The 60,948-nt window shown below is 36.1% G+C and overlaps 3 protein-coding genes across 4 annotated transcripts in view; 1 reads left to right on the forward strand and 2 right to left on the reverse strand.

The window, feature by feature from the left end:
• Positions 1-7,416, reverse strand: part of bcat1 (branched chain amino-acid transaminase 1, cytosolic) — a 17,625-nt gene extending 10,209 nt beyond the window's left edge. Inside the window, exons 1-3 of one of the 2 annotated variants that reach the window (XM_056455708.1) lie at positions 7,343-7,416; positions 5,471-5,506; positions 509-709 (exon numbers count right to left, since the gene is read on the reverse strand). In XM_056455708.1, the coding sequence (XP_056311683.1) occupies positions 509-709; positions 5,471-5,506; positions 7,343-7,387 (282 nt within the window). In that variant the 5' untranslated portion in view covers positions 7,388-7,416. Of the gene's footprint in view, positions 1-508; positions 710-5,470; positions 5,507-6,454; positions 6,584-7,342 lie in introns of those variants that run through there. The other variant, XM_056455709.1, reaches the window with a different exon arrangement.
• A 1,703-nt stretch (positions 7,417-9,119) lies between these two features.
• On the forward strand, positions 9,120-34,013 carry lrmp (lymphoid-restricted membrane protein). Its single transcript, XM_056455710.1, has 36 exons — positions 9,120-9,732; positions 9,814-9,924; positions 12,697-12,877; positions 13,305-13,363; positions 13,453-13,528; positions 14,345-14,503; positions 14,617-14,734; positions 14,999-15,049; positions 15,131-15,208; positions 15,297-15,353; positions 15,573-15,632; positions 16,031-16,095; positions 16,233-16,326; positions 16,666-16,803; positions 17,145-17,246; positions 17,705-17,856; positions 19,427-19,538; positions 19,989-20,307; positions 21,296-21,348; positions 23,173-23,260; positions 23,435-23,579; positions 24,025-24,103; positions 26,535-26,581; positions 26,712-26,794; positions 27,841-28,043; positions 28,781-28,859; positions 28,948-29,005; positions 29,123-29,150; positions 29,482-29,622; positions 29,790-29,924; positions 30,013-30,160; positions 30,237-30,280; positions 30,370-30,438; positions 30,527-30,579; positions 30,872-30,958; positions 33,054-34,013. The coding sequence occupies exons 1-36, from the start codon at positions 9,120-9,122 to the stop codon at positions 33,310-33,312; spliced, it is 4,344 nt and encodes a 1,447-aa protein (XP_056311685.1). The 3' UTR covers positions 33,313-34,013.
• Positions 34,014-35,265: 1,252 nt separating this feature from the next.
• On the reverse strand, positions 35,266-46,763 carry dnai7 (dynein axonemal intermediate chain 7). The gene is made up of 16 exons (XM_056456367.1): positions 46,541-46,763; positions 46,062-46,150; positions 41,672-41,689; positions 41,375-41,459; positions 41,206-41,297; positions 40,994-41,098; positions 40,771-40,908; positions 39,657-39,791; positions 39,463-39,566; positions 39,089-39,383; positions 38,122-38,319; positions 37,857-38,043; positions 37,537-37,763; positions 35,935-36,093; positions 35,739-35,852; positions 35,266-35,653 (listed from the first exon to the last, which is right to left on the reverse strand). The coding sequence occupies exons 1-16, from the start codon at positions 46,761-46,763 to the stop codon at positions 35,378-35,380; spliced, it is 2,445 nt and encodes an 814-aa protein (XP_056312342.1). The 3' UTR covers positions 35,266-35,377.
• Between the last annotated feature and the right edge of the window lie 14,185 nt (positions 46,764-60,948).

Consider the following 60,948-nt stretch of genomic DNA (forward strand, 5'->3'; position numbering starts at 1 on the left):
AGATTTCTCGGTATGAAAGACTCGTGAATGGTAGATTATCCTGCTGCTGTTTCTCCAATAAGGTAGGTAATTCAATTTGACAGAAATGTGGATGATGTGTCGAGATGATTGTCGGAGGACGTAACTAAGCAACATAACAATCTGTTAACAAAGAAGTAGTATGTCCCAAAGCTTGCATACTCTTCTGTTACACACTCAAAAGTATAGATTTTTCTTTCACAAAAAAGTACATACTTTTAGGGTGTAGTTTAAGTATGCAAATTAGGATGCAGCGTAAGTGTTCACTAATAATTTTAAGAAATATCAATAGGATTTGTAGTAAGTCTATAATCACTGATTCAGATCAAGATTTGAATCACAGATGGAATCAAGAGCTTGAACCAGGAATCAATTTGAACCAGGACGTTTGAATCAATACCCAGTCCTAGTAATAATTATTAATGCAAGTCAAATGATTTTATGATATCTACACATCACACATATGAAACTCAACATGGCAAGGACAGACCTGTATAGCATAATGCAGGGCAGAACAGCCTGGATGAATGGACAGGTTCCCAAAAGGCTGGATGTGGGGCTTCTGCCAGCCTTCTTGAAGACTCCACTCAATGGTCAACATGTGGTCAGTGAAAACTGACCCAAACACCAGGCCATTTGGGTCAGGTTTTGGCTTATGCGTCTGTGCTAACTGTATCACTGTGTCTGCGGCCTGAAACAAAAATAATCAGAGCATCAGATGACAATTTACCAGCCAAGAGCTTTTTACAGACACGGAATAGGGTCAATCTGTGAAATCCATCTCTCTATGCCTATATTTATTTCTGGGGATTGCTCTCTCTAACAGAAATGCAGTCAAACCCTGAGATTAGACACTCTCACAGATTACATGTTCCTTCGGCAGCCCTCTGTAATCCCAGATTATGGTGTAAAGGTGAGCACCACATTACTCTCACTGTTTCATAGCAAACATTTCTTTGACTGAGAATGTCAGCAGCAACCTATTAGATTGCAGGGTTTCTAATGGTTTCATCAAGCCAAATTTAAGACTTTTTAAGACCTTTTTAAGACCATTATGAATGAAATTTTAGACTTACACAAGGCTTTTTGGCATAGTTAAAACATTAAAAACATTAAAAACAAATGTTATTGCAAGGAAGATAATCAAACCATATTGGTAAATAGAGTTAATGAATAAACTTTCGTTAAAACTTTTATTAAGATGGAATGTTAGTAATTGGATAGGTGTTGGTCTGATTGGGTAGCTTTACATAAACATAGGACAATTAAGACCTGTTTAAAATGATTTAAGACCTACAACACAACATTTTAGTGAATGTAAGACTTTTTAAGACCCTGCAGATACCCTGGATTAAATCTTAGTCGTCCTGATATATTTTCACTGACCAAACTAAAATAAATAAATTAGTTTTTTTGAGTTTATAGATTTGATTCTAACAATATATTTTGTTTAATTTGTCTGTCTGTCAATTTTAACACAATAACAGTCGAGGAATACAATTTTAGAATCCTTATATTCCTTATTATAATAAATTATTTTATATATTTATTTACTTAGAAATTTACTTATTTAACTTATTTTGAAATTACTGACTAACCTGTTATAGTTGAATAACAGTTATAAGTTAAACTTTAACATTTAAAGCATTTAAAATCTATCTTGTCTGTGTTTGTTTATTAGTTATAAATGGCACTTTGCATTAATTTAATACAAAGATTGAAAATCTGAGTGAACTGAAAGTTGCTGCAGATTTTATTTCAGTATGATAAAGTATTTCCATCTTAAACAGAATAATAAGGAGAGGGCGGGGTTTTACATTAGCACTCATCCTTTCAACTTTATTTGCAGCAAACTAATGTTTGGAGGGACGTGGCTAACCATATTTCACATAAGCCATCTATTGACACCATCTGAGAAGGGTCATTCCAGAGTGGAATAAAATGGACAGATTTTGATTTACGATTACTAATACTGTTTGCCTAACTCGGTCCTGGAGGGCCGGTGCCCTGGAGAGTTTAGCTTCAACCCTAATCAAACACACCTGAACCAGCTAAGCAAGCTCTTACTATATATACTAGAAACTTCCTGGCAGGTGTGTTGAAGCAAGTTGGAGCTAAACTCTCCAGGCCATCGGCCCACTAGGACTGAGTTTGGACACCCCTGGTTTAGTGGATTAACAGATTATTTATTCACCTTAAAGGGGACCTATTATGCCCCTTTTTACAAGATGTGAAATAAGTCTCAGATGTCTCTGATGTAGAGTGTGTTTGTGACGATGTTTTTATAATTGTTTGAATATGCCTAAATGATTTTGATCCAAATTGTGCCGTTTTGGTGACTGATGCTATAAGTTCAAATGAGATTTTGCTCCCAGCCCTCTTTTTAAAAGAGGGTGGAGCTATATATGCAAATGTGTCACCATAGTGGCACATTTAAAACTCTAATAGTGGACTGCTGCCTCTCACTCAGGGTTATTTATGCTAATGTGAGAGAGATCGTAACTAACGGGTGGGACTTCCCCCTCCAATGACATGTACAAAGGGAGAATGTCTATTAACCTGTTTCTACAGGCTGTTTTTATGAAGTGTGATTATAAAAAATGTAATGAATACATTTTTACCATTAGAGGCTGGCTATATTCACACACTGCTGCCACACTTCTGTGTTTAAACCCTTTATAAAAGTGATTTTTGCATAATAGGTCCCAATGTTTATCTGAAATGCTTCATTTTCTGGTGCTGTCATTGAACACTAATCTAAGGACTGTGCTGTCTGACACCTCAGTTACGAGTGCTTTACGAGTAGCAAACTATAAATATGCTAGATCCAATTGAACAACCGTCTGTAATCTCTGTAGTCTCGACAGCAATCATGTTAGCAGATTTACAGTGGTGGTCAACAGCAGTGCTATTATTGTCCTTGATGAATTCTTCAGTTAGTATTCTAATTAGTGCTTTTACTTTAAATGTTCAGAGCCAGTGCTATAATTTTGTTGAGGCTACATTGTAATAAGAGCCGCAGTTTGGCCATCATCCAGTCATTGGTTTAAGTGACCTCACACACAACAGTCTTCAGGCACTTCAAGAGGCTTAAATGCGATTATCCTCATCAATAGACAAACAATACTCTGCATGCCGCCATGATGAAACCAAAAATAAACACCTCTGCAAGAAGACTAAGTATAGTAACAGTGCACGTGTTTGTGCCTTTTCATCTCAGACTGTTTATGGGATTGGAGAGAATGTTGGAAGCACATAAATCACAATGTTACAAGACTGAGGCTAGATTTCTGTTTACTGACATTTACTGATATTTTACGTAATGCCGTGTGCTCCTGAAATGAATAAAAGCACGTTGTGTGTCTTTAATCAACAGTCCACCAAAAAATGTAAATACAGTCAATCATGTGAAGCCCTAAATGGTGAATGGGAAAAATGTGAGATTGTTTCAAATGGTTTTGTGTTCTCTCATGAATATTTAAGGCTGTTTATAATGTTGCACTTTCTCTTAGTTATTTGTTGCAACCTGCTATAATGTTTTTTACAGACTGTTTTGACTTTAAAAGTAAGAACAAAATGGTCTCTCCTTTGCTCAAATTTATTAATTTATGTCACTATTTGACATTTTTTCCTCAAAAAACTGTCCAAAGCATGTCAATATAGTGACATTACACATTATTGGAACTGCAATGTGGGGTTAACACCAAAAAAGCACTGCAAACCCTTCTCCAGAGCAAGATTTAATAAACCCAGCAATGCTAATTTAAGGTAAAAGCAGTGTTTACGATGATGAAACTGGTGATTTGAGAAAACGCAACATTTCATGCAGAAGCTTATTATTTCGGAAAGGGAGCACAATATTTTGTTTGTTTTATCACATCTCACATTAATATTATTCAGTTATTTTTGGTACTTTATTCTTCTCTTATATATAGAAGAAAAAGAATTTGTAGACTATCTACTTGTCACTCTTTTTGATGTGATCATGTTAAATAAAGACAAAAGCAAGACTGTAAATATCGATTATTTTCAAATGGATGATTTGTTCAAATTCGTCTCATAAACCCAAATTTAAATCTGTGAACATCCCACAAGTCAGATGGACAACTTTCATGATATTTTAGGATGTTATTTTGCTTTTAGATAAAACGATTCTGCGATGTTCATTGTAATGCAAGGTAAATACATTGAAAATGTCTCATTTTAGACAGAAGAAAAGCCAAATGGGTTTAATTCAGCATAACTGTGAGCTGGACATTACAGCGTTAAGCGTTTTACTAAATGCGGCTTAATATAAGACGCTTCTGTCATTGATATACTCAATAAATTCTCTGCTTTTGTATGCAGCCACCAACCTCAAGCAAATTTATTGCACTTTGTTTACGTTAGGGCTGTCTTGCTGTTATATTTTTTCCGATACTAATAAAATTTCACCAGATGATTTGAATAGCTCTATTTGGAAAGATTTCATTAATTTAGATTGACTTAGATGATCATTTAGATGATCATCAAGTCTTTTTCTATGCAGTGCATCTGCATAAATTATAATAAATTACAAGCAAAAATAAATAATTAAAAAAACAGTGCTTTATGGTTTTCTAACAGTCTAACAGTGTTTATGTATAGAAATTGAACAATCAAATGTTAAATGACATGGTCATCATTGTAAAAATAATAACTAATAATTAAATGTAATAATGTCTTTATCTTGTAATCTTTACCTAATAATCTAATCCTGCAATCCTTGCGATATTGATGCTCAAAGGATATATTGTTCAGCCCTAGTTTATGTTATGGCAAAATGATGTACAGAACTCAGACTTAATCACCACCTGAGTCAGTGAAAGGTAGAGGGACAGAGAGCAAGCCCAAAGCCAAGCCAAGCTTGATTGACAGGGCTTACAGTGATCTGAGACACTGGATTCCCTTTTGCTCAGCACGGGACCTGTTGGAAGAGTAAGCGTCTACTAACTGCCAAAATAAGGGGTCCAAGGTCACATTTTGGAGCCATGGAAGTCAAAATATTAGATATATGGGAAAACGGGTCTATCACAAGCCAACTCCAGACGTTTAGACTAAAAGAAATAATCTTTTGCAATGCTCTGACTGTTTTGGAAACAGTGTGTGAAGACTAAACCAGAAGAAAGTGGAATTATCTTAGGAATTATCAAGTTTTGATTGAGAAGGAAATTTTCTACTTGTCTGATTCATCAATCAAACATCAGAATGGTGCCACTGGACATCTCATGGAAGGTAAGTTCAAGTTTATTTGCATAGCAATTTTTACAATAATCATTGTTTCAAAGCAGCTTGAAAAAAAGCACATTATTGCATTACAATCAAAATAAGTTAAAGTTACAATCAAATATAAGTTATTATACATAAACACAGTTAAATACTGTATTTTACATTTTATATATAATCTGTATGATGCATATAAAATATACCTTACCTTAAAGCTAGAGGCATTGTCAGCCATGCCGTTTTCCTAAAAGAAAAGAAACACATTACAAGGAACAGAAGAATTTTTAAAGCTGGGGTATGTGATTAGATCACTTAATTTACAGTCTGACATGTTAATTTAGAATACTGCTCTTCCCTGATTTTATTTAATATCATTGCACATCTCTAAAACAGAGAGAGCAACATTAAAACATTTTCTTAACAAGTATTCCCTTACAAAATATCTGTATCACTTAATTCGTAGGGTAGAATGTGATTCCTTCATGTTAAGCAGAGTAGTTACGTTTATGATACAAATTATATTTAACATCTAGGCGGTCCATTCTGCTGTGGCGACCCCTGATAAATAAGGGACTAAGCTGAAGGAAAATTAATGAATAACTATCTACTTTTTAAATTAAAAATCTAAATGTCCAAGACAAAACATCCCCTGATTGTACAAGGAATACACCAACCACTGTACTGAAACAGAAGTATTTAAATATAGTATAGCTGTTTATAGATTTATCGCCAACCAAGTGTAGGTTTTCAGCCACAGCTATATTTATATAGCTTTAGGTCAAAGGCTGTGCTGTGGTGAGTTATAAGACGTTTCCTTGCAAAAATGAATGAGCAAAATATTTAGTCTAAATACAAAAATCTCAATGAACAATGAGATAAAGTCACAATGACCTGCAAAAAGTGGACTTTCTACTCTAAATGGATGTGTAAAAGTTTAAGATTTGCCTGAAAATGTTCTTGAGCAAGAGCATAAGCATTTGATTTCTGTAACACTCAAATAAAGTGCAATTACAAAAAAAGAAATCATACAGTAAGAAAAACCTGATAAATATATGCCTAATACTCAAAATTAATCTGTAATGAGTAAAAAGCAAGAATTTCAGTTTTCAATTATAGAATATTATATATTTTCTGCAAAATAACACCTTAGTATGTCTAATAATTAAGCATTTTACACCCCTAATGAACTCACCCACTTAGACATCATCACGTTCAGTCATGAAGTGAACTTGAAGTGGCTTGAAACATGAAATGATCTATGAGTTAGGCAGTTTTAGTGACCAATCAGCAGGGTTGAATGAAAGCTGCACCTCCATGCACTGACCTTCATTACCTTGCAATGTTTACAGAAGATTTGTTGCCTAATAGACTGAAAACAAGGTGACCATTAAAATAATGACCAAAGAGCAATTAGCAGTAACAAATACAAAAGCTAACAATGTATTTTCGCAGTTATTAGCATTTGTAGCTATGAACATTGGTGATGTAATAACTAACCTCATGAATTTTTGATGTTATAAACAAAAAAGAATAAAGGAAAGTACAAACATATTGTGTTAGCTTCTTGTTGCTAGCGTAAGATAATGATTCCGCCTGCCTTTAACACAAAAAGTACATCAAATATGACTGTAATGATTTTATATTTGATGTATAAAAACCCTGACAGAGGACTTTGATAACTTATTTTATTAGTCCATTATTTTACAGTCTATGTGTCCAGTCAGTGACGTAAATGTGTGTATCAATAGCCCTACATCAGGATGCGCGTAACCGCAACGTAGATCTGACGAGAATACATACATGACCTATAAAGATGTTATATAACACATTGTCCATTTAACATAGTATATCGTCTACGTTTATGCCTTTTAATAACATTTACAGAATAATATAATGAAATATGCGACAAACTATGCGCCACGACAGAGACATTCCGTTTATCTTCTTAACACGCACACGTGACCACCGAGCATCTATTTGCGCGACCTCGCGGTTTAATATGAAACATGGATGGATTTTGTAATATTTACATGAGGAAGAAACCATTGAATCGTTATGAACGCGACACGCGTGCCGTTACCTTGTGAGATGATGGTGCGCTCGTGGCTGATGCAACGCTCGCCATGATGAATGTGCGACGTCTGTAAAGCTCTCACAGATTACACCATATCAAAGCCAAAGCGCCAAAACACACACAGTGTTTGAAAGTGTACTATATGACGGAAATAAGATTTTTTTTGTAGTGATAAGAAATTACCTTAAGTTATCATAGAATTTATTTTTTAGAAATTAAAATGGAAATTAATATATTAAATTAAACACAAAGATTTGAACTCTTAACATGTTTAAAGATCACTTCTTAAATTCTCAGTTATTCTGGATACTGGATTAATAAATAGTAATAATAATAATAATATTTTCATTTAAAGCATGTATTTATTGATTTATTTAGTTACTACTACTACTACTACTAATAATAATAATAGTAATAATGTTTTCTTTTGCTGGGATTTGATATTTATTTCCAAATATTTATGTTTTAACTCTTCTAATGTAAAATATTGGTATTGTGTTGTCTAAAATGATTATAATCAAGCAAACAAACAATCAAAAAAACTTTTAACTATATAACAACAATTGAATTCTAAATTTGGTGTCAGTCAGTAGCTTACAGAATAAAGCAAAAATTATGTTTATTGTTTACTCAAAAACAAAACTATAAATCATAAATCCAGCAAAACTAAGAAATTACAAATGGTCTTACTTTTCCCCAATAGCTGTATTTCTCCCAAATGATTTCAATTGCAACTAACACAATCAACACTTTTCTAAAAATAGTTCTCAATCTGGGTGCTGGAGCTGAATATGGGACCCCTGGCCAAATATAAAGTCCTCTGGGTATCATAAATAGATTGCACATCTTAAACTCCTCAAATCTTAAACACTTAATATTAATATATTATATACTTTTTAAACTAAATACATCAAATTTTACCGTTAAACTTTTAAAACAAAGATCTTAGGGTTGATTATAGGACAATTAGGCCCTTGGAGTCCTTTATACAGCACAAAATAAAAACTGAAATTTGTTTATAGATGCTATAATTTGACAGACACTGAGGAGTACAAAACTCCATTCACTGTCAGTTGCAGTTCCATCATTGGACGCAAGGTGTCAGTACGTCACTTGTTTTAATGCGGCCTCCTAACAGCTGCGTTGCGCTTCCTATGCTTATTTTGTGATTCCTACACGGCGGCAACATTTGAACAGATTCAGGTGTGGTTGTTTTTTTAACATTAGTTACTTTAAATATGATTATCCCGTTTGATGGCCTCAAAAAGTTAACAGAGACACTACAGACAACTGAAAGTGGCCGTTGTTTTTTATTTTGAAAGTGTCGAAAACGTATTGCGTCAGTGTGTGTAAAGTTTACATTTGATTCTTCATTAACGTTTGTAGGATTTTGACAGGTTTGTTTGCCTTTTTTGCTGTCTGTTTGGAGGGTTATGTTTGTTTATATTATGCTTATTTTAAGATTTCGTTGTGAGGTGTACACAATGTTGTTCATAATACACACAGAAAACAAAATTACCCTGAAAATTCACGTTAGCTATATAAGCAAACATTGCAGTGACCTTTAAAATGTGTGTGTTCATTCATTCCCTAATGAAAATGGTTAATAAAAGATGGGTGAACTCGGAGGTTTTTGCATCTGAACTCTTCATAAATTAATTAATTTAATAATATGTAATCTAATATATTTGACCAATTACTAGTTGCTCTTTTCCACAACTTTAATCTAATTAACTCATCTTCCTCCTGTAGGTCGAGGCTTTCTCTCTTGTCCCGGTCCACCATGGATGTCGGAGTGACCCCGAGACGACACAACCCAGTGGACAGCATCTGCCGCAAGCTGCAGACCATTCAGAGGCGAGACCAAGAAGTTAACTCGCCCTTTCAGATTCCTAAATTCCAGACAAACAGCTACGACAGCCCTCACTCAGGCCTACGCTTCAACCTGGAGGCCATCCTGAAGAAGCGTACTGTCCGGCCTGACGACTCAGACTCTGCGTCCTCTGCGGGGATGCTGACCCCCACAGCTTCCCCTGGACCGGGGTCTTCCTGCAACACCCCTCGTGCTCCCATTACTCCAGTCAATGCCACCTATAGCATCACCAGCACACTGGGGACATTAGGCACAATAGGAGACAGGAGAACATCAGGAACCTACAGCAGGCCATTTCGGCGCAACTGCTCCACTCCGTCGGCCCAGACTGGGGACAATTACTTTAACTTTACCCCACGCTACTCCACACAGTCCCAGGGACCTGACACAGATGTAAGGACCTCAAAGATTCCAACTCCTGGGTTGTTCTCATACAACTTGAACTTCTCCTCTGATATTTCTAACATGGACAGTGAACTCGCCTACCCAGCACTCGTGGTCAAAAGACTTTCACTGGGCGAGGGTAATGAGTCATCTCCTTTTTATCTGTCCTTTTCATGTACATGTTTTGCTAGTAGTGTTTTCTTTTCTTGGGTTTGAACAGGATCTCTGTTTCCCTCCGAGCCCAAAAAGGAGAGCATGGCTGAGGTCAGTCTGATCTGCGAGGAAGATCTGTTGGACACAATTTTTCAGGCCTGTGACACACAGTGCAGAGGTATATGCTTCCCTCCCATACTGCTTTTATGCTATGTCACTTAACATTATGACATTATGGGGGGAAAATATTATGCTTGCTATACCAATCCTTGCCAATACTAGTTTTCAGTTATATTGTGCATTTGAACCAACGTCAAATGGTTTTGGTCATCCTGGTTCTCACTTTATACTGTTTGTGCCACACATGTGACTAAATGAAAATTTAGTCACATGTTTATAATTGTATGCTTTACTTTAGGAATTTTATGCATTAGTTTAAGGATTTTATGCTTAAACTATGCAGTTGTAACCAAATCTATTTAATTGGACCCTGCACATCTAGGAACCAGAATAAAGTAATTGGGGTAAAGTTGGTTTTATATTCGCACATTCATTCAGTGACAACTTGTGACAGGCTCCTTATATTGTTTACCATGGTACTTTTAATATTTGACTGAAATCACACGTAAATATGACTTTAAAACAACATTAGCACTATTTAACTGACTGTGAACAATGTTGTACTTTGGTAGTCATTGGCGGCTTGTATGATTTCACTATTTAGAATTTGAAAATAATTATTTTCTGAAGTAATATTATTAGGGAGAAATCTGAATGTGTGAATAAAAAAAAATTACCTCAATAAGAAATTATTATAGAGAGTTGTGTTTTTTTATTTATTTTTTTAGCAAGTACAACTCCTGTCGATAATACCATATGGGTATGGTTACATGACAAAAATTCCCAACTGATTCATTTGTGCATGCCTATACACAGGGATGATTATGGTATTGTTACAAAAATGCTTTTGTTGTGGAAATTAACATTTCATACCGGGTTTTTAGATGAAAAATGTGTTGTGTAATCATACCCATAATTCTTAAAACATTTAGACTATTTACATTTGCTTGAAATTACTTTCAAAACATTTTCCTAATTGTTTTTATTTGACATGCATTTTTGTGAATGAAGATTTTTAACATGAAACAGAAGTTCAAGATTTGGCGTTACCAATCTGGAATAGTTTGAATGTAGCTTGTATTAATTAGGGATGCTCCGATCATGATTTTTGGAGCCTTGAGTACTGATTCCTCATCACGGTGATCAGCCGATACAGAGTACCGATTCTGATGCTTCAAGCTTCATATAACTTTAACATTGCATAAACAGGGTGTCTGTGGGGTCTTAAAGTCTTAAAATGTCTTGCATTTCAAAATCTAAATTTTAGGCCTTAAAAAGTTTTAAAAATATTGGGTTGAAGATCTTAAATAATTTTAAACAGGTCTTAATTTTTTCATGTCAATATAAAGGTACCCAATCAGACCAACACCCGTCCAATCACTAACATTCCATCTCAACATTCCATCTAAACTCTATTTACAAGCTCTCTCTCTCTATATATATACACATATGGTTTAATTATCTTCCTTACAGTAACATTTTTTTATTTTAAATGGGTCATTAGAAAAAAATGAAATTGAAAAATTCTAATTTCATACATAAAGGTCTTAAAAAGGTCTTAAAAAGGTCTTCAAAAGTATTAAAATTGACTTGATGAAAAAATTTGGTAAGAAAAATGACCATAAGTGTAATTTGGAAACATTGCAAATGATGAAAGAACAATTCATTGTTCGTCACTAAATGGTTTGGAGTGCATATTTGATGCATTAGAAGTTAAAATGCATCTTCCTCTGCTCGTAAACCCATAAACAAACACATGCGATCACTTCACAGGCCAAATTGGTGAGTACCGATAGAGTCATAACATGTGATTATCGGCCGATACGGATCTCCGGCCAATCAATATGAGCAACCCTAGTATCAATACTGTTTAACATAATCTGAAAGCCTGAGCTTAAATAATAAAGGCTGCTCAAATAAGCTAAAATATGAATAATAATCATAAAAAGGTCTTGTGTTTAGATAAAAGTTTGCAAAGACAATACTTCTCTTTTTCTCTTTGGAGATACACTGATGAATTGTTAACCGTAAAGGTGTGTCACATTGCGATTTATATGGTCAATTATTACTGGCAAACTCCAGTGAATATTTCACATGATTTTGTTTCAAGTTAGTCACGCTGAACAAGAGAAAGCTTCTTGGTATGAAAATGACTTGTGTGAGAAGTAAAAAGAAAGTGTGTGTGTGTATTATGAACTTTTTTTGTTGCCACCCACAAAGATTACCTAAAATTTCAGTAATATAATTGCATTATAGTTTTGATATGTTATAGACTACTCTGACCTTCAACAGATTTTAGATGTTGTTCATCATCAGGTTGAGAAGCACTAAAAGAACAATACTTGTGGTTTTGTTTGTTTAAACTGAAGTAACCTCAAAGAGCATCTGAGAACATTGACTCATTCAGACCCCGCAGCAGTCAGACTTCCCTCTTCTCACAGAGAGACTTTAGACCTTCTGATCTAACCTCATTGAAGTCCTGATTTCTCCTCATGATGTCTCTGACCTGATGTGCTGTGTCTGTGCAGATCAGACCGCTTTGGGAACAAAAGTTGCTTTTATACACCACCATTCTCTAAAAATAAATGCAATGACAATTTGCTGTGTAAGGGAATGCAAAATGAGGTTTTGTTCAAGCACACTTCGAAAGAAATTAAAGTGGCAGACTTTTATGTATACTGCAGACATAGTCTTGGTGACTCAGAACAAGTAGGTGTTGCTTTGCTTACTTTGTTTTCTTAGTTTCTTTGTCGGATGGCATCTGATAAAACCTAGGTCATCTTTGACTGTAGTCACTGTAACCATAGTAACACACAACGTTATGTTGCAGGTAAAGTTTACGTATCGCATATTGTGGACTTTTTAAGACACACCACCTGCCGAAGTTCAGAGGACAGCGGCCTGGAAGAGCTCTGCAATATGCTGGACCCAGAGCGCAAGGACATCTCCATAGACCTGGACACGTATCATGCCATTATGAAGGAGTGGATTGAAGACTGTCGGAATCAGGGGTATGAAAATATGCTTGTATGTGTCTCATATTTAGACTGGCAATTCAAAGTGGATTGCTGCATAAATGTACATTTTAAATGTACGTTAAATGCACATTTCTCGTTTTGTGTCCATGAAGGGGTGTTTGAGTCCCTTTTTTTTGATTTTGGAAACAGTTTGGAAAATTTTTGCAGAAGAACAGTAAATATCTGTTTGTTGTTTAGTCCTGTTATTTTTTGCTATTGCCTTGGAAGCTGTTGTTTTGGCAATCAATGTGCGCTATGTCTTTTGTAGATGTGGCCAACTCAACCAAAGACACATTGCAGATTTTCATCAGTTTGTTATCAATCAGTTTTGATCACAAGGCCCTTCTTTGAAATATGTTCCTCATGACAACTTTTCAAAAAGATAACAACCCAACTAAAAATCCCCCTTTTTTTTGTTTAGTAAGGACTTAAAGAATGACACTCAACAGGAATCATTCAAACTACGAGACAGTTTATCAGGTGAGATCTTCCTAGAAATGTCAAAAGCTCATTGTTTATAATATTTTCCTTGTTTGTTCTTTACATCAACCACCTTTTCTTTCCCATAGCAAAGAGATCTGCTCTACTAAATATGACCTCAGGTAGCCTAGAAGCATTCGGGGGGGAAGCCTCCAGAGCTGACCTGTAAGTGTGCAAGTTGTATATGTACAACAGATTATTGTGTGGTTTATATGCTTGTTTTGATTTTATCTGTCAATCAAAAAGTGGACACACTTGAAAAGGTCATGTGCTCATGATCTTAACATTTTGGTATAAAGTCTTATTATAAAATGGTTATTTGTTAAAGTTAAAAATCAAAGTAGGTAAATGTAGAATTTGGAAACATTTGCAGGCTGTTAGTGAGCAGCCAAAACTTATTTGCTTGCACTCATTCACAACATATGAGACTAAACATGATTCAAATCTCCATGCTAAGTTCTTTTTCATTCTTTGATAAGAAGAAAGAAGGAATTTGGAAATACCTTTGCAGTGAAATACTGTTAATACCCACCCACTTGCTATCCACACTTCTAAAAGATATATTTGCAGCATGGTTTTATCTCAAATAACAAATATGACGGATATGAGAAAACAGAAGTAAAGAAAGTATTTGAGCATAGTGATATGGACATTTACCAACAAAATATTGCCAGATTTGGTAATCAGATATGCATTGTTATCCTTATGAAGTTGCACTGGTATTATAAAGATTATTTGAGACTACTGTATAAATTATGTAGATCTGGATATGCAAGTAGTACACACAAAAATCAGCCTACATGATTTCACAGGCAGTTCAGAATGTTGGTAAAGGTGTCAGTTTTCTGTTACAATTGGTTCACACATTGTCAATAATGTGATTAATACTTGAAAGTCTTATAATACTTCATTTACAGAATAATTGTAATTTTTGAGACGTAATGCAATGCTTGATTTATTCCTTGTGTTTATTTTGTGCAGGGAGACATCAGATCTGGTCTTCTGTGTCGCCGATCTGCAGCTAAATAACCAAAAGCTGCAGGAAGAGGTTCGCAAATTAAAGCAGGCAGTGGAAAACATGGAAGACACCAACCAGAAACTCATCGAGGAAAACGAAGAGCTCAAAACACAAGCTAAAATGTTCAGTACTGATTTCTTCTCTTTTCTTGATATCTGAATGTTCAATTTCCATCACCATCAGGTTATTTGAGCATAACATGTCTTTAGAGTCACTCCCATCTCTAATCCTGCAGGGGGCAGCAATTATTGCAGAAGGAGAAGATGCTTAAAGAAGAAGTTGAGGAGATGAAGCTGAGTCTCACATCTTCAGAAGAAAGCAGAGCTCAGGCCTCAGCGCAAAGAAAGCAGATGGTGAGACCCTCTCACCTCATTGACGGCTGCTCAAATGTTAATCAGTCAAGTTATGAGACTCATAAACTAATGCAAACAGATAACACGCTGTATGATCATAATGAGGTTGATAGTATTATATTAACCAAGCATATACAGTACAAACATTCAGAGTAAACAAATCTAGCTGCCGGATGCACACAATCATGCCAGTAATATTGACATTGACAATATGTGTTATTAAATCAAACACAAAAACATTATTTAACATTTGCTTTCCTATAGGAACGGGAAAACCAAAGTCTCATATCCAAGATTGCTGCTCTACAAGAGGAGGTTGGACTCAGTACATGTAATTAATCCAAATGATCACATTAAATATTCAACATTCATCTCCAATTCCCTTTTTTTCTTAAGAACATGAAAGTCACACTGGAGGCAGAAGAACTTCAGAAAAGGATGAATGACCTTTGTGACCTTAATGCTGATCTTCAGGTAGGCTCAGTTTTAGTTCACTCATTCATCATCTTATGCCCCCCTAAAAACATCTGTTATGGTGGTTAATATTTTTCTATACACTCAGGTTCAAATTCATTCATTTGATGCCATTCTGGCTGACAAGGAGTCATTAATTCAGGAGGTCAGTCCATCTTGCTTATCAGCAAAAACATTTTTCAAAATAATATCCATGTCACTCTTAATGTACAAATTAAGCCAAGTGATTTGATTAATTGCGCTTTGCCCCAGTCATTACTAGGGATTGTTAACATTATTCTTTTGGTTATGTTTATATAATCGGCAATCATACAAAATTATATTTGTCCAGTATTATAACAGAACTGTTTTCTTTCTCCTCTAGAAAAATAAACAGATGGATGAATTAAAGGTGGCCATTGTGGAGTATTCATCAGTTACAGAGGTGATCTCAAATTCTGGTTTTAAAGGGTGGTTCATACAGCAGCATTTTCAAACTTTTGTTAATGATTTTAACATTTTATCAAACACTACCCCAAGTTGTTTTTGCATGTTTACAATCTGCTTAATCATTCTTTTTGTGATGAAAAAGCATAATTTGCAACCGAATTGTAGATTGTATCAGAAAAAAACAAATGTAATGTAAATGTGCTAGACTGGAGGATAGTCTCTCTATCTCACTCCCTCATTTTTGCTGAATCAGTAGTGTGAAAACTAGTTTTATGCACGTAAACATAAAATGTCTAAAATATGATTAGTAATTGTAAACATTTTTTGCTTATTGCTTAATTGTGTAAAGATATTGTTTCACGAGAAAAAAAATGTTTATGTAATTTGTTTCAGCTGCTGAGAGCGGACAAGAACAAACTGGAGAGTCAAATGCAGATGATGCAGCCTGATGTGACAATGTAAGAATTGCATGGCAATTTAAATCTCTCATAGCAATAAAATATTGGCAAATTACTTGACCTTATTGGTGGCATGCTATTTAGCTAAACAAACATCAGCAATTCACACATGTTCCTCTGTGTGTATATGTTTCCAGCCCGGGTCTCTCTCTCTCTGTGGCCTACAGACTGAATCAGACGAGTTCAGGCTCTCTTCAGACTGAGCTGGCTCTGGCACAGAATCCCCTGGAGGTTTGTAGTGTGTTTTCAATTCCCTTGTCTATCTTTGTCCCATCCATGATTTGGAGTGTCTCTTTCTCTCCACTCCCACCAGCACTCATGTGCCGTTCTTAGTCCACCCACACTCACTCCCACTCCACTGCCAGGGAACACATTCAGTAATCCACACCCTCACTTTGCTTTCAGACTTCAGGTTTACAACGAGTGTCTACATTTTATTTCACGATTTCTTTTGTAATTTTAATAGGTGAAAACTACAATACATAATAAAATGAAAAATATAAAGGCAAATAAAATGTGTTTTATTTATTAAAAATAAATGTATTAATGTGTTTGTGCACATTTGTGCAGGGTTTGGAGCATCTGTCCACTTCTGTCTGTTTTGCATCATCTCTGGATGAGACTCTAGATCGTGAGGTTCTTCTACTTCTTCAAGGCCCTACCCCAGAGCAGCTGTCTCTGGAGTTCAAATCTCTGATCAGCAGATTGGTAACTAAACTAGCCAACTATTACACTTACACAGCTTTAAACACATTTAAGCACTCTTCACACCAAGGATGGCAATTGTTATAATAGTAAAGATTTATTTATTTAAATTGTTCCAAATGTAAAAGTTTTCCAGAGTCCACAACTGTAAATTATTTTAAAACTACATCAAAGCTGCTGCACCAACAGAATACAGTTATATTGTCTGCTTATGTGGACGCTACTATAATTATTGTTCTTTTTGATGTGAAAAGGCCTTTAGTATCATGTTAAATTCACCTACACCTATTGTGTGATTCATAATGGTGTAGGCTGTTAACAGTGTCACACATGATTTGTTGCAGAAAAGGGAATTTAAAGAAGATGGCCTGACCTTTCTCACAGCAATCAGGAGCCTTACAGAGAACAGTGACTCTCAGGAGGCCAACACTGACCTCAAGATGCAGGTGAGAAGATATTTTATACACTTAAGGCATGTCTGACAGAGCCAGGAAACATTTTGTACGTTTATGTAGATATATAAATAAATAACTAGGATATCTTGATATAGAGAAATAATTTTGAAAATCACATAAGAACTTCATTTTCTTGTATCTTTTATTAACCACATTGCGTTATTAACCACTTTGCTGGATCTGGTCCCTCTTATTGTGGGTATTCAGTGGACCGTATCAGTACGTGCGATCTTCCCCGATTGTCAACAATGCAGGCCAATATTTTTCTCACTCCAATTCCCACTATGCACAGGGCCAGTGTGTCGGGTCAAAGTAATTCTGACACACTTTAAGATGTCTTGATGAATTATGTTCTGTAAGGTTTAGCTGTAAATGTTTATTTACTGGCACACTGTGTGTTTTATTTTTTATCATTGTGCCTAGTTGTTGATCTTGTGAACTCCATGTAGGGTCTGGAGGTGCAGCTTGAACAGAGGAGGACTGACTGGACCCGCAGTCTGGAGCAGTTGGACCAGTACAGGGACTCTCTGGAGAGAGAACTTCTGAAGATGGCTAGCAACATGCGACGTTCTCGGACAGAGATTCTGCACCTGTCTGTAAAGTGAGTAGACTTAGGAGGTAGCAATACATTTTATAAGCTATGTTTTGATGGTAGATTGCTAAATATCATGATTTTCCTTTTATGTTCATTCACCAATTTCAGTAAAAATCTTAATAATCTGGAAGTTAGTGTGAGAGCAAAAGATTTTCTCAGAGAGGTTTCACTATAGTGATGAATAGAAAACTGCATGGTTTCAAAATATTTTCTACAAAAGCAGTGCTTTATAGATTCACACATTTTTTGACCTTTTTTTTAGATATAGAAAAGTTTTAGATGACATAAATAGTGAATGCCATGCCATTAGTGGAGAAAGATGATTTAACATCCAACAGTAGGGTCTGATACCACTTGGATGAATCTTTGTGTTGTCTATAATAATTATGCATTTATACAGTAATAGTGTGAACAGAGGTTCTTTTTCCACCTGGTGTTAACCTGTGTTTTCGTTGATTCGATCACAGGTAATTAGCTGAAATGCATTACTGCTCCTCCTGGTATTAACATAAAGTTTGTTTAGATGCACCCATTGTGACCATTTGTGTTCGTCGTCTTATTTCATCATGCTCTACATCACTTTTGTGGGGGTGCACAAGTACTACTAAATTTATAAACAAACCCAAGTGAATCAGAATGCAAAAGCTTGTGGATATCAACAACAATTTCATAATCATAATCTGTTTTGGAAGCAATCAGCAAATTATAGCAATCCTCCTTTTAGCACACTTTCTCACAACATGTTCTATAACATTCACGTTAAATCAGTAGAAAGAGAGGTTGTCTTGTTTTTATTTGTCTGTTCAAATGAATCCAATCAGATCTACCTCTCGACTACCTCTGGAAGTGGTCAACTGGACAAGCTCAAAACATTTTAGACCCCTGTTTACACCTGTAATTAGCATCATACATATGTGATCGGGTTATCGAAAATGTACCTTAAAAGCAGGTTTACAGCGAATGTGTGTAAAAGAATGCTTTTAGATTGCAAATGTCAATGATTTTAATGCAGAATGCACCATAGTATTTTAAAATAAAAACATTTCAGTGGAAGAATTAATGGGCAAGGCATTACCAATTAAGTCCACGTTCAAAAAAAAGCTTTTGTCAAAGTGCTGTTCCAGCTGACCCCCTCAAGCTGTTTTTGGTTCACTGAAGAGGTGTTTCTAATCTGACATAACACGGTTTTTAAGGGAGGCAGACTCAGTGTCCTGTAGATAAAAAGGCAGAGGGACTGTTGTAAGAAGTCAGGGAAGTAAAGGATTTACCTATGTTTTAAGACGGAGGCGAAGGAACAATGGGACACTGCTTGGGCCTGCGGATTGGGTATAGTATGTCTGACTTTCACTTTGTTTCACTTGTGAGGATGTGTGTGGTGAGCTGTGACTTTGAAACTAGAGCATTTTAATGTACCTCACAAGCAGTGCAGTTTTTTTTCCTCTTGCAAATCCTTTCATTAACCAAAATAATCCCTTTTTTTTTGGAGTGATTCATTTGCACTCTAACGGCTACCTCTTTTTGTGGTTTGGGTAGAGGCTCAAGTTTTATGAAGTCCATTTTTGGTCTGCATTTTTAGGGTACAAGAGCAGGAGAATCAGAAGCAGCAGTTGCGAGAGGAAGTCGATCGTCTGAAGGCTCCGCTGGACAACAGAGAGGCCAGCAGCCAAACACCGGATCACCTACAGCAGGTACTGAGCTTTTATCGAACACTTGCTTTCACTGCCTCCACATGCTTCAACATATGTGGGCTTTACAACTCGCATCGGGTTTTAGATTCAGCCTTGGGCTAAACAGAAATAAAGATTTTCGCGAGCTTCTGCAGATCACAGATGGATACTTTTACAGTCTCATTACAAGATGCCGGGAGCTGTGTGTGTGTAGGAGGCAAGTGTGGTTTGTGAGCCAGTTTGAAACTTGACTTCATCTTGAACTCCTCTCTAGAGAATAGACGCCACTGACCGACCACCCCACAATGTTCTTATGTTTAGAACTTGCCTCATGTCTTGCGTTTTATACACTTTTTAAAATTATTTTTCAGTTCAGTTTCTTTGAATATATCGCAATGCATGATGACTCCATCTGTTGGAAATCAACTAGAAACACTCGCATCATTGACTGATGGTGTTGTGTATCTTCAGGTTGTGGAAGAGCTAGACGGTCCCTCACTTGAATGGGATGAGGAATATGTGTTGTCCGAGTCTCCTCCTCTACAAGAGCTTGGACCTGACCGGGAGATGCTTGAGGAGCTCTGTTGTGATGAAGAGGAACTTCAGGCCTTGAAACAGGAGGAGGAAGAACCAACAGAGACTGTGAGTGACAAGGAGAAGATCAATGCAAAGTCTGAAGGAGAAGGTGAAGCTACACATGATTCTGGAGTGGAAACCGAGGAGCCACAAAGAGATTTCACCCTCTCTCACATGAGTCTACCAGATAAAAAATCTGAAAGAGAACCAAATGGTGAGAAATGAATTGATTTGTAGGACCATTGTGGAATTCGGTTTTCAAACCTGGTTCAAAAATTTCTAAGATAATGTCTGAAACTGCAGGATGGAAATGGAGGAAAAGTCTTAAAAGCAGATTTTTTTGAATGTTACTGCTAAACCTTGATTCAGGACAGGTATAATTGAAGTGCGTGTTTGAGACTTCAAAGCTGTCTAGTGTAAATGGCCAATTTTATTAGACAACTAGTCTGTGTCAGATTCCTTGGGCTGTATAATCCTTTTTTAATCCTTTGTGACACGGGGCAGGCAATGATCCCTAAAGCTTAAACAAAAACTGGAAAAAGCAGGGTTGCTCTAGCTCCAGGCCTTTTTTGGTTTTGCTTTCACCCCATGTTCTGCCATCTTTGGTCAGTAATGTAAAGTAAACCTTGTGACCTTGTCCCCTTCACTGCTCGTCCACCGCATGACTGCTGACTAACCAACAGAGGCATGTCACTTCATAAACCCCAATGTCTTATAATGCTGTAACTGGGCATGACATTTAGACCCATAAAACTGAAAGTTAGCCAGAAGTGAAGAAAACTTTAAAGAAATTATTATAATAGAATAGAGAATTCTTTGCAGAGATAGAGAGAAAATAGAAAGTCTCTGCACTTTTTTTAAAAGATTGATGTCGTTTTGCTCACTTTAATGCCTGCTTAAATACAAGTATTAATTACTAAATGCTCATTACTCATTTTCGAACAGTGGTATATAAATAGTCAGATTTTTTATTACGATCTTAGTCAACTTTGTCTATGACTTGATCAAAATGTATTTCCAATGGACTTCAAGTGTACTTTTAAATGTACAGTTATAATCCAATGTTAATAATATTAATATTCTATTAATAATTTTCTATTTTTGTCCACCTTATTCCAATGGTGTAACCTGTTTTTCTTGGAACACTATTCAAGTAAAATATGTTATGAATATTTTTGTGAGTCTCTTTCTCTCCATTTCAGAAGCTCCATTTGTAGGTGAGGGAGGAGAGCAGAGGCCTTGCATTTCTTTAAAGGTACATATTGGTTTCTCCCTTTTATTTCTTAACAATCAGCTAACAAATGAAATAATTATTGTCAATGTGTTCATCATTCTTATGATTGTGACACAGGATCAACCATTTACGTACACTGATATTAAAGAGTGTTTCGTACTTTTAATTTCAAAATATGCATTAGAGTGGCTTAGCATGATATTTAAAAACATGTTTTAAACATGGCAAGCCACTTTGTCATTGTTCATTGGGTGAATGTAACCGCCTGCTGCATGATGGGAGTTTTACTTGAGGATTCTACTTACTAAATGCTTGTGGGAAATTGCATGACCCTCAGAACCCACAAAGACACACTGAGATAGTACTGCACATCACACCTGAATGAACAGTCCAATTTGCATCTCAAATATCTTATAATGAATCTTTAAAAAAAAATTATTTGTTTTTCACGTTATACAGAGCATACAAAAAACAAAACACCCCTTTTCCAGGACACCAGATCTAGAAACAATATATGATCAAATGTCCATAGAGAAAATAAAAGATGAAAACATGACATGAAAATAAGACACTAGTTGCTTTTTTTTCTCATATTGTCATGTTATGTGCATCCATTTCCATCACAAGATTTAAAAAAGGTTGCCAGACCTTATAAAACATCTCAACAGACCCTTTGATAGTATGCCTTATTTTCTCCAACTTAAGATGAGACATGACTTCTCTTATCCAGTGATTGTGTTGGTGGAATAGAGTCTTTCCATTTAAACAATATCAGCCTTCTAGCAAGAAGAGAACCAAACTCTGACATGTTAATTTGTCTTATGTTGAGAGGAGTTCTCAGGGGCCACCCCGAACAATGAGAGAAATTATGATGGGTCTACTACCACCCCATATGCAAAAAAACTAATCCAATACATGTAAAGCTTCGGACATGTCCAGAACATGTGCAGCAGAGCAGCAGGAGCCTGCCAACACCAATCATATATGGGATAAACAGTTGAAGTGAGAATTATTAGCCCCCCCTTTAAATTTTTTTTTTTCTTTTTTTAAATATTTCCCAGATGATCTTTAACAGAGCAAGACAATTTTCACAGTATGTCTGAGAATATTTTTGTCAAAATTATTAGCCCCTTTAAGCTATATTTTTTTCGATAGTCTACAGAACAGACTATCGTTATACATTAACTTGCCTAATTACCCTAACCTGCCTAGTCAACATAATTAACCTAGTTAAGGCTTTAAATGTCACTTTAAGCTGTATAGAAGTGTCTTGGAAAAATATCTAGTCAAATATTATTTACTGTCATCATGGTAAAGGCAAAATAAATCCATTATTAGAAATGAGTTATTACAACTATTATGTTTAGGAATGTGTTGAAAAAAATCTTCTCTCTGTTAAACAGAAATTGGGGAAAAAAATAAACAAGGGGACTTCAACTGTATGTCAGCATTAATCTTAGAGAGTCTGACTTTAGACAAATGCAGCTGATGAACAATTTTGAATTGTATTACAGCATGACTGAGGTATATGGATGATGAGAAAATTCCTTGTATTATGTTGTGCCAAATTTCATCTGAGATTGGTTCATCTAAATCTCTCTCCCATTTATTTTTAAGTTAGCCTAAGGATGCTAAATCATGAAAATCATTCGTAAATCTTGCTTATAGTCTGTTTTTTAATGATTTACATTCAAAAATTGAGTGTATTAAAGATGGGGGGGAACACTTTTGTATGAATCATTATTTTAGAAGTATCTAAACTCTTCGTCCTTGAGGAGTCTTTCTCTCTGGCAGTGTCGAGGTTCATTTTCACTGGCCTTCTCAATCTTTTTCTGGCCACCACAGGAGAAAGACAGACTCCCAGAATGCACTGGGCCTGAGGACGCCCACGAGCAGGCTGCTCCTCTGCCTCACACCCACAGTCAGTGTGCTGGTAAGAGCTCTTCCTCTCACTGGCCTTCTCTACTAAATGCTTTCTATCACTTTAGTAGCATATAGACTGAAATATATTCATGAAATAAAACCATTTTCATGACAAAATGCATGTTTTAGGATCATTTTCTGTTGAATGTGCATGTTCAAACACACTTTCTAACTCCCTCTCCAGGTGACCAGCCTTTGACCTATGACAACCTCGAGGTCACCTCAGTCAAAGACCACGTTTTATCTAGTGAACCTTCCACCCCTATGACCTATGAGTTGGTATCTCCCTCCACAGGCCATCCTGAAGTTGGTGATTCCTTTACAGGAAGGTGAGATAAAGCACCCTGTGTGTTTTTTTAATGTGTGTGCACACATTAGATTTCCATACATAATCATTTGCTTGTGGATTTTCTCTGGCTCCCATAAAGTGCTAGTTAATGATTCACCAAAACAAAAAAATTATGGTCTACTTTCATTCGAAATGCTTCCCCACATACCCAAAGATCAAATTTGCTAGTCAAATGTGTGTCCTCTCTTCCTGTGTGTTGGGCTGTTTTGTGTAGACCTACTAAGGAGTTATTACTACTGACAGAGCCATGCTTTGCATGCTGCTCACCATGCACCTGTTTGGCCAGACTCGGACAGACGCCCCTTGCAATGCTGTACTGGAGCTCACAGAACAAAATTACAGTTACTGACAGCAGTTGCGTCCTGAAATTAAAGAAGTACATTACAGCTATTTACTGACAAACTTTCTCTTTCCTCCCGGGTCAGGACCGAGCAGCTTGTGGGCACAAACAGAGGACTCGAGGAAGAGCGTTTGACCACCGGAGCTGACATGAGTGACTTGCAGGTCAGTTTGAGGAAGCTGATGAAACTAAGGGGAAGCTTGTTGCGTCTGTAGTACTGCTAGCTCTTTCTTCCACTTCCCCTTTTGGGTTTCTGTTTCTTTCTAGTTTGCTTTTCTCTTTTGTCATGTTCCTGTGTTAAAAAAAAAACTTCCTGTTTGGTGGTCCTTTGTAGTACGAGAGTAAGCTATCATTTCTGCCGTGATCTAATGGAAAAGCCTGCAGGTGGTTGATTTGAGAGGGTTCGGGATTTCGGTAAGCAGGACTGACTTCTCATGAGAGAAGACGTGCCCCCACCCTCTTATCGATGTGATGCGCTTCGGCTTTCTGTATTTAGAATTGCTTTGCGTGAGCTGCTTTGCAAATTTATATAAGCACCTGGCATCTGACAATATGGTTTTGTTAGTGTAATTTCACACTTGCTTGTCCACGATCAGATACAAACTATTTTTAATAGTCTGCAAAGCCAATGTTTTCCACGGACATATGCACTTTGTTAATTGCCTCATTGTTGACTCGTGTATGTTGTTAGCTAATGATAAGATGTGAGATGTTCAGGTGCACTTGGCGTGCAACCAATATAAACTACTTCATCGGAGGGCTTTTCTGCATTCCAGTTCATAGAGAGTAGGCAGTGTTATACGCCAATAGATATGTACTGTACTATATTATTAGATTGTGCAATTGTGCTCTGCATAATTGAGTACACCCCATTTTGAAAATCTATATTTTTATCCTTTTCTCAGTGGAAATGGGCAATGCATTTTGGTGCATTTAAACAAAACAGATTTATTAAATGGATACATTTATTAAAATAATATTTTAGTCACCAAGCATATTTATAAATTGAAGGATAATACAATAATATTCAAACTAAATTTTGCAAAAAAAAAATGACAACCTACAAAATTTCAACTAAATTTTTAAATTTTTCTGCTTTTCTTGATTTTTCCTCTTAAATTTTTATTTTTTCTGTTCATACTTAAAAATAAATAAATAAAGAACAACTATTTTAACTTTGATTTAGAAATTTATCTCAATCAAATAAAGCACCAAATTATAATCATTTCTAAAGAATCATTTGACAAAGACTAAAATCAGGGAAATCAGATTAAATAAAAATTATTTCCCAACACAGAGATATGCAAAAATCAAGCAAAAATCTGTAATTTTAAATATTTAACAGTATTTTTCTTGCCAGGCATCTACAGAAATGTGCTTTTAAAATTTTAAATGCATTGTGTATAAAAGTGGTCCTTAACTAAGTTTGCTTTAGTACTCCTATTTTAAACTGGACATGAAGTGCCATCTGGGCATGGGACGATAACAGTTTTCAAGATATACCGTGGTTTGGAAAAGTCCAGGTCTTAAAACCACCAACATTTTCTGCTATACCGTTCCTAAGGTGTAATATTCTTTATTTATGTTTTTTTTTTTTTTTTTTTAGTTTTTTAGGACAACAGTATTTCCAACATATAAGAAATACAAAGATGCTATTTAAATCGTAAAGAAGTCATTGTTTTTGAAGACAGCAGAAGTCAATGTTTAATTTGAATTATTCAGCCTGACATGTTTAGTGTTATCAAAAATAAAATATATTTTTATTATATTTAATATATTTGTTTTTTTTACCCAGACATTTAATAAGAATATATTTTTCAACAGCAATCGCAACGCCGTGAAACTGTAATTATATTTATCCAAGGTGATCATACCGTCAGAATCTTATACCGGCCCATGCTTAGTGCCATCCATGTTTTGATCTGCCTTATTTAGCTGGCTATTCTACCAAACGACAGATTGGACGCACAGCCTTTGACGTCAACAGAAAATATGGGAAGATTTTCATAAGCCTATTTACTTTACCAAACCAACTTTGCAAAGTGCAAGCAACCAATTATTCACACATTTGTTTCTTCCCCGCTGAATGTGACTCAATCAGAACAGATCTGGTGTTGTTTGTTGCTTCTTTAATTGTTATTTTGCTTCAGTTTTATGAACTTGATGATCAAACATGCTGCTCAGGCTGTGTGTGTGTGGTTTTTTCGTCAGTATGTTTGGAACAAGTATAGCACTTTTTCACTCCCACTTGAATGAACTCTGCCAGTACAAGTGCTCTCCTCTTCCCTCCCTCCCTCCCTCCGTCCCCCTCTCTTTCTGTCACTCCCTCTCTCTCTCTCTTTCCCTGTCTTTACCATCCTCTCTCTCCCTCTACCAGCTGTAGAGCTCTCACACACATTATGTAAGTATCTAGCACTTTTCTCTCTCTGTAAAGCAGAGAGTAGCTCTTATATTTCATCTGCCATGTCGTAAGACAGGTATGGAGCTGTATGCGTGTTTTGCTTAATTGCATATGCATTTGTGAAATCTACTGTCTGTATGTGTTGGTGCTTATAGTGTCACTGGGTCATATTGCCAATCTGTTGTCATCTTTAGAGACTGGGCGAGGGACAGCTTTCTAAAGTTTCTGCAAAATCGGACAAGTGAGTATTTTTCTTTTTTAATTGATCTGTACTATACATTCGAATTGCATTGGTTGATGTATTGATTTTAAGAGTTGTTTTGTCAATCATAAAAAAGATGTCATATAATTGCGGGTATTTATTTGTGTAGGAGTCTCTTGTTGCCTGTAGCAGAGGAAGAAGAGGCCATGCCAGAGGCAGTGGAGGTGACGTCAGCTGGGGTGAACTCACCAGGTAGGAGGAAATACACCTGAGGAAGTCCCTTTCTGACATTTTGAATAGGGTTTTAGAGTGTATTTGTATTTCAGGAACAATCTGGAACAAAAAGGATACCTGTTTAAGATACATATGCGGTGCTATTTAGAGATTACGTCTGCTGTATAATGTAATAGACAGTATAAATAAACATTTATTTCGATTTTTAAAATTAGTTGGCAAGTGATGACACAAAGATAAAGCCATTTGTTTTCATTGCTGACTGATGCTTTGAATATATTTACAGAAGAAAGATTGAATCAGTGTTTACTTACTAGACAAATACTTGAAGCCTGAATTCCACCGTTCTTATTTAATTGATTTATATTTAGCTTTATAAATTAATCTTCATGCCTGCTGAATTGTTTTGTTATATTTTTGAGCACTAGTGAGCTGTAGTGTTGTTATTTTTTGCTAAAACTAAATGAATAATATGACAAGCTGAAATGAAAATTAGAAATGTTGCCTAAAGCAACTAAAATAAAAGTAGTTTTAGTGGAAGTGCTAGAATTATACATGTAAAAGAAGAAAACAGTAAAACATTACAACAATAAACAATACAGTATAAACAATAAAAATACAATAAATAAGTTGACAGATTGACATCATAGATGAGATCTACATTTATGTAAAGCTTTGAAATTAAAATGGAAACAGAATATAAAAAACAAATGTGAATTTCACATATTAGTAAATATTATAATAATGAACAATACCAGCTGCAAACTGCCTACATAAGGAGTGTACTAACTAAACTAGTACCTCATAAGAGTCATATTTGTTGCAATTTTTGGTGTCACATGAACCTGACTCTCACAACTGATTGCAGTGGAGTTTGGTGTTAAGATACCTGCAATAATCAAAGAATGAAGTATCATAGCATACAAATAGTTCAAACTTATTATTATTAATATGGTATTGGGTCTACGACAGCATTTCTCTCAGCTTATCTGCTTGGTAGCTCACTAGATTTCAAAACAGAGCTATTTTGCCTCACAAGTGTCTCCTCCTTTCTTCCTTTTTAGACAAAGACAAGACAGGCAGTAAAAAGACAGTGGTCACATCTGATTCAAACTCGACAGGATCAGCTGACTCGCTGAAGGATCCTTCTGAAAAAGTGAAAGACATGATCTTTGACCCTGCTGCCAGAGAGGATAACATTCCAACAGTTCCTGCTACACAAAGCCCCAAAAAAGACCCCCTGGCCTCGAGGAACAAGCTCAAAAAGGTAAGAGACTCTCTCGCCAGCATATATGAGCTTAAAGTATATATCGAAAAGCCAGGAGAATCCAGTCCAACCTGCTGAGCTGGATGCTTTCATGAAGTTCTTTTAATTTAAATTTAATGAGAAAATAGTTTACTATTAGTTTACTACTTGTTTACTACTTTATTCTATCAAAATTGCATCCTTGAAGGAAAACATACAGATAAAAGCTACTTTAGTGTGTACAGTAAGTTATGTATTATAATTATATTATTATATATTCAGTAATAATGTATGAAATGTTACCAGTAACTAAAGGTAAATCAAATTTAATATTTACAAACATTATCTGTTTTAGTTTCCCCACAACATATTCTTTAATAATTAATATAGAAAAGGGAATGAAAAGTATAGGTATAAAACTATCCAAAGTTATTGTGCTATTCACTATAAACAACATGTTAATGTCAAGCTTAAAATAATTGATCTAAAGAGAAACTGAAACTAGCACCATGTGGTCAATGTGCTATACCAACACTTGTGTCTCTCATTTTGCACCAATACACATGCACAGTTTCTGCATGTTTTGCTTGCTTGACATTGGTTATTTCATATAACTTTTGATGAATTCAATATTCAACAATAAATTGTGATCTTAATAATCAACATTGATAGCATGGCTTCTAATGCCCAGTAAAAAAAACTTCTATTATAAATGTGCTGAAGTGTTCGATATTTAAAGTGAAATGATCTTTTTACAGGAAATGAGCAGCATGGAAGTCATCGAGGAACAAAAAGCGCAGGAGGACGGTGAGCCTACGGTGGTCACAGAAAAAGAAGGTAGATAAATGGTCCCCGTGCCTGCATTTTTTTCTCTCATCTATATTTTTTTAAAGATGTTGGCTTGATGTCAGTCTCCTATCCTCAGGTGACACATCTGTCAGCTCTGAAAATGCCAGCGATTCCACCAAGGATGACAAGAACAGGTTATTATGGCTTGTGTACTGAATTGATATCCATACATATAATCTGATTCAAACGTGTCTTCACATGACTCACTTGACATATTCATGTTTCTTTTTAATCTGAAATTTCATATGCAGCCTGTCGCCAAGTGACAAAGAGATTGAGGTAAAGTTGTTGTTTTTTTTATTCAGTGAAAAGATGAATCTATATATTTATTTATATATATATATATATATATATATATATATATATATATATATATATATAGGAAAATAGCTATCAAAAATGTATTGAAGTTGTTAAAAATTCATAAGCACATAAAAAATGTTAATTATTAACTATTGTCTTCATATGAAGTGGCAGCATAATTGTGGAGAAGTTTAAAAGCAATCTGAATAAAGGACTACATTCCACACTAGTGAATGAGCATACTAGTATATCAGATTTCTCAGTGTGTGAAACGTTTCTATAATGTTTCTAGTGTGTTATCCTGCAGGCGGAGTTCCACCGGTTATCTCTGGGCTTCAAATGTGACATGTTTACCCTGGAGAAGAGGCTACGCCTGGAGGAACGCTCACGGGACCTGGCTGAGGAGAACGTCCGCAAGGAAGTGAACAGCTGTAAAGGTCTACTGCAGGTCTGTGTCAATTTTTGCACTCTTTGGAGGTACAAAAAAATAGAAATGCATGTTAACACTGCTCAGGACAAGAAATTCATATAATGTCCCCTTAAAAAGTGTCCTGAATTCCTCTGTTTGGATGAGTAGTGTGAACAGACCGCACTATGTTTTGTTTCTGTATATAGGCTCTTATCCCACGATGTGAGGAGGATAACCAGTCTATGGAGATCATCCATCGTGTGCAGAAGAACCTGGAGATCCTCGTCCAGTCCATGACCAGAGTGTCCAGCCGTTCAGAGATGCTCGGGGCCATTCATCAGGTTTGTTCATGCAGAGTGCTGAAATTGCTCACTAAATCCTGAGATGGCAAAGAAGCTTGTTTACTTCTCAACTTCCTTGCATGTGTAGGAGACCAGAGTGGGCAAAACGGTGGAGGTGATGATTCAGCATGTGGAGAACTTGAGGAGGATGTACACCAAGGAGCATGCAGAGCTGCTGGAGCTCCGGGAGAACCTCACGCCGAATGAGAGGTCCTTTGGGTCTCACAGTGAGAGGGGTATGTCTGTCATGACCATAAACAAAAATACTCTTTCTTGTGTCTTAATCACACGGGTATTATTTTGTGCTTGCAGATGATTTTAGAAACAAGAAACAGACAACATCAAACATTTTTAAAGTGAGTAAAGATGCATAACACATCACATTAAGCTTGTGAATACACTTTCAATGTTTATTTGTGCTGATTTTTATTTGTTTTGTACAAAGACCACTAGCCGACGTATTAGTATAGCCACCATTCCCCGCAGTATTGGAGGACAGACCCATTTTGATATGGTGAGGAGTTTATCATCTTCTAATATAGATGGTTTTGGTTGACATGAAGTGAAATATCTAAAATAAAACTGTTGCTTCTAATTCACAGTCCAAAGACATGGCAGAGACTGAGGTGGAGAGACTCTCTCGAAGGTCACCATGGTAAGTGTGTGAATTATATTTTGTGACTGCTTCTAAAAAAAACACCTGGAGTTCCTGCCTGTCACTGTTTATTTTCTGAATTGATGTTTACCCAAGAACAAAAAGTGTTCATTGGCTGATACTTTTATTAAAAGCAACTTAAAGTACATTCAAATTCGACCCTTATCAGTAGCTCTATGGAAATTGGACCCCTGACCTCTGCTGGAGTTGCGTGCTGATTGTTTTTATAACCCTGTGCATGTTTTTACGCTGCGAGAGAGGATGTCATGGTTGTGTGTCGACCGCTTTACAGGAACATGGCAGCCAAGAGGCCACCGCTAAAGCGCTTTGTTAGCTCTGGTACTTGGGCCGACATTGATGAGCCCACTCTGATGAATAGGTAAGGTCACGCGTGAAGAACTGTTGTGTACCTTCCGTCTTTCGCATTCATTTCATGTCAAAACCATAAATCCAGTGTGCCACGGAAAGGTCAAGTCATGTAGAGCAACAATGGAGGCTTTGAGCCAAGATGGTGGGCACTCAGTGCAGTGTAAACTTTGCACAGGTATGGATGTGACACAGACTCCCACTCTGAGGAGGAGCGCAAAGAAGAGTCAGCGTCGGACAGAAGGACAAGCTTAACAGAATTAGGCATCAAAATCACCTCCTTCATAATGCCAGCTAAGATGTTAGTGTACCTACCGCCTCCGTTGTTTCTCTGCTTCAGCATTTCTACAACAAATCAAGGGTTTCCTGTGAATAATTTTGCAGTCTTTTGCTCCTACAGTTAAGCTATGGAAATTGTTTTGTTTTGAATGGAGTCTGATTCCTTTTCATCACAAAATTAAACTACCACTGCATGTTTTCTGCCATAGTCGTCTGCAAAGCATAATCCAAGCAGCCTACAGTATCTGTGGTTTCAGAGAGAAATGGTTGAAAGTATTTTTTATTGGTGGACTGATGGGAGCATTTGCCAATGTACTCTGATCCCACAGTGTGCTGACACTCTCTGGAATATTTTCCCAAAAACTGGACAAGTGGTAGACCGATAAATTGAGCACAGAGCAAGATGAAGAAACCGTATGAACTACTGTTCAAACATTGTGGTCAGAAAACATTTTTCTCATCTTGATTTCTATTTCAAAAACATGCTGTTCTTTTGAACTTTCCATAAAAATGTACCATTAAAATAATAACAGTAAATTGAATAATAAATTTGAATAATTTGTCAACTATATTTAAGTTATTATATTAATATTATTATATTAAGTTTTGTTGTAATAATATTTTACATATTACAGTTTTTACTGTATTTTAGATTTTAAAAAAACTGTTTTTAAATGTTATCTCTAGTGTATTTAAATCAAAGGTAATAAAATGGCAATAAAACTCAATGCACAAAATTACAAAATTGGCATATTTAAGCATGAAAGTAAAGAAAATGCCTGTGCGTGTGTCTATCTATCTATCTATCTATCTATCTATCTATCTATCTATCTATCTATCTATCTATCTATCTATCTATCTATCTATCTATCTATCTATCTATCTATCTATCTATCTATATATATATTATTTTTTTAATTTTTTTTAGCCCATCAGTAAGACTATTTATTTACTTAAATGTGTGTACATTTATATTTATTCAGTTTTTAAATGAGTTTCACTAATATTATTGTGATATAATAATAGTAATATTAAAATGTTCATATGATTTATTTACAATACAGTTTGAATACTGTCTTTTAGTAGATGTATTACATGAGAGATTTACTTTGTTTACCAAATAAGTGGATCTAATTAGATTTGTATTGTAAACATTAATTACAAGTTAAAAATGATTTTTTTTTATTTCATATATTAAGTTTTTAGTTCTGATACTCCTAAAATCATTACACATAAATCCGCAGTTTTTTTTTTTTACAAAATTCTTAGCAGAAATGGCAAAAAATGTTATGCAGATTCTGTCTGGCCCTACTTATCGGTCTACCACTCCAGAACTACATGAACATTCACATGTGTCTTGTTTATTATGTACTTGTCAAACATTGCTTTCAGCAGCAGCTGTCATTTCTCACATTCCTCTGAATGTTCAGCATATTCTCTTCAGGTCGCCTCAGCTATTTCACCTATTCAAACTTCTGTAATCATTTGTTGTTTTTATGACCTACTTTGTATATTTTCTCATGAAAATAAGGCCAGAACATCCTCTATACAAGTTATGTGGCGAATGCTTTTAGCTAAGCCAGTCTAATTTGATGTCTTATTGATTCCTAGAGAATGCACATTAAGTATTGACAGTGAGATCACACGGTTGCTGTGTATATTGCCAAGTGTTTGTGTTCACCTGCTTGTAGAGTATGTTCTGGCCTAAGGATATACACTTTTTCTGCAGCTCTTTTCTGGTTTAGAATAACAAATTGCACATTGCCTCCTGTTACTGAAGGTATGCCATTGTAATTTTCTCTTAACTTTTATTTTACTCTTCATCCTAGTCCCACCCCCAGCCCAACCGATCACGCTCCACCCAGCCTGATGGAGGGGAGGCCTGCAGTGTCCAGAGGTGCCAGGGGGATTTGGATTTGGGTGGCCTTATTTGTAGTTCTAGCTGTTCTACTGGCTCTGCTGGCAAGTCTGATGTTACAGCCTGCAGTAGATGCAGCACCTGTGGGCACCGGGGACTCCTGGATGACCATCCAGCAGCTTCTGTGGCCCTATACTGGGCTGAGGCACAACGGCCAGCCCCCTGTGTGACACCAGGGGGTCGGTAAGGCTACAGTAGCCAGTATTGAGAAAAACTCCTCTGGCTGCAAGAGCTGTAATGCAACACTGCTGCCTGTTCTTCTAACAGAAACTCTTTGTGACCATTTCTTGCTGAAGGTAAAGAGAAATGTGGGCGTCTCGAGAAAGATTTGCTGAAAACTACAGACTGCTTGGATGCTGTGTATACAAACCGCTGTGTTGGCCACGTATGTTAGAGACATTATATGACACACGGTGGACTGCAAAAATGTGTCAGGTGCCTGAAAAGGCTGCCGTTTTTAAAACCTTTGAAATAGATCAGTGTATTTTTATGGGTTGTTTGAAAGAGTATTGAGACTATTGAGAGATTTTTAAAAAAATATTTTTTTGCTTTTTTGTTAATTTATTGTTTTACAGTTTTATGCAGTAGATTTTTTTCTGATTATCATTAATTGTTACGAACACTTTTTTTAATCCTCATGAAATTGTTGGTTTGATGTTCACTGTTAAAAGTTCATACATGTCTGTATGTTCCAAAGAGGGGGGAGAGAAATTTTGCACAATAAAGAAACTGATCCAAATCATCTCACTTTTACACTGCAGGAAAACAAGCTAAATGAATCATGACCCATGAGCAGTATTGTGCAAGTTACTGCAAAAATGTAATTAATTACTAATTACATTAATAAAATAGCATTTAATTACTTCTCTAATGTCTGAAAAGTAAAATAATTACTCCATTTAATTGACTCAATATTACTTAAAAATCATATGAATCGCAAAGGAAATAAAAAATTAAATCTGAATCAAACAGGATCTTCTAGCTTTATTAAAAAAAAAACAACCACCAAAGTGTAATAAAATGTTTCAAAGTAATGCCACCATATTGTCAATGTTTTACTCAATTCATTGTTTAAGCATGTGCAATTGTCAGACAATTTAGTTTTTTTAATTGTCAGACAAATTGAGTTATTTGACAAAATATCTGAATAACAATATACATACAATTTCTTTCTCTGAATTTATAAATTATATTTTCATGAATTTCTCAATTCAGTCGCATGTGGGATCTTTTTGATAAATGAAAACTTTAACATAATATATTTAAATAACAAAGAACATGATTACTCTGATTCTGTGAATTGATTTGTACAAAACTGTTGAATTTAATTGCAGTATTCAAGGCAAGTACAATATAATAACTGTAATTAATTTACATAAAATGTAAAAAATAATCCCCTTATACTTTATATACTCTATATGCTTTTACTCTATACTTTGGCTGAAAGTAACTTAATTACACTAACTAGTTACTTTGTAACTGATTATCATCAACAAATGCTCATGAGTCAGTCTTAACTTAAGAAAATTTTTTTGGGGCATTTCTGTGTGGAGTTTGCATGTTCTCCGTGTGTTTGCATGGGTTTCCTCTGGGTGCTCTAGTTTCCCCCACAGTCCAAAGACATGCGGCATAAGTGAATTGGGTAAGCTAAATTATCTGTAGTGTATGAGTGTGCATGAGAGTGTTTCCTGGTGATGGTTTGCAGCTGGAAGGGCATCCGCTGTGTAAAACATAAAATGTGTATTAAATCTGTGTTTCTCAACCACGTTCCTGGAGGACCATCAGCTCTGCACATTTTCCATGTCTTCTTAACCAAACACACCTGACTCAGAGCATCAGCTCATTAGCAGAGACTGAAAGACCTGTAATGGATGTGCCAGACAAAGGAGACATCCAAAACATGCAGTGTTAATGGTCCTCCAAGAATGTGGTTGAGAAACACTGTTAAGTGAAATAGGAATTATTAGGCATGGAAACTGCCAAGATGGCCCCTAAATAGGGTTATTTAAAGCTTTGTAAGATACGCACAGCTATAGAAAAAATATATATATACTCAGAATCTAGTGTATTATAGTTTTCGAAACAGCCTTATATATAGCATGTCATATCATCAATATGTTGCAGTGACCTTATCATATGTATATATTCAAAACAGCGGTCAAATGTTTTAGATGTTACTGTGTGTGCGCCTGTTGTCTATTTTTTTTTTTAGATGTGCATACTCCCTGTCTCTTATCAGGAATATGTGAGGACACGTGTAGCACAGAGGAGCTTCTGTACAGTGTCGATGTAGAGATGGTGAGACTGACGGACTCTGGCTTGACCCTCAGTGCTCATGTCCTGTCTGAGCATGTGCAGAAATGTGGAGTGGAACTCGCTACCCTCAGCCAGCTCTGGAGAAAAGCTGTCCTCCTGCTCCTTCATCTTCAGGTGCTGGTTTCTCTGGGCACCCAACAGGTAAAGAGACCACGCCTCCTCGGCTATAGGCCCCGCCTCCAACTGTTCGCATGCCTGCAAAGTCAAACAGTTAAAAGTCAGTAATCAACATCCTTAGATATTTAATATTGCTTCAGTTTGTCAATAATGTATGATGTACTTGTAGAACAAGGTGCTCTTGTCGACATTGTGCGTTCCAGCGGCTCCATGAAAAGGCCACAGCTGAGGACATTAAGGCCATCTGTTCATATACAGTGTGCTCTATTAAAGGATCCTTTAAATGAGAAAGGGATTAAAATGTTACGTTTGTGTATAGGCTAGTGAATGATTGAATGGATTCTTAAAGCAATTGTTACCTTTAAGTTGATGCTAACGTATTTGTCGGAATACTCATTCACAAATATATTGATCCCAGCTTTCCTCATGGCCTTCTGCAGTTCTGATGTGCTCATCCACTTCCCTAAAAGATGGTCCAAGTCCTTTGTCTCTTCCATGTGCAGCATACACTGCTTACCCTTAAAAATAAAAAAGCTATCGATCAGTGCTGGTGATTGCACATAGAGGGCATAGCATTCTCTGTAGCCTTGCGTCTGTATTGTCAACAGTCTGGTCTTGAACTGAAGTATACATCAGGTATTTTAGTAAGGAAATGGTTCAATGACAGAATGCTCTTTTATTTCTTGTTTGGATCTACTCGTTTTACATGGCCATGCATGCAAAGATTCCTTCTATTTAGTGATAAGTATGTTTTATAATTTGTAATTTAAACTTGTTAATATAAAAAAAAAACGTTTGGCTGTCAAATCAAACCCCCACAGTGTAATCAACATAAAGAAAACAGGCAATAATATCAAGCAACCCCTGCAGAGTGCAGACTTTCATGACTAATACAGTGAATAACTTTATATATCTGAAGTTAAGGTCACCTTAGCTGTAAAATATGTGCAAATCCCTCTAAAAGCAATAACAACCTGCTAAAAATAAACCAACTATATTAAAATGTCTCTGTATTTGTGGAAACATATTAAATCATGTTTGTAAATTTGATGCAGATGCCAAAAGGGGAGATTTCTTTGATTTAAACTTTAAGAGATTACATGTGACATTACATTTATTGCATACACAGTGGTGGCATTATGGCCTTATAACCAGTCATGTAACTTTTAGCTGAAAATCATAGTTTTGCTTAATGTGTGTGCAAAACAATGTGATAAAATGTAGTAGTACGACTGATTTCACAGCTTCAGTGATTATAATTTTCATAACTTTCATAAAACTCTTGTTTCTGTAGCCACCAAGCTTTATATATGTATTCTATTGATATATGTAATATATGTGTATATGTAATTGATATTATACTCTACAGAGAATAATTATTTGTCATAATATTGTAACAATACCCTAGTCGTTTACATACAATTAAACCGTTTGTTGCCACTTGTGACAGTTTTTTTTTAATTGGGGGGGTTCAAACCTGTTACTGCTTTAGCTCTAAACTAATTCAACATACCTGAAGCAGGTAATTAATCTTTAAACTCACTAGAAATTTTCAAGCCAATGTGTTGGAGCAAAAATATGCAAGACAGTGGCTAACTGTCATTTAACTGGTTAAATGAAAGTATTTACTATAATGCAATGGTCTCAAATTCCTGGAGGGCCGCAGCTCTGCATAGTTTAGCTCCAACCACCTCCAAATCACACCTGCTTAATAGTCCATAGGTGTCTTGAACACCTTGATTAGTTGAATCAGCTGTGTTTGGTTAGGATTGGAGCTGTGGCTCTCCAGGAATCGAGGTTGAGACCTATGCTATAATGTAAAAGACAACAAAGTCTGTTATTAATGTTAAGAATGGACCTTATGAACGGTAAAAATGAATTTAATTAATATTTTATTAATATTTTTATATATACATTGATTATATAATATTAAAGTGCAGCACATATGTGTAGATTTGGACAGCCTCTCTTGCCTTGACTGTGATGCTGACTTCAATTAGAGCTCCAGTGATTGTGAACAGTGCTGAGTCTTGGCCAAGAGGTCTCAGCTCCCATGACTGGAAAGGCATGTTAGCATATGTCTCCTGCAGTAACGTGAAGGCATAGAATGCAGTCATCTGAAAGGAGATTCTGCGGGATTCTGCATAATAAGATGTCTCAGAAATGCAGTCTGTCCGCCAGTGCTGACCTGCAGAAAAACAGGTATAAGAGATATATTGTGATATGAATTAAACAGCAATGTGTTAATTTATTCATATGCGATGTGATGTGAATTGTTCACCAATAGGATCCCAACGTGCCACTTGTGGATCTTCCAGAAACAATATTGAGTGAGGCAGAGCTACAGTGACCCCTACAGGCAATGAGGGTACAGTAGTGCTGTGTTCATCCAGCTTCACTGAGGTAGAGCTCTGGATGCGGGACTGCTCTGTAGGGTAGGGGAAGACCTGGAGACCAGTGTCTAATAACTGATAAAACACGTCAGAAGATTAAGATTTATGTATTTCAGTAATCTATGACGCCTAGGATTCTATCCCAAAATGTACCTTTCTCATTTCACAGCCTTTAACTGTGCGAGACTGGGGCGGCATGTGGAAGAGGTCAAAGTAAAAGACTCCACCCAGAGGTGTGAACTGCTGCAGATCCACTATATGGACATCAGTGTCAGTCACAGGTTCAGCAGGTGATGGGTAGGGGTCATGTTTATCTAGAGACAATTTAATGAAGCAGAAAATAACAATTGACTGCATTATCGTTAGTATATCACTATATAAAGTATAATGTATATTACTAAAGATGCACAACATGAGTTTGAATGAAAATTCAAATTTTTTTAGTATATTGAAATTAAGCTTCTACAATATAAACGGTTTAAAATCAAGTACTGAAATTACTCAAGTTTAAATAAATGTAAGGTGCATATAGATTTAAAAAGCTAAATTAAGACAAGCGTATAAATTGACAAGCTTTAAAACTGAAAAGGAAATTTTTTAAGATAAAATCCTTCCTGAATTGTTATGTTTGTTTGCGGCCTAAAATGATTTAAATCTTATGGCATTATTTGTTTCGCGATTGTTTTTTGTTGTGAAAATGCACAAACATCATGTTTATTTGTTTTATTAAGAGGTTAATTGAATGAAGTTTTATTGTGGTTTTGTTATAACTAAATGCAAAGGTTTCTAAAAGTTTTACTGTTTTTGAGCAATCATAAGTAAAACATCAAATAAAACAATTATATGTTACAATAAATGTCAAATGATATATAAAAATAAGATTTCTCATCAATATTGAATTAAGCATACGGCAAAAAAAATGAAAAGAACACAAACCTCCTTCTAATGTTGTGGTGATTTCCTCCATTTGACTTTCTCCTTCCTCTAACAGCTTGATCGAAGAGCTCTTCCTCCCCTCCTTAGCTGAGATCACACTCACAGCGCTCTGGCACATGGACACACGTTAATAACAACAACAGCAATACAAGCCACTACAAAACATAATGAAAACCTCACTCACCCTCTTCCTGCTCTCAGATCTGACTGAATGGCATTCCTCCTCCACCTGCTTTGAGCTTTCACTCTCATCCCCCTCTCCCTCCACCTTCCCATCATGCACTGCTGCTGCACTCTCAGTAATTTGAGTAAGTATGGCCTCCATCATGGATCTCCTTTTCTGGAGCTGTTCTCGCTCGCTGTAGTGGGACAAGTGGTCATAGCGTGTGTGAAGGATCCGAACTGCGACCTCAATTACAGCCAGCGGCTTCGGCAGCTCAAAACCCAGACCTACTTCCTCGAACTTGTAACCTTTAAACCTGGAAACATGGATAGTCAAGTTTACTTCCTATATCTTATTAATTAGGTCAAATAAAAAAAAAAAGAACATAGATAAACCTTGGATTTTTGTTAAGATTCGCCCACAAACAAAGAGTGATATTGCTGTCTTTGACCACGGTCTGCATATTTCCAGTGTCGATGTCGGAATTAGAATTTGCAAACTGGATGGAGATTAAAACACACATTAATACTGTATCCATGTGTTGAAATAGATGTGAGCTGCACAGACAGATCTCATCAGAACTCCTTACCTTCAGGAGCTCCTCTGTGGCCTGGTTAAGTTTGTAGTGGATGAGATTTTGTAGACTCAGAAGTGTTTCTTGATACTGCTTAGCAGTGCTTGGCTCGGGTCCATCACCCAAGAGAAAGTCCAGTTCCTTCTCCAACTGTCCAAGATAAATAGTTTTAGTTTTTCTCCTTTCGTAGTGTGTGAATTTTAGCATGTCCTTTTTTGTTACTCAGCATCAAACCTCTTCTGTATAATTCCTGGTTCAGACTGCATACTTTTTTTACATGAAGCATCTAACTGTACATGTTTAAAGATCAATCATTGCTCACCATCTGTAACGTGTGACCTTGTAGTTTTAATGTTACCATTTTTATGTACAGTATTGTGGTGGCTTGATAAGCGAATATACTACATAAACTTAATATTATTAACTGCTTGGGATTCCATAGCGGTTACATCATCTACTGCTTTAAATGCTCAGGCTCCTTAAAATCATGTAGGTTTTGATGATTTTGCTTTATTTTTTATATATATATATATATTTTATACAGTTTATCAGCAGGAATAAAGGAGTCTGAATTCAAACGTTACAGCTATCCTAACCTAAAATGACTGCTCTTTATGTGAGATAACAGTTTATTTACATTTGATCATCTACCAGATGAAAATCCATCTCTTAAAGCCCTAGCAAAGAGAGATTTACTTTTAAATGTTTAAGTACTAAATGTTTGATAAGCTGTGATCATACGTCCTCCAGACTTTTATATATTTATATATATAAATATATTTATATATATAAATATATATAAATATATTTATATATATAAATATATTTATATATATATATATATATATATATATATATATATATATATATATATATATATATATATATATATATATATATATATATATATATATATATATATATTTGTGGCCTAAAATGACAAATTTTGTGAAATTTTTCACAAAATGTATGACATTATATGCTTCAGTTGTTGTGTTTTGCTGTGAAGATACACAAAAAACTTCTTTGGACTCCTGGAGGGACTGATAATAATGAATATATTATTATACCAGAATCATTTTAGTCAATAACTGACTTGGAAAGAACAGATCCGGAGTACTGATCTAACCTCAAGAGTCAGAGCACATTCCTCCAAGACCTTTTGGATTTGGTTTTCTGAGTCATCTCTCCACAAACTGATGTAGGTGTTGATTTCAGGCTGCACCGACGGGTCTGGACTGCCATCGCAACGCATATAGCGCTCCCACTATGAAGACCAAAGATCAAATCATCCTTTAATACCCTTCAAGTAGACACTGAGGAATCTGAATAAAGCTATGCAACTTCTCTACCTTTGACTTTTCTCTGCATTCTGCTTCCCTCACAGTGACTGCAAAGTGATTCTCATCTAAAATGTGACGCAGTTCATTCAGCTCGTCCTCTCTGCGCTCTCTGTCCTGGAGACATTGTCAGGGGTCAATCAGTCATCCGATTCAAACTTGTGACACACAATAAATTCAGAAAACTACATGTTTGCTTAAGTTTAAATGAAAGTTCATCAGACCTTTAACTCAAGTATCTGTTGCTTCTCTTGTTCTATTCGCTCCCTCTCAAGTCGCTCATGCTCCTCACGCTCAGCAATGAGACGAGCCTCTTCTACAGGAAAAATAACAGATTTGTCATCAGTCAAAACATTTAATCATATTAATGGCTGATTTTTCTAGCAGGTATACCTTCTTCTCTTTGTCTTTTTTCCTCTTCCTCTCTCTGCAGTCTCTCTTTTTCAGCCTTGCTGATTCCTCCTTTCTTTTTTGCAGACTCAATTCAAAATGGAAAATATTTCTTAAAGTTAATACTTTGTCTTCACTTTTTGTTGGTGTAAATTTTAGTTATAACGTTGTTATTAAAATTCTACAAATGTTGATCTTCTACAAACTTTATTTTACTAAGAACGTTAAAAAGTCCAAACGAACAACTTTATTAAAGTGTAACTTTGCGTTTAAATAGACATCATTAGTGAAACAACATACCTTTCCATCTTTCGGTGGCTGTTACAGAAAAGGTAGAAATATTATGATCACTTTAAAAACATAAATACAATGTAAATAAATAATGTAATTATAATCTATATCATAAATAAATATGCATTGCTAGCATATGGAAATGGATGAAGTCATTTCACACATGTTCATGCATTTTAGTACGTTTAATACCTATATTTTTCTCTAAAACGTTTGGAAACCTGACTTACCATGTTCACAAACTCTCGGGCAACAGGCTGGTGTCCTGTCACTAGGCAACGGCTAACCCAAGATAGTAAACAATCCGCTTTGTAAGCGGAAGTTGGATATTATACAGATATAATGAAGAAATAACAAACAGCCATTAAAGTAAATTCGACGTCCTCGATACAGTCGTCCACTTGAGACTTTTTGTTTTTGTAAAAACTAAATTAATATCTTGATTGTTACGCCATCCTTTTAACACAAGATGGCGCTAAAGTTGAGTTATTTTTGTTTTTGAGGATGTTTTCTGTTGTTATTATTATACTTTATACATGTTTTTATACGTTATTATGCCCGTGTGTTCGTTAGTGATCTGTCACGTGTCTTTATTCATTTAGCAAATTGTTAACTGTGTTCTGTGCAGTGGAATGATGTTGAAATACAGTAAGTTATTTAGTGTTTACTTCCGTTTTATAATAACGTTAGCTGCGTTGCTAATTTTGTTCATGTTTTAAAGCTAACGTAAACATATACATATATAACCCTGATTGCATTTAGTCAAGGTTACTTACAAAAGCATAGTTTATTTTTTCCATGTTGAACACAAACAAATATTTGGGAACTGGTAGACATATTATATACTTAGGAAGTCAAAGAATACTGGTTTACAACACTTCAAAATAACTTCTTTTGTGTTGAACTGAAGAAAAAGCTCAGAAATAATACATTTAGAGAACTTTCGCTTTTATATTAAACTATCCCATTTAGAGTTAAAAGACTCACATTTTATGTATTTGTTAATGTAGTATTCAATTAACAAAATTCTCTTTTTCTTTCCAGTGGCAGCCCAAAATAATCCCATGTTCTGCAACACCTCATCATTGTTCCCTCATCATTCCCTCTACATTTGTGACTAAACCTCTGGGTTGAGGTGATGCTGTTAAGAGTGGCAAAGTCACAAAATCATCTGCTGGTCAAAGGTAATCTGAGCTTCATATGTTTGGGGCGGTCTCTACTGGTCTTGAAGAAGGCTGGCAGAAGCCGCACATCCAGCCTTTTGGGAAGCGGTCCACACACCCAGGCTGTTCTTCCCTGCATTACACTGCACAGGTCTGTCCTTACCATCTGGAGTTTCATCTGTGCGCTTTACACACCACATGTCTATCCAGACACTGAAACAGGAGCGTGACATTGTCATGACAAATGCAGCCACGTGTTACAGTGACAGACAATAACATTATTACATTTATTTGGATCATTGGTGGTGTTTGTAAATATGATGTTGTGTCATCTGTCTCTGTATATGTCTGTCTACCTGTTTTATCTATCTATCTATATATCTATCTGTCTGTCTGTCTGTCTGTCAGTCTGTCTATGGTTTCATTCTATTTGTCTTATTTAAAAGAGATTATGAGAACAGGATATAAGCAGCTCTCTCTTTTAATCAAATTAATTGTCCGATATTATTAAGTAAACTAACAAACATTATTACTTTTTACTCTGTTGCGTTTATGTACTTCGATCGACGGAAACGGCTATATCTCCAGGATGCCAAAAGGGCTTGCAGATATCCAGGTGCTGCACAGGAGTTGTCACACATTCACTGACACACACCATAGCTATAAAAGCCCTACTTTAGGTAAGTTACCGGGGTATTTATAAAGCTAATGCCAAAAAAAAACTTAATATTTACGAAGCACTGTCTTGAATTTAGTTTCTGCTGCACTTTAGCAAATCTAATTCTTGGGTAAAGCAGTCAATGCAAGCTTTTGTTTGCATCACCACTGACTTTTAACTTGTATGGATGACTTTTTCTCATTATTTCTGCTGCTTGGGGTCTTTTCCAATGTAGGGGGTTGCTGACATGATCTAACCCTCTGTTTTTGCTCAGCAGCTGGAGTGATCTGACCTCTCCCCACCTCTTTGATATCACATTCAGCATTTGTGTGTGACCTGGTGGGGGTCATCCGATCGCACCATCTTTCTCAAAGCCGTTGTTTAGAGTGACAGTGCAGGGCTAATGTGGGATTAATGGTTATCTGGAAAGAGACAGTGAGCAGATAGGGCCAGACATTTCCCTTCAACTCTTTCATTATGCTCAGTTCGTAATTACACTAAACCTAATTATTGTCCCAGGCTTTTGTGATCTTCAAAGCCAAGATGTGACAAATAAAGCCGCTTGAGCGCAAGCAATGCAGAGGGGGGGGGAAAAAAACGCTTAATGAACAATAAAATCGACAAAATGCTCCAGAAAAAAAACGAGATTGGAGCCGATGTTAAATCTGTTGACATTTAATTTGCCGGCGAAACGGAAACGCGCTTTACTCTAAAAGACAACATTCGTGCACAAACAAATGTGCCGACTGTGAGGAGAGGAGAAGGATGAAAGATGGGTTTACTAACACGTCTCTTCGTCTCTCTTTCATGTTAATTAGAAATCGCATCCCTTTGTTTCCTTTTGCAGGCACTTATTTATTTTCCTATTCCGTCCATTAGAACAAATTTGCAACATGAGACACAAATAATTGGATTTGTCTTCATGGCTGTCACATACGGGGGATGTTTTGTTTTTGCATTTTTTTATTTCCTGCAGTTAAGTTTGCAGATTTGCCTTTGGATATTTTGTACTTTTGCAGTCGGAGAGAGATGATTGTGAGGTTTGTAGTGACCTCTGAGTGCCCTTATTCTCAGCCTCACATCTTATCATTTCTCACCTTTGTGCTTGTTATCATTTTGGCTTTAAATGAGTAGAATTTAGCTCACCGGTTGCGTAAAGAGAGCATATTTGTATCTGTTAAAGCAGTTTTTCATTTAAATGTGTAATACTGTTTTCATCTTTTTGAAAGAAGTTTTCAAGACTCTTTAAGGTGAAATGCAGTAAAAACAGCCACATTTCAATAAGTTATTAAAATTTTGCACTTTTTATTTAAATATTGCATGCTATAAGACATAATTTATTCTTGTGATAGCAACACTGAATATTCAGCAGACAGGATCTTCAAGAATTCATTGAAGATCCGATATGCAGATTTGGTGCTTAAGAAACATTTCTTACTACAGTATTAACATAACAAGATTGAAACCAGTTCTGCTGCTTAATGTTTTAATGGACGTTTTACATGTTAGGGTTTTAAATGGAAAGCTGAAAGACAGCATTCATTTACTTTTATTTTTGCTGGAGTTCTGTGGCACATCTTAGAAGAGAACGCAATTAGAATTGGTGTGAACAACCCACGTTTGGTCTTGGATCAGGTGTGTTGGTTTACTAACGAGTGCAGGTGATGGAAACTGTGATACCTTTTTTTCCAGGATTACTTGAAGAAGACGATCCACAAAAGCTTTTATTTGTACACTGTAAAACCCAAAAGTAAGGGAACTCAAACCATTTGAGGAAACCGATAGCAGTAAACCGTTTAAGTTCAAATAATAAATCTTAATGAATACTGTGAACTTAATCCATTTAAGTTGAAGTAATGAGGTATTTAATTAACTCATTACCTTCAACACTAGTTCAAAACACAAGTTCAAAACTCTTTTCAAATGAGTAGAACTAAATTTCTGTCAATTTTGAGTTAACTACACTCATTTCATTTGATAAACTTGACTGTTGGGTTTTACAATGTAACAGAAGTATTTACATTTTAAATGCACCTCTTAATCCAGTAAATTTAATGCACACACCTTTTAAGAAAAAATATTAAACACTTAAAAAGATGAATAAATGTACTCACATCTAACCTTTTAAATGTACTACACAAAAGTCAACATTTGAAGTGGATCATCACCTTTTATATAATTTGTCATAAAACTATTGAACAACAACAGGTTTTCAGGATCTTTTGATAAACTTTTTTAATCCAAATGTTGACTTTTATATAATGAATAATCTAAAGTACGATAAGAGTATTTATTTTAGCTATAGCAGTAGTAAAAAAAGCAAACAAATCTTATTTTAAAGTTTTAGTGCACACACATGGTTTAAGAAGTTTAAAATTATGCCATTGTCATGTCAAACTCATACAACTTTTTTTATATTTGCTCATTTTAGACAGAAAAGAACACCTGGGGAAATGTTAAGCTTTTCCTTTCGCGCTTGAGGGAAGGAAGTCAGTCAAACACACTTGGAACGACTTGTGTGTGAGTAAATAATGTCATTTATGATTAAACTCTCTCTTCAGGTTTTGTCGTGCTGTACTTTCCAGCCTAAAGCATCTTGTAGAAAGTGCTCCTGTATGCCGAAGGGGGAGCGAGAGCACACAGGAATGAGGGAGAGCAGTGCTGGGACTGTGGATTGTAATGATATATGAGAGGGTTTGTTGGAGAGCGTCTCTTAGAGTTTAGAAGCTGCAGGGCTGAAGCTGAGCTCCACTCGCTCACACTAACTTCCTGCTCCGCTGTCCTATGAACACACTTTACACACATTCATCATTATAACATGCCCTACTTACTTAAGACATCATTAATTCATTCATGCCTCTCTTCCAAACGCTCGCACACACACACATATAGGATAGCAGGAAGGAAGGGAAGCACACCTCCTCTTACTTAAATTTCCAGAGACAAAGAAGATCTCTGGCAGGCTCGAGGAGAGAACGTGAACTAGAAGTGGTGTGAACAACCCGCTTTTGGACTCGGATCAGGTGTGACTGAGTGACAAAGTGTCGGTGTACTCACCAGCGCAGGTGATGGATTCGGCTGCCAGCTCACTGTGTGAGTGTGAAGCCACTGAAGGCTCTGGAACGGAGTCAAACTCATCAGCATAATAGATCAGATTAAAGCTGCAAACGCTTGACAGCGCCAAGCCAGCGGGCACTCGCCGTCTAAACGTTCCTGTAAATCTCGGCTTAAACAATGTATCATGGAAAGCGTCCAGAAACTTGTGCTTTGTCGCGCTCATTCCTTTCAGGCATTGGACGTCAGATTGTTTGTTGTCTTTATCTTCAGTGGACGCAAAATGTATTTGGACACTTAAGTCACACTTTTAAAAACATGTATGTCAGTGCATAGTATAATTAAATCAAAGAAATATACCATTGAAGTACACTTTGTTTTAAGGTTTCATTTGTTAAGGACGATCTACAGCACTTATTAATCTTAGTTCATGTTCAGTTTAACATCACTGATTAATTTTTTAACATCTGTTAATATTAATGTAATGTGAATATTGATGTTTCTAACCTTAACAAAGGTTACTAATTGCTGCAAAATATATATTTCTCATTAATCTTAGTTAATTAATCATCTAATGTTAAAAAATGAGAGTGCTATCACAATTTCTAAGATTCTAAGTTTTATTAGCATTCCAATTATGTTTAGATTTTTTAACTGTGAGTGTTTAAAATCTGCATTTTATGGTGTTTTTTAAACATTATGGGAACATACATTTTTTGAGCATTCTCTGAGCATTCTGTATCAAGTAGTAACATTCAAAACTAATAATTACATAATTAAATAAAAAAACTACATAAACATTTATTTCCCACTACTAGGTTGAAGCTGGAAGGGCATCCGCTGCATAAAACATATGTCGGAATAATTGGCAGTTCATTCCGCTGTGGCGACCCCTGATAAATAAGCTGATTGAAAATTAATAAATGAATGGATAAACATCCAACTAAAATGTTTCTAGTTGCTAGATTTTAATCTGTTAGTACTCCTTTTCTTTTTTTGTCTTTCAGATTCACCTTGGTTTTATGTTTTATCATTTAATGTAAAGTCATTCAAGCATTTTAGTTATTTAAAATGTCCAAATACTTTTCGGAGAGTCTTTTATCCAGATATTGTACGTATATCTATGTTGCTTGTCTATTGCTCAGTATTTATGCCAAGGTCTCTAAAAAGCTCTATTTTTCTTTGTGAAGGTGCAACGATGATAAGCTTTGACTTGATGCCCCTTTGTTCTCATCCTCTCCAGTCGATGACCTCTGTTCTACTTTAAAGAGTTTGGGCAAATATGAAATGGACCCTTCGTTGGCGGTGCTCCGAAAGGCTGGTCTCTGTAGTGTGGGGGTCTGGATCTGGAACTTTGGGGCCTCACTGAGTCCAGGCTAGTTTGGCTTTATCTCCCTCAGTGCTGCAGCTGTCTACTGACTGACCTGGTAACTGCCCAAACAACCTCTCTGTCTCTACTGTGTGCCTCATACACACTCAAATCCATATTCTTGTCTCACACCACTGGTTATAGAGAAAACAATTATTTAGCTTGTAAGTTTTAGTAAATATACAATTATATATTTTTTCAGATCTAAAATCACAAATAACAGAAACAGAGGAGATTAATTCACAATACAACATATTGTAGTTCAAGTAGAGATTTAGATTTTTGCTTTCTCTTGTCATTTTGGTTAAAAATGTATATTTATTTTAGTGTTTTAGCTTATGCTGTTGTATATATTATATTAAGTGCTCCTAGAACAGTTTTTAATGATTTTGCTTCTGGTTCACTTTTTTTCTGTTCTATAAACATATTTTAGAGAATGTGAAGGGGTAAATAAACTTCAACCAACAATTTTGACAATAAATATAAAATTATTTTGCTGAAAGGTTTGCGAACACAGACATTTAAAAGATTTAATACATTCAAACCACATACCATTGAAGTCAGAATTATCTTTTAATATTTTTTCATTTTTAAATATTTCCCTAATGATGTTTTACAGAGCAAGGAAATTTTCACAGAATGTCTGATAATATTTTTCCTTTAGAAAAAGTCTTAATTGTTTTATTTCGGCTAGAATAAAAGCAGTTTTTAATGTTTTATGAACCATTTTAAGGTCAAAATTATTAGCCCCTTTGTGCTATTTTTTTCCGACTGTCTACCGAACAAACCATCGTTATACAATAACTTGCCTAATTACCCTAACCTGCCTAGTTAACTTAATTAACCTAGTTAAGCATTTAAATCTCACTTTAAGCTGTATAGAAGTCTCTTGAAAAATTTCTAGTAAAATATTTTTTACTGTCATCATGCCTAAAATAAATCAGTTATTAAAAATGAGTTATTAAAACTATTATGTTTTGAAATGTGTTGAAAAAAATCTTCTCTTCTTTAAACAGAATTTGGGGGAAAAAATAAGCGGGGGCTAATAATTCAGGGGGGCTAATAGTTCTGACTTCAACTCTATGTTATATATAAACAAAGTAAAATTAACAAAATATGAAATATATTAATTCAGCCTATATCAAACGTAAATATTACACCAAAACATTTAAATTGTGTTTTTAAATGGGGTAATATCAACCAGTGTGATGAAAGGACCAGTTCTTTGTCCCCAGCCCTTGGACTGATTAAAGATGTGCTATTCGAAATGATCTTGACTCAGCTAAACCATTGCAATCATCTTTCTCGCTTTCTCACTCTCTTTATTTACCCCTCAGCATCTTAACTAGCACACAGTCAATCTAGTCCTTAATATTCTCCCTCCATCCCCTTGAAGACACAATTTCATCCATCTCTCTTTCTTCGCCGACCCTCCAGTGCCCTAAGAGGGTGTGTTCCTCTGTCTTACCCACTGGTGCTGGGCCCGAGGACAGCCTTCATCACTTTAAACCCCTGATTCCACGACCGGCAGGCAGATCAGGCAGTTTCTGTGGCCCCTCACCTCACTCGCTTTGGCCCCGTGGTGAGCGGCACTCCGCCAGCCTTGCCAGCACGTCTTGATTTGGAGCGCCTTAAGAGAATGTTTTAATTGTCACTTCTCATTTAGGGGGAGAGTGACATCTCGGGGCGGACAGGCGGGAAAAAGGCGGGCCGCAGTAATCAGAGGCGATGAAGACGGCTTACACGCTGCAGTAATCGCACACACACTTACGCACATATACACACACAGTCCCCAGGAAGCTGTTTGCGATGAGCTGTTCCTGCTTTTGGCTCCAAGCACCGGGAGGTTCTCCGCTCTGCTAGGCCATGATCTGATTTGACAAGCGTGCTGCTGTCATCTCAAGTTTGTCCGATTTGAAATTCTAATTAATGAACTTACAGCCACTTTTGCGTTGTTTTCTTTTGCATCTGCCCCCCCCCTTCATTTACCCAAGTTGATGTTCATTTCCTTTGCAGGATTCGTCTTCTATTTGTCTTTTCCTTCTCCTTCTAAGTCTCCTTTGTTCTCTGGACTAATTGACTTCTGAGCCCCGGCGTGTTTAAGCATGTGACCGTTACCGCCACATCGCTGATGTTATCAGGAATGGCAGAAGGAGGGTCACGCTCTTGTAATTAAACCTTGCATAAGCCAAAGTATAATGACTTGAGATCGCTATAGTTGATGGCTTTGAGAAGAACGAGTCAGCACTGAAGATTTGATCATTTAATAATAGTTCCCTCGCTTCCGCAACACTTTGCAGCCTCAATTCGATTATCGGGGCCTGTGAATGACCATGCTGTGGGTGTGCAATCTGACGATAGCCTGGACATACTCACCCTCATGTTGTTCTAAACATAGGACCTTCTTTCTTCATTTAAAAATAGAGCAGATATTTTTGAAGAATCTTCTCAAAATGTCTAGCAAGTAGTCTATTTGACAGACGCGTTTTAGTTTTAACATAAGAGCATGTGTGGCCATGTAAAAAAGGTTGCTAATTTTGTTTTGACGGTCTCCAACAATAGGCTTACATGCATTCAAGATTTAAAAAAAACATGAATTAAATTAAAATAAAATTAAAGTCTTCTTATTTCTCAAAAAGTCTCAAATGATTAGTTCAAAGATTTGTTCATTTTAAACTCTGCTCTGATTGGTGAAATCTACTGTGATTGAACTTCCACTTATAGTATTTCACGAGTTCACACTTACAGATGTTTTAAGAATAAAGCATATTTGGCATGCTGTCCAGGGTGAGGGCTCTGAGCTCGGGAAAGACACCCCAATTTGTGGTATTCCCCTTATCAGGAAAGAAAGAGATGTTGGGGTTTGAGTGAAGTGTCTAGCCTGCCCTAGAACGCTCCCCCTGGGTAGATAATGTTTAAGAGGTAAGGTGTCAGGGTGGTGGAGGGATGCTAAACTCGTGAGATAATGCAGGTAGGACAACTTTTGGTTTTTATAGGAGTTTGGTCTAATGCTGATTGGATAATGGAATGATTGTCAATGATGTATCAGAATTGCTGAAACATCTACGCATGGTCCTCTCGAAATTTGTTTATAAAACATCACATGTTGGAAACTAAATCACTATTACTACTGTACTACATCTCCTCAATTTTTACATCTCTTCTATGGGGTAGAAACAATAGTCAGATGTCGTATGATGAAACATTGGAAGTACTGTAGTAATTGATCAACCCAACTCTCACAATTTTTTTTTTTTTTTCTGCTTTAAGTTAAGAGAATAATAACTATTTATACACAGTTTGTTGAGTTTATGAAGGCAGTGGCCAATCATAGCCATTTTCAGTGATGACAAATGTAAACGCCTGAGTTTTGTTGAGTGTGTGTGCACTCAATGACCAAATTCAAGAAAATAAGAGTCTTATAATAAGAGATGCGATAGCTGCTTTGAGAAACAGATCAAAATTACTATTTACAGATCTCCCTCAAGGGCGGTTCATTCCGCTGTGGCGACCCCTGATACATAAGGAACTAAGCTGAAGGAGAATGAATGGATGATATCCCTCAAGATCCATCATAACTGAATTATTGAATCAGTGAGTTGAACTTTTTAGTCACTCAGTTCCATCTGTGAACCCCAGATTAAGCTTTGTTGAAACTACTGTCTGAAAAGAATGATATTCTCATTTGGTTTCATTTTAATGACTTTGATAAAAAAAAAAAGTCTGCTTTTCATTCATTCTCATTTTTGTGTTACAAAACAACAACTTATAGGATTTGAAAGCTCATGAGGGTGGGCAAATAATAACAGAATTTTTATTTGTTCCTCTAACTCTTTTATCCTAGCTACAGAGAGTGATTTGTTCCCATTATCACCAGCAGGTGGTGGTAGTGCTCTAACTGGCGCTCTTCAGGTCACTTGCGCTCCATCTGTCACAGCACGCCTCATTCTTCATATTTCCATCTCTGAGCTTTTTTGGGTCTCTGCCAGTCAGAGTGAAAATGGATGTAGAACTAATCTATTTCCACGGACATCTTAATCCCCTAATACAGTGATGGAATCATTAAATCGCAAATCATCATCATCTCCTGCCTCTCCCCTCCACTGTTGCGTTAAATGTTTAAATAACAGGGTTTGATGAAGAACGGCTTTGGGCCCTTGACGCGTTTTTGTGCTGCGTTGTTGTGACATTAGATCTGCGTTTATCCGCTCTTCTCTCACATTATCTGCCTTTGCTGAAGTTTTATCCCATTTTTTTCACATTCAGAGGCTTAAGTCGGCCTTGCAGTAATGCAGGAAAAGAATCACGCCTCACTCATTTTCCATAAACTCTTGTCAGGGACGGCAACTTAACTTCTCAAATTTTTTTCCATCCTTTTGACCATTTCCATCTCCATCCATACACAAAATTACCTTGAATATTCTTTGGATTGCAGATCAGAAATTGGTCTGAAAGCGTCCGTCACTTGCTACTTGGCTACTTGGAAGTGTTTACAAACATAAAAATTCACCATCGCAACTTGTTCCCTGGGTTTTCTAAACCACTCAAGCCACCCACTGCTACCATAATTACCTTTACGTCATTACAAAGGTCTTTTCTCTTAAATGTACTATAGAGTGATTTTTCCAATACCCACCCGATGAAAATGTGCAGCTGGAAAGTAGTGTCTCGAAACAGTAGGGCTCCTTATGGGGCGTAGAGACCTTGGTTTGTGACCCGCATGACTCTTTAATATCAAGCCCCGTTGCTCGATTGCTAACAGATGACTTGGTTGTGGCTCTGCATGCCTGGGCCTTCCTGAAAGTGCAGCGGTTTCAGCGTCTTCCCAATCACCTCCATCAACAGGGGCCTTGTCTGAGTGCGGGGGGCCCGATACGGTTCAGGACAAGAGGACAGAGAGGGGGGCCATGACTGGGATCTGGATGAACAAATGAGAAAGAAGTCTCACTAGTTGAGTAAGCCTCTTCAGGGGTTTGGCGCGGCCACTTTTGCTCCAGGTTGGTGTGTAAGCGGTATTTCTGTGTGTCAGTCTCTCTCTTTTAGTGTGACTCAGACTGGCCGTCTCTGTGCCAGCTCAGCCATCCAGCAAACCATCGCTATGTCAGTCAAGGAGCCATGGGGCATTTCAACCAGCGGGCATTAACGCGCGCCAGGACATGCCGGCACAGAAGCAAGATCCCATTCTCTTGCTGTGCACAAGAGCTAATGACCGTACTGCTCACTAGCGCTAATTGCTAATGCTAAGCACTAGAGCCGTGCGGTGGCATTGAATATTCAACCTCTAAGATTGAATCTCAAAGAGTTTGGCTGGACAAATGCACATTGTCTCTAGTGGTAAACCATTCAGGAGTGTTTGTTTTTGGAGGGAAATGAGAGAATAAGAAGCTCAGTTTCACAATATGGTGATTTACTGCCTAGCCAGTCTCAGAGGGCGGTCAGTAGGCTTCTCTCTAGATTTTCAGTGCATTTCACCTGATAACAAACTGACTCACAGCGTTATAGGTCTCTTACCAGAGTTAATGTTGGCAAAGCGCCGAATACGCATACAAAAATTGGCTTTGTGAAGTAAATAAATCTTTTGGCCTAGTGCACAACAAACCTATAATGAACGTTTGTGATTAAAATCAAGAATTAGAATGATGCACTCATGTAATTTACCAAAGTGCTTCAATTCAACAATACACAAATGATCCAATAATAATATTAAACACTTTAAGATCAAAACAAAAATATTACAATTGGTTATGTGATGCCTTCAGCTTTGGGATGCAGAATGGATGCACATTAATGACGATAAAAATTTTTTTATTCACATATAAAAACGTCACTTTAAATAATTATTTGTTGAGGAAAAAACTGCTATGGTATTTATATACAGCTATGAAAAAGCCTACTTAAATTCTTAGTTCTTCAAAATGAACTTGATTTCTTAGGTATGGGTTTGAGTAAAATGTAATCATGTTTTATTTTTTTTATGTCAGATAACAGTTCTTCTAAATTTCAAATAAAAATGTTGTCATTTAGATTTTTTTTGGACAAAACATGACAAAAAAAAGGTCTAACTTGTCAAAAAATCTAAATAAACTGGCCTGAAAACATGGCTTAATGTTTGTTGTTTTGACCAATTGGGTTTTTATGTTCCAAATTATTGTTTTTAATTGAGAAGAAATGCCACCAGTAGCTTGCAGAGCATAAAAAAACTTATGTTTTCAAATAAATAACAATACAATATAAATTCACATTTTCCAAATATCTCTTTTTTTCCGCTGTAGCTGTATCAATAAGTAAATAGAAGTAAGCCATATCAATCATTCATTTTCTTTTGGCTTAGTCCCTTATTCATTAGGGGTCGCCGCAGCGGAATGAACTGGCAACTATTCCAGCATGTGTTTTACACAGCGGCCGCAACCCAGTACTGGGAAACATCCATTCACACACTCTCATACACCACAGCCAATTTTGTTTACTTCTATTCACTTATACCACATGTCTTTGGACTGTGGGGGAAACTGGAGCACCCGGAGGAAACCCACGCGAACATGGGGAGAACATGCAAACTCCACACAGAAATGCCAACTGGCCCTGCCGGGACTCGAACAAGCAACCTTCTTGCTGTGAGGCAACTTTGCTAACCACTGAGCCACCTTGTAAACTATATGTTTTTGCAATATTAACTGATTTTAAAAAGTTAATCATGTTTTATATTTTCAAGATTCAACTGAAGTTCAATATAGTTAAATTACTTGTAAGGTTAATTTAATTAATCTCAAGTTTGTCATCAGCAATTGTTTTTTTAATCTATAATTGATACAAATAATACTGCAGAAGAAAACACAACTAAACCTGTGTGGTTAAAATTGTGTTTTGTTTTTCAAAACTCCCATTGATTTTTGTTCACAGAATTATGGAGGAATTTCCCAAAGCTGTCTCACTCCCAGCAGATCAACCCCACAGCTTTGAGTCTACCTTAAATCAGACAGAAAAACAGAAGGAGAGACTGAAAAAGTGACAGTAAGTATTTCCCTACTGAAAAGACCAGCATATGCCGTGTTTTGGATGCTGGCGGAATTGTTTTCCCACCTGGCTTTTTGACTATCTTTACCAACCGGATATCCTGGGGCAAACAGTTTAACTACTACTGTTAAAAGAATAATTCACTCAGAAATCGCAATTCTATTATCATTTACTCATTTTAAAACCTTAAGACGGTAATATTTACTAAACACAAACAGAAAAGCTTTCTGATTGTCATATTCACCAATACGCCAAAATGAATCAATACTTTTACAACTAAGCATATCTTGTCTGAAAAGCTTTTAATGTTGCATGTTTATATGAATATGCATTGTCAAACACAAAAAATGGCAAAAAATTATATATATATATAAATATATATAATTTTTGGAAAAAACTGAGTTCTGCATTGTTCATGGTGTATTGTTGCCTTTAAAGGTTACAGAGAAAATGCACAGGCATAGATAGAGGTCTGAGATTGGAGTCTCAGGTGCTTTGTATGTGTGTGTGTGTGCGTGTGTGTGTGTGTACGTGTGTGTGTGTGTGTGTGTGTGTGTGTGGTCTCTCATCCCCTCCATCAATTTTGCACAATGCCCCGAGGCAGCCATGGGACTTTGTGCTGCCTTCCTCCTCCTCCTCCTCTCTCTCCATAGCACCTCTTCTCGTCTCCCCTCTTCAATTTTCTCATCCAACACTCATTCTCCCTCTTACTTTCCATTTTTCCGACTTCATCTCAAAACTTTTTCCACCTTCATTGCTTTTCCACTTAAAAAAAAAAAGATCTTCAATTAATTCACCAATAACTCTTACAGAGGGGAAGAAACTGTCTGTGTAGCTTGACGCCACAATATTTGGACAATAGCAGTAGTTTCTAAAGAATCAGTATACAGTATATGGAATTTCTTTAAAATGAATGAGACAAAACGGTTCTTAATTGCTTGAAGAATGACCCGTGTAACCTTGTTTCAGACAGCCAGCACTTACGCCTTCCTCACGCTTTGTCCGTCAGAGGAAAAGTCCCTGGGTCCTATTCATCTGGGAGAGTGAAGAGAGTTGTGAAGCCGTCGTGCACATAGACTGTGAACACAGAGGGGAGCGGGTCAAGGCCAGCGCTAGGACAGAGGGAGGAAGAGGTGCTCTTTTTTTTTTTTTTTTTTTACACTTCAATCACCAGACCGTTTCTGTATAAGATCTGCCGCTTTTGTCCCTCATGTGAAATCCAGCATAGACTCACTGAAGGGTGTCAAGGGGTTTCTTTTTGTGACTTTTGAAGTTTCTTGCTTCCTTTTGAGTATGCTTATTGTTCATCTTTTACTGTCTTCATTTGTCAGCCCACTTTAGTGCTGTTCTCTGTGGCAAATTGGCGATCTGTGGTCCCTCTAAAATCCACCATGAGCTAGGCTTCAGCAATAAGCAAGGATGCCATTAAAGGGCACCTATGGTGAAAAATCTACTTTTCAAGCTGTTTGGACAGACATATGTGTAGGTATAGTGTATATACCGTCATATTGGGGTGATAAAAACACACCCAGTCCATTTTTGTTTAAAATTTAACAACATAAAAACAATGGACCAATTGGAGCGGTTTTGAGACAGAACGCAACTTGACGTAGGAGTGCGGTCCCCCCGTTCACCGAATTGATTGACAGCTGCGTATTAACATGTCTCCGTAGTAATGCGTATAATCATATCAACAAGACAGGACGTGCGCAAAGCACCTGGGTATAAAAGTTCTGTTCAGTTCGCTAGGATCATCAATCATCATCAAATGTGATCAAGAGTGAGTTTTACAAGTTTAAAATGTTTAAAACAGTGCATGTTTGTAATGGATTACAAAGCTAAATGCGCGCGCTGTCTGTGTGTGAGTGTGTCCGCTCCGATTGCTCCACTATCTGAAATGTTGTTATGGCCTTTTATTTTCACACTAAAAATGCAGGATTCCACACAATTCCTTCATATTGTCCCAACACAGATCTATTACGTTAACGTTATCGTTTTTACAAATTTAATGGATTGAATGTAAAACAGTTAAGTTGTCCCCAAAAAATTAAGAATTGTGTTGTTTCAACTCATTTTGAATAAGTAGCTTGAACAAACTGCAAAGTGTATGTTAAGCTGCTTTGACACAATGTGCATTGCAAAAGCGCTATAGAAATAAAGATGAAATGTGGTATAATGTAAAATGTTACATTTTACAATAATGTTTTTTCTATTTTATGTCTAATTTCAAAATTTATAATATAAGGAAAGCTATTTTGTTCCTCAAGATTTGATTTATTTGATTAATATTTATTAATATTTTATTAATATTTCAATTTAAAATATCTGTTTCCCATTTGAATATTTTGAAATGTAATTTATTAAGAGCTTTTAAAAATATATTCACAAAAAAAATTGTGAATGTTTTTTTTTTTTAATGGAAATAAAAATTCACAACTCTACTGCAGCAAAAATTGTAGACCTTCGGAAAGCACCGTAAAGTCTTGAGCAGACAGAGCCTTATATTCAATCCCCTGTACATGCTGATCAACCATCAACATCTGCATGTGATCATCTGCTTACAATATTGTAAATCCGCAAATATGTTCATGCTGCTCAGTGCGTCTGTGTAAATACATGATATATTTGCACTGATGTGGCTTCTGTGCAGTATAAAAGCAGCTCTAGACATTAACCATAATACCGTTGGCTCGTGTTGGTTGTTCTCTTTCTCCAACTTTCTCTTTCTGAATCTCAGTCTGGATTGGCAGAGTATTAATCCAAGGGTCTGCATTTGAGGTTCTAATCCCTGATGGAGTATCAGAGGGAGTCTCTCATTTTAAGCTCAAGAGAGGCATCTGTGTGTTTTTGAGTGAATGAATAGGTTTTAAACCCTCCCCAGCATTTCCTGATGTTTAAATTAAGACTGCCTATCCAGTCCCTCCCTTCAGAATTTTACAATCACAGTATTTGCCAAAATAATCAATAGGAGCTTTCAGTTTTTAGGATCAGATTTCCTGCACATATTTTGATTATCCTAGATTGCTTAACTTCTAGATGCATTAACCAATATATACTGTATATAGTCAGAATACAAAGGAAAAGCTCAAACTGGGAAATATGTGGTGCGAAATGGGCAAAGTGCTAATCAGTTAGCTATATTTTTACAATAGTAGATTTCCTGTATAAAATGCAAATATAAACAGTTTATTTCTCTAAATCTCCTGATATTGTTTTTACTGACATTTAAATGAGAGTCCATATTAGCTTTTTTTTTTTTTTTTTTTACAAGATTGAATTTTCACAAAACAAGAAAGACTGCGTATATTGCATCAAATTTCTATCAGATTTTAGACCATAAAAATCTGAAAACCATCTAACAAAATCCTGAAGAGATCATTTTTGTCTGAAATCGCATACTAATTATGTAAGTATAATATTTGTCTTTGAATTTACTTCACGACTGTTTGAAAAGTAAATTTTGTCATTACTGTTTGCTTCAATTCACTATATTCTTTAAATTCTCTATTAGCCTGTTAAGTCGTGACATAGGAATACTGTTTCCAGGACCGGGTCTAAGCCACTACTGATTTGAATTGAGAAAATTCTCATTTATGACCACTTTTTAGTCATAACACACATTAAAGTGAATTTTATATTAAATCATGGTGTACACAACAGTCTCTGGAATTGCAGACACCAATATTTTAACAATTTATAAAATATGAATCACTTACTGGCCATCTGGTATTAGGCATGGATATATTAATTTGATCATGACTTTCAAAAGTATTACATCGCTTTGTAAATGTTTATTATTACCATTTGTTGAGCCTCCCGTACAGTTTGTTATAGCGCTTGGATGCCCGGAAGCCACAATTAACAAGTGGATAGGCCATCCAGATACTTCTTGCCTACTGTTTTTGAATTTGTACATACTATTTAGCTCACATCCTGTGTTTTACATACTGCATAGTATGGTAGTATGCCATTTTGGACACAGCCATTGAAAATCCTATCTTCAGTGCCAATAAAATAACAGCCTGTCATCATGGCTAGATTTATGAAAGGCAAGACTGAAGTGAATTGGAGAAAGAGAAAAGGATCTATAGAAGGACATAAACAAGCCATTGTGTGTCTGTGTTTTGCTAAACTGTAGCTGCCGGGTTGACAGTTTCACTCTTTCTTTTTCTCCATCCCCCTCTCCCTGTGTTAAGTTTGATTAGGTGACCACAGTTACATATTCCCCATAGGAGACGAAAAAGGGCAGGCGTTTCCTGTGAAAATAGACCGGGACACAAAGAGCTCTTTCAGGGTTTGGGCGGCCCGTTGCAGAAGCTCCTCCATGCCCCCAACACCAGCCTGCCTGACTCACAGAGACCCAGCCAGAGACTGACACAAGTCCCAGCCCAAACGCACAACATTTCCACATCCTCCCAGCTTCTTACACTCGCTGACACCAAATATTAATACACCCTTGATGCAGCTATTGCTCGTTCAGGAGCAAAGGCATTGAGTTTACATCAGGTATGCTTACATGTACAGTTAAAGTCAGAATTATTAGCCCCCCTGTTTATTTTTTCCCCCAGTTTTTATTTAACGGAGAGAAGATTTTTTTTTTTTCAACACATTTCTAAACATAATAGTTTTAATAACTCATCTTAAATAACTGATTTATTTTATCTTTGCTATGATGACAGTAAATAATATTTTAGACACTTCTATACAGCTTAAAGTGACATTTAAAGGCTTCGCTAGGTTAATTAGGTTAACTAGGCAGTTAGGGTAATTAGGCAAGTTATTATATTTTGATGGTTTGTTCTGTAGACTATCGAAAAGGTGCTAATAATATTGACCATAAAATGTTTTTTAAAAAATTAAAAACTGCTTTTATTCTAGCTGAAATGAAATAAAATAAATTAGACTTTCTCCAGAAGAAAAAATATTATCAGACCTACTGTGAAAATTTCCTTGTTCTGTTAAACATCATCTGGGAAATATTTAAAAAGGAAAATAAAAGTTCATAGGGGGGCTAATAATTCTGACTTCAACCATATGTCACAATAGTGGAAATAAACTCCTCCAACATTGCACATTTGCAAATATTAATTTAGCAAGTGTAATCCAAAACAACTTTTGCTACAAATTTGAGTAATATCAAGGGATATCACCCCAAAGGGTATCAAGGGATACACCAATATACAGTACATGATGTATCTGAAATAGTGTAGTTAGGAATCTGTTTTTCATTAATGGCAGACATTAAAATAAGTGATGGAAGGACGTGTGGAGAACCAATATTATTAAAATAATTAATACATATATAAATACATTTGTAAATACACTACTGAAAGGTTGAGATTGGAAGGCTCTGTTTTGTAAGTTTTAGAAGTTTTAGTTTACTTTCTCTGCTGACCAAAGATGCATTTATTTAATCAAAAATAAAAATGGTAATAATGTGAAATATTGTTTCTGTTTTTAATAACTGTTTATATGTTAACTATAATATATATTTATCTACATTTAAAAAAATGACTTTTGCTGCTTGTTCAAACTTATTTAAAATGAGTTGAAAAAACACAATTGTTGTTTTTTTGGGGGGGGGATAACTTTAATGTTTTATGTTCAATCCACTTAAATTTGTTAAAACGATTATCTAAACTTCATTTGTGTTAGGACAACATGACGAAATTGTGTGGAACCCATCTTTTTTTTACAGTCTAATGGCCTGTAAAAGGTGCATAACAGATTTTGAGAAAGGTGGCTTTTGATTTGTAGCAATTCCCTAAATTCTGAACTTTCCAACCAAATTTGAACCAAGTTTTTATTTTATTTCTCCAAATTTTATTTTCCATTATAGATCTATAACAAGTCATTTGCAGGACCTTTTGCAAATGCTCATTTTCCCCCTTTTGGCATATATGTAACCTCTGTATCAAACAGCTTAATGAGAGCTAATTTAATTTAGCAAGTTGTAGAAACTGTACCGACTGTAGGTCTATGAGCAAAATAGTATAATAGAGACTTTGCAATGCAAAGACAACACTGA

Source organism: Danio aesculapii, chromosome 4, assembly GCF_903798145.1.
Source record: "Danio aesculapii chromosome 4, fDanAes4.1, whole genome shotgun sequence".
In the NCBI taxonomy this organism is placed as follows: Eukaryota; Metazoa; Chordata; class Actinopteri; order Cypriniformes; family Danionidae; genus Danio; species Danio aesculapii.

Bases quoted from the DNA above. Each gene is read 5' to 3' on its own strand.
- dnai7 (XM_056456367.1), bottom strand. From the start codon at position 46,763: ATGAGCGCGACAAAGCACAAGTTTCTGGACGCTTTCCATGATACATTG. The intron at 40,909-40,993 runs GTAGAGAAGTTG...TGGTCTTCATAG, and splicing joins AATGCAGAGAAAAGTCAAAG to TGGGAGCGCTATATGCGTTG. The intron at 39,792-40,770 runs GTTAGATCAGTA...TATCTTGGACAG, and splicing joins AATGTGCTCTGACTCTTGAG to TTGGAGAAGGAACTGGACTT.
- lrmp (XM_056455710.1), top strand. From the start codon at position 9,120: ATGGATGTCGGAGTGACCCCGAGACGACACAACCCAGTGGACAGCATC. The intron at 16,096-16,232 runs GTAAGAATTGCA...ATATGTTTCCAG, and splicing joins ATGCAGCCTGATGTGACAAT to CCCGGGTCTCTCTCTCTCTG. The intron at 20,308-21,295 runs GTGAGAAATGAA...TCTCCATTTCAG, and splicing joins ATCTGAAAGAGAACCAAATG to AAGCTCCATTTGTAGGTGAG.